Below are 60,948 nucleotides of genomic sequence, written 5' to 3' on the forward strand. Positions count from 1 at the left end.
CTTCATAATCATGAGATTTGAATCTATGGCAATGTGATATGGGGATTATATATTGCAACACAAGCGGAACAACATGTTTTCAATACTCTAAAGAATGCTACAAATTTTTCTTCCATGTGGGCATCCAGAGACCAAAAAAAAAAGATGATTTTGAAATGAAATTATGAGGTAGGACGTCAGGTTGAGTTATGTGATGTGGGAGAAAAGTAGAGTAAAGACAAAATATCACGCTGATCATCCTGGCTCAGAGGTGAAAGGTCATGTGTTAATGTTCCAGGATATCATCATAAATCTGTTTGGACAGAATGTCATAAGAATCATGTCATGAAGATGGAGAATTAGGTCTATTTATGCGATTCGTCTGTCGGAAATATGTAATAATGATGACCTAGACATTGAAAATATACCTCTCTTCTTTGTCCATACGGATCTGAGAATATGCTCCTCCAGTGTTTATAACTGTGTTTCTTTCACTGTTAAAAAATACTAATTTATTAATTTCTAACTAATTTCTTTTCTCAACCAATCCCCACCTCCTCCTCCTCCTCCTCCTCCTTCTCTCCCCTCCCTCAATCTCTCTCTCTCTCTCTCTCTCCCCCTCCCCCCCTCTCTCTCTCTCTCTCTCTATCTCTCATTTTCATACTCATACCCCCGATTTCCCTTTTTCATCTCCATACATTCTCTAAGCAAACCCAGCCCGATTCTTTTTTTATTTTTTATTTATTCCTAGTATTATATTGCTCCTCTCGATTCTGAACACCCGTCGAATTTCAAGAAGTAATCTGCTTCTTTGAGATACAGAAGTCTTTTGATATAACAAGATGTACACCTTTCATAAAAAACAAAATATTTATATTTAACAAACTCCTCCAGAGAAAAAAAAAAGAATTATATTTCTGCATCAAAAAGTGGCAGTATTGTGTTTCACGTGTGCTTCATCATAATAATTCACTTTCTCTCTCTCAGGTATTCCTTCATCTCGTTGAGTTTAATTTCCCGAGGGTAAGATGGAAATTACCTTTTTTCCTCTTTCTCTCTCTCTCTCTCTCAAAGAAAATGTGATTTCTTCTCGTCCTGTCGTCAAAATACTGAAAAAGTCATAACGTACAGGTTCATCCACAAAGAACAACCTTCAGGCCCGTGCCATGACCGTTACTGTTCCCATGGCGGATCCGGTACTATTGCCACATTAAAGCTGTCCGGCAGACAAGACTAGACTGCCATCCAAATTTATATTTGGATCCATGGCCTGCAAAATGCCCAACGACGTTGAAGTTAAAACAGAGTAACGTTTACTGTTAGGGTGGGGTTATGGTTTGGGCTAGGATTAGGGTTAGGGTTAAAATCGATTACTTATTTAGTATGGTAATCTACATTTGTTCCATATACAGTTCGTATTCGACCCAGTTTTATGGATTGGGCGACGGTTCGATAGGGGTTTAATCGTAAGTTGGACGAGAAGCGTCAGGTAGATGTTTGTGACGGTACCATGTTCGCCAAAGGAACCGTGTCTGCCTTGACACCGGCCGGCATCCACTTTCACAACGCTCATCATATATTTATTCCATTATCATCTGTTGACTCTGAGTCCAAACCTTACACACTGGCAACCAAAGTCAAGATAACAGGACGACCCCACCCCCTCCTTTTCAATCGGAAAGTAAATACATGATAGTGAAAAGTGTATGAAGGCTCAAGGCTCAGCAGTAGCAATTCAATTTGGGTGACCAAAAGATGATGATGGAATTATGGAACCGGAGAGGAACAGAGCTCCAAGGAATCTTGAGGATTTCCAAGATGTCCGGGAGCGAGTGGGCGGGATGGGGAGTGACTACATTTCAAGGAAAAATTAACAACAATCTGGAGAGGTGTCGAGAGAAACAGAGAAAGGGATAGAGAGAGAGAGAGAGAGAGAGAGAGAGAGAGAGAGAGAGAGAGGAAGAGAGAGAGAGAGAAAGAGAGAGAAAAAGAAGAGAGAGAGAGAGAGAGAGACCCTAATCAAGCAGATGACTTCGTCACAAGAACGTCAAGGACTCGAACTTGGACCTTTTTCCTTGACCAAACCGAACTCATGACACACTATTCTCGTTATGTTTCCTTCTACTTTTTAACAAAACAGAATTGATACAATTCCATCTTCAAACAAATATTGCTTTCGAAGTTTATCAAGCCTAAATATCAATCATTCGCTAACATAGTATGATCTTGAGATCCATTCTAACAAAATTTCACACTTTTTCTTAATTTGGGGGGGCATAGATTCATTATTTTACCGATTAGAGATTCGTTTCAAATATTAGAAAACCTATTCTATCCGAAATACACAGTTCAATCACCCCTATACGAAAGAGCTGGTCAACTATCATTGGCTAAACCTGATATTGCATTGTGGACCTCCATCATGTATATGTGAAGCATGGTAAAATAATAAAACCTCCTCAAAACCAAGGTTAGTAACTACATCAGCTAGCCAGGCAGCCGCGTCATCAGTCATAATAAAGTTATGCTAATTGGTGCACAATTTCTCCTTCAAATTAGCATTTTCGGTGAATTTTCTATTTTTGCCTAACCCTTCGAGGATTCCCCACGATTAAATATATTCGCCGCTTAACGAACAAAGACATGTTTCGCTTCCTTGCGTGTCACGGCTCCCAAAACGCCCTCCTCCAATTTCTTCAGATGATTTCCTCGCATCCTTGGGGTTAGAAGAATTGAAATAAATTCGAATGAATTTGGAATTTGTTCTATTTTCTTTCTCAGCCAGCTGTCATGGCCGTTGTGTTTTGGTCACCAAGGTTGTCCATATGCACGTCATTAGATCTACACTCCGGAGAGCGTTTAGAAAATGTATTGCTCGACGACCGCGTGATGATGGAAGGAGAGTGGCCGTGTGGTTTGGGCTTTTTTTTTCGTTTCTGTTTTCGGAGATGATTTTTAAAGGGAGAATTAACAATCTTTCCGAAGCTTTTGAGTGCATTTGATATTGCTTTGCACCATTCCCTTGCACAACTTGCTTTGCGTTTGCCAATGAACGATGCGCGTAGTAGCTAGCGCGCGTAACAGTTACGTATTCACGACACTGGTTGTTACGGATCAGGCTTGCGATCAGACAACGGCGTGTGACATGCATAGTATCGGCCTACCCTGTTACTCAAGACACTAAACACTGTATTACACTGACATACACTGTAGGAAACACAATAGTAGGCCTATATATTATTATATTAATTACAATTTCCGTAATACAATATTTCAGCTGTAGCTTTGCTAATTATATATCAAGTCCAACAATATCCTTAAAAAATCACTATAATAGGTTTTTTAATTTTTTTTTTATAATTTAGATCCAATAGCAATCCTTGACAATCGGACTCATCGTGGGGGAGGGTGGTTATCGGTCTGACACCTTTAATGAAATGAAACTAATCAAGGCCATCGATAAAGAGGATGGTACAGCAAGGGTCCTATCTTTTCTCATCCTTTTCACAATCTCCCTTTCCTTTTCTTTTTTTTCTCCGCTTTCTGATAGATTTCCAAGTTTCACAATTGGATTGGGGGCACGTGCCCCGCCCGTGCCTACCGCCCCTAGCTACGCCACTGATTAAAATGCACGCGCCAAAAGATGATTACGCCTAGTAATCGCGCGATGATTAATCTCGCAACATGATGACACTTCATAAAATAACACCAATCGTCATCAACTCATCATCACTGTCATTCTTCTCTGCCATTTCAATCCGATACCCGAGTCTGATACCCGAGTCACACCGGAAAGACCAACGCCAGATCGACAACAAACCGAGAAATATTACTGTGTTATCCCCGAATAGCAAAGCCTTTCGGTTTGAGGTCGGTTTCTTAGTCGGTTTGGTGGTGTGGCTGAGGTAATACAACAAAGGAAACGAAATTCAAGGAACGTTTCACCCAGTTCTTGTATTGTGGGAAGTCGAATCTTTAGGTAGAATCTAAAACACGAAGACCTACTTGTACTTCCTCTGTCATTAAATGCATCTTGACAAACCAGAATATCCTATAATATGTTCAATGGAGCAAAACCATAATAACGGCATGGTGTCGGGGTAAAACGGGAAGTTCGCACATTGGTCTGACAAAGAAACGTCATGGGAAACAAATCAAACAGTTAGATCTACAGCGGGGAAAAGGTGGAAATGTTTCGTTTTTAACAGGGGAAGGAGACAAAGAAACAGTGGGTTGCAGTAAATTTGGCAGGTAATTAGAAGGAAATTGGGCGCACACAGGACCATTGAGTGATGCCTCGTTAACGCAGTAGCAAGCGGACAGGGCTCACTAAATTACGACAAGGTATAATGCACTTCTACATCAAACGTGAGAACGAGTATATTTCATTTCATAATGGTTGTTAGTTTTTCATAAAGGCCTTACCTGTTTCCGTATGTACACGGGACCTAGAGTAATATATGAAAATAATAGCACCTATTTTATTTCAAATTGAAGGAAGATCTTCCTAGAAACTGTTTAAGTTACTAATAATACTCTTTCGGCAGTGCAGTGATGGTTGAATGTGTATAATTTATATCCATATTAATTTCCATGAACAGGTTTTTAATTTTCAAGTAACTTTAGTTTACTTGCATTAGAACTGAAATTCTTTGCAAATTTCATTTATGTTTTGAGCATGGTAATCAGTTAGTATGTATGTTTATATCAGTTTTATCAATTTTTCAATTGGTCATCAGTATCTTACATTCCTTGTTAATTTACAAACTGGTAAATCAAAATACAAATAGGTTTGAAAGGAGAACGCATTATTAAAGCGTACCTGTCGAATTTCCTTATAGCCTTTACGCTAATTCAATGACCAATTATTTTAACAACAATAAAGTTGAATACTTTTCCATCATACCCTATATGCTAGGTCCAATTGTATCGAATAAATAATGAATTTGAGTGACAATATTGAAGGCGCATACCATAAACTTGACGAACGCATACGAGTGCGGTTGGCGGACTTTCAGAAGAACTTCTAAAAACCAATAAATATTCCGAGGGTTGTCTTTGGTTGTATTAAATGTCGAAATTTATGCCCAAAGGTTAAACCACTTGAAAGACAGTTTCTATTTAGCATTGATGAATGTACTCAGGAATGTCAAGTCTGCTCGTTTGAAACAAAGTCTGTCATTAATTTTCCACTTCCCAAAAGAGATAAATCTGTTAACTTTTTTTAAATCCCATGATAAACGTCAAAAGAACCCTTACAGATCATGGACGGACAGTATTTCAATATATTTCGATCGTATACGTTGTATCTCCCATTGTCGAAAAGGAATTTGTATTGATACAGATGCAAGTAAAGAAAGATTCCAGGATTTTTCGTGTTGTGCTGGAGGGGGGGGGGCAGCAGGGTAACCGCTTTTCTGCATGAGCACAACATATTTTATTTCTTATTTATACCATAGTCATACTCTTCCCTTTGAACTATCAATATAGGATATTCTATATTACATTTCACATCTTGTACTCTTGTACGTCTTGGAGATGTTTAGCATTTTCGTGGGGCAACTGGAGGGAACAAGAATTTGAGGAACAAAAATGCCCCATTAGGTCACCGATCGATGGCTAAACCGTTGGAACAAGCTAGTGTTACTTTTCATCAAAAAATCACAGTTGGTTCCGATGTCCCAATGATTTTAATATACGACGAAGGACCATCCACCATAGTTCATATACTAATGTTTCAAAAAATATATTAAAAGGTTAAAAGTATTACAAAGTTTTGGTATGGGGTCATGAATTTGGTTCAAATTAACATATTGGAAGCATATGCGTTCCTACAATATACATTGATCGTTGTCGAGGTTGAAATCGAGTCTAAAGTTATGAAATTATAAATAATAAACTCTTTATGTTGTATAGCTCCCTCTCAAGGTCAAGATATTAATTTAGCTATGAAACAATGTTTCTTGACTGAAATCGACCGATTAGCTATTCCCGTTTGGAAATTATATATCCCAACTACATATTCTGAGATTTTCATGGTCGCAGCTACGATTGTACGGCTATAGGTGCTATTGAAATTTATCAAAATTTACCGGGAGCACCGGTAAATTGTTATATTCAATTTTTCTCGAAAACAGAAGTGTTTTAGGTGCTAATTTTTTTAGTGCTTATAATACATCCACAGGGGCATCCAAATATATCAAAATTGTAAAGATTCACTATCCACTCAATTTTCCCAAAACTTTGTATTACCTTTAATAAAGAATATAATATGAAAATCAATTTTATTCGGTAGAGACGAGGCAGCATACAGAATAATTTTCCAAAATGTCAGCCTTCAAGGAACAAATCAATCACGTCGCACTGATTTGCTAATTTCATGCAAATTATCGCTTTATGGCAATTTTAGGGCCCATAAATCACATTAACCTCCCCCTACCATAATACGAATCAATCTCTCTCTAGTTTCTTTCAATATTTTAGGCCAAGGGTAATTGGTTTCTTGTTTCTAGTCCGAAATTTTAGAAGATGAGAAGGAGGGGTTCCATAGTATATTTTGATATTTGATTATTCTTTCTGTACATGAAATGTTATTGGGTCAAAATCAAACACAGTTTCATTTGAGAATGTACTATTATAGAGGCCCAAGACAAGATGGATTATATTATTGGCTTTGTTATCTCATTATCTAGATGTTCTCATTTCAGAACAAGAATATTAACAACATCACCAACAATTCATTCTGAACAAAAATATCAATAAACAAAATATGTCAGTTAACAAAAATATAAGTGAACACAAATTTGAGACGGGCTCAAAAAAGGAAGTACCTGTAGTATAGGGAACGAGAAACTATGAATTAATTTAATTCGGCCTCCATTGTTGTTTCTCGACGAAAACTAATCATTTAAATTCAATATCGTCAAACCTATTCGGATCGTCTTTCTGGTCGTTTCAAAGTTTAATCGTTCAGAGTTTGTTTAATCACAAGAGTAAATGTAAGCCTGCATGTTTTATCTACACCTGTACATGTGTAATCTATCAGGTCTCTTTAATCCCGTCAGGTATGGTAACAATTACAACCGTTTGGGTAAGTCATCAACAATCAAACACAATCAAAGATATGCGAATGACGGAGGCGCTGCAAACTTACAGCTAGCAGATCCCAAACTAAATCATGGGTAATTATGTAATGACTACCCGTGTATGATTCCTTTGAATATCCATATGGGAGTTCATATTTTAAGTCACATTTTAGTTTTTTATTGATTATTATCAAGATGTTAAAAGATAGTTGAGACATCAAGGTATATACGACATTCTAAAATATACCCCGAATAGTAACTTGTAAGCAAGGAAATGCAACCTCGTTTTGGTTTACGATTTTTTTTTGTCGGTGTCAGCGTATATCTAACATTTAAAATGTAGGCCTATATAATTATGCGGTAGTGAGGCACAAACGATATGTTTTTGTTGGGTAATCATTTTGTAGAGATACGTGTTGTTACTTGGGCAAGACATGGTTGCTGACATCATCATTTGACCCCTAAGCACTAACACCTCCTCTCGGGTATACAGTCTTCTGGTGTCGGTGTTTCCATCTAATATTTAGTAATGAATCATCGTTGGTGTAGCAACAGTGCAGAAAGTATTGATGGAATCCCTTTTAAAAGCCTTATCATTTAGAAAAGGGGAATCGTTTTTACGGATTCCTCTAAACGGTTGATCGTTTCGGGCTTTACATTGTTGTAGTCTGAAATAAGTCTCTGTAAAGCAGGAAAATGAGCATTCCGCGGTACCTAAAACAACAATTTAAGCCCTTTTTTACTTTTCTCAAACCCCACACTAGTGCGTGGTTATCCGTATTAGCGTAATACGTTTACAATAGCCTAATAGGGATTTCAAGAATTGTTAGTGATTAACTGGGAGAATGGTTTTTCTTTGAGAATATCTTTTTCGAAAATGGAGGGGCGTGTGTTAAAAGAGTGAGGGTCATTCATTTCATTAATTCATTTAATTTGACAATGTTGACAGTGTGTTCGTAGAATTTACACCTAGTCATGAAATGCCACGACTTCCTAAAGAATAAAGGGAAAGGCAGTGTACTTTTTAATAAATTTTGACGCCCATGAAACGTCCCCTACACCTTTTGGGGGCTCTCAATTTGTATTTCGAACTCCATTATAATGGTGGCAGTGTGTGGTATTGTGGGTGTTCTTAAAGTTAAGACTCAAAGCAAATGTATATGCCATACTACTTTCTAAAGAAAGCTTTTTACAAAACAGGGTATTCCATGGCAGTAATTCCTTTTTTTGTCCACTAATAGTCTCACTCTTCTTTGGGGATTTGGAATTGTACTTTAAAGATACTATGTCCCTTTTGCAGCCAACATCAAATTTTGTAGAACTTTGCAGGAATTATGAATATGTCATGTATGTCCTATCTGTGAATTTTAAACGTTAACAGTGTCCTAATATTCAAATTATGGAAGGAAACTTGCACTCACTGCCAGACACTATTGACTGACTGACTGGCTTTTTTCTTCTTTGGTGATAACATACATAAAATGAGCTGTAAAGGGTACATGAGCATTTGTCTACATCAATAACCCACTTTTTGTAAAGGCCAAAATTAAACTGATTGAATCTTTGCGCAGCATGATATGTACGACCATTCGGTACAATGGTCTGAAAATGAAACTATGACTTACTGGCTCCATAGCTCTTAAGACGATTCGACAACTACTAGTCGGTATTTTTCCACTTAAAAACATTTTCAAGCCCCCCCCCCCCTTTTTTTTTTTTAGGGAAGTTCTAAATTAGTATTATCTTTCAAATGCCGTTTGAATTTGACCTTTTCATTTGTTTGGCCTGCAAATGGGACATAGTACCTTTAAACTTCGAGCTTTTTCTTTCAAAAATTATCACAGTTTCTCTAACAGTAAATTTGTTTGTTGCATCATCGGTTGTTTGACCACTGGGGTCAATACCCGCTACAACACAATGCATTACATATAGCGGGTTGGCAAGGGCCTTATGTTTAAATGACCTCCCCTCTCCTGCACACAGCCGCGCTATTGTCCAAAGCTTAATTTCAATTATTTATGATTACATAATATTCATCACGATAATTATTTAAATCTTTGCACATGCCCATTACAAGTATTCGTGAACGGGAGACTTCACTAAGCATCAGACATGAATAAAACTTAGCTAATTTGTGTATAGATTATTAATATTATCGCTCTTTAGTTTCCCAGTGTGTCAGGATGAGGTGAGAGCCTGATCCTTGAAATAATGTGGAATCTTCCCTTTATAATATGGTGGTTGTTATTTTACCTGACTGCTAAGAAATATAATATCAGATAAGCATTTATCTGCTGGCTTTAAAGTGTTACAATATAGGCCTATGCATCTTTGTAAGATATTGAAAGTTGATGATTTGCAGTTATCTACATTTTTAAATTTATGATGAGCTATTGAGTAATTTGCCATTTCCTCCCCATTCTTTCATACGATTTTCATATGCCCAAAGGAAGAAAAAAAGTCATAAACCAAACAGAGATTTTTTTACAAAAATGACTTTGTCTTCTTCTTCATATTGAGACTATCCCATCTGTTGTGTCTGTCCAAATAACCCAAATGCATAAAACTGGCAAAATGTCACTTTTAACCAACTGTCTTCAAGGTATTCTTGACAAACCACTATACAAGCTCAATATGCTTGTTTATACCTCGTATTAAATCCATCGAATTAACTCAATTACTCTTTTACGACCAGTTTGTTTTTCGTATTGCCTCTTCGAGGACTCGATTTGTATTCGACAACCTGAATTGCTTGGTATGGTATAAACGACCTTTCGTGTTTTAACTCGGCTCCTGCCACAACTATCATAATCACATTAAGTCGACGACAGATTATACGAAATGCTACTCGGTCGACGACAGTTTTATTTGAAATCTCGTGTAATACTCGATGCAACAACGTCAGGAAATTTAAAGGGACTGCAATACAGGGGCGGTTCGAGGATTTTGTAAAGGGGGTCGGCATCATCCCGGAAAAATATCCTCCAGAAAGAAACCTGGGCAAGTATGTTTATCAGGTATTGATTAGATTATTCTTCATACGTCAATTACGACCAATCGTACAGATGTGGTTTTCCAGTAATACATGATAATGTAATAATTGTTCACTATTCTATCAACAAAATGTGATCGCCAAGAATACACCTGAGTACATGCATGGCATTGAAACCAAAATAAATGTCATAACTGGGCCATTATATTATTCTTCACACTCTACAACTCGATAGTAAGCATACAGACGAGTATTTTCCGTAACCTTTGCTAGAAAGTTGGCCATTTCAATAAACCTGTTTTCTTGGTTTGGTGTTTGGACTTGAACGAGGATAATTCTCTATGCCGATATAGTGACCTCCATTTTTTTGTTTTATTGTTAGTCTACCTTCAAGGCTCTCAGAGCATTTTTCCGAGCAATCACGGTTAGACTCTATGTAGAAAAATGTTTGTCAGTCAAACCTAGTTTATGTGTAGAAACGTTATGATGTGTATTCTGGCTCAGTGGTCGAGCAGTAGTGCCGTAAAAGTGAGGTCCTCGGTTTGATGGACCAAGTAGATGTGCCATGCGCGAGTGCGGGGGTTAAGAAATCAGTCTTCTTTATATACTAAGCCCCTCGGATAGGACATCAAGCCGTAAGTCCGCCTGTTTGCTTTAATGCAAGCATAACCTCACTTTCTCAACAGTCACGTAACAAACAAAAATCAATCATCAATATACATCAGCAATATACCTTACATGACGTTTACAATGAGAACACACAAAATACCATCGCTAAGACTCTCGAAAAAACAAATCAAATGCAATTTCAATACCCTATTTCTATATCCTATAGAAATTATTTTCTAATTACACAATACGACATTAATAATCATTGTAATGTTCGATGATTTCAATGGTCGATGGACAAGGCCGTTGAATTTGTCTTTGGTTGATTTTTCGAAAGCCTTAGCGATCGTTATGAGCAGCTACTGTGCTGGATTTAGACTACACCAACGTGATCGTTTAAACATCTGAAAAACACCTCGGCAGGCGAACTGCTTTCACACTCGACCTCCAAATCATATTTTTATAGACGGAAAATTTGTTTACTCGTATCCTGCTCAGATACAAACCCTGGTCGGAAGATGAGACCCCAATTTGATCAAAGGAAAAAGATATCAGTAGATATTAATTTTGTCTTAGATAGGTATCCAGTAGAGTATTAAAAGCATTTACGCCGTATCCACTCTCTCGTGCAATGCTCGGGAGTCATGAGAGTGGAAATTCACTCTTTTAGGAGTCTCTTTTAGTGCAGAATAGCGGAAAAACATTTTTTTTTAAAGGAGTCATTGTAAGGATTCATTCGTTTTGGAGTTGAATCCACTTCTGAATCACATCACAGTGGAATTCACTCAAAAGTAGTGGTTTTAATTACTATTTTGTGAGCGTATTCACTATCGTGGCGTACATTTTCACACCGAAACGAGTATAACTCAGAAAAAACGGATTTTCGACCCTATAGACAAATTAGGGAGCCTACAGTGGTAAATTTCATTATCGAACCAAATGAGATTGATCATCACGTTGCTCGGTGTATATGGTGTTCATGAATATTCATATTTCTTCCCTGCGGTAGAGCGGTATACAGGGGCGATTGGTTTAACACAATGGCTCATAAATCAAATCGTAATATTATGGAATTAATCATAATCAAACGCGTCAACGCTTTTATAGTTCAGGCATAAGAGCTTTCCAATTTGCCTCTCGTATAGGAGAATTATCCTTCGTCAAACCTCTTATTATTTTCAAGGATTACCAGACCCTGATTGGAATTACAGAAACCTTCAGTATGTTAATTTCTTTCATTTTTATCAAAATTCATTTCATTTTCATATCTAGCTGTTACTATTGATACCGCATGACGCTTCATATACCACTACACTTTCTCTTTCACGTTTATCTAAAACCATATTTCGAAGACTTCTGAAGACCGACAGGCCATGAGGACGACAATGTCGAGCTAGTGAATCCTCGGAAGTTATCCGAAGGTCCATGAGACCAATATTTTTATATCGGTTTCGTGGGCCTTCGATCTCTCTCGTGAACACTCGGGAAACTGTTAAGAACCCCGCGAGACCTATCATGTCGGTCTTGTAAACTGACGGTCTCAGGGACTATGGCCTATTATTCTGGGCCCCGTCCTACACACACAAAAAAATAACTGTGAAATTGACCGCAATTCAACTCAAGTTGGATATCATCATCAACTTGGTGTCATTTGTTAGTTATCATCATGACTTTACAATTGACTGAAGAAATTGCCATGATTAACAGCAGTCATACGTCACTGGATATCAAGCCCCCAGACGGGTGTGCAACATCTCCACTCCCCGGGGAGTATTCCAATCATGATTTGCTCCGTCTCACAATAGTGCATGCTTTTTCTCCAAGGCCTATATGTTTCTGTTTTAACAATCACATCGACCTAATATTGTATGCGATAACAGACGCGTAAACAGACTGTAACATAATTGACATGGTTTTAAACGAAATCTTCTTCCGCCACTAAACTGTTCGTTGTCGCTAAACACGTCACGTGATCGTGTCTATGACATCACAGATCACGTCATAACATTGACCTTATGTTCCTTGATGATGACGAGATTAACTCTCATATCAGCACCTTCTAATAATGTATTTTCTCACCTGTCTTTTTTGACAACGAATTGAAGCTAACACATGGCGTGCATGTCCCACGCATTGAACAATATCTAACAATTTTGTATTGATTTCTAATAATTTCTAACAATAATTTTTCACAATAGTTTCTAGTAATATATAACTAACATTTCATATCCATACAAAGATGACGAGGATTCATTTAATTAAAATAGGGAATCTATTACTATTAGTGGGGAATAAGACCATGAACTGAAATATTTTATTTAAAGAATACTATGATTGTTAATAGAGTCTTTTTAAAGTGTGTCTAATATGTATATCGTCTTATAATGCTCTTCATCTACGTTTTATTATCCAATAAGAAAGTAATAATATTTTTGTCTTATTTATTCAGGGTACCCAACAATTGTGAGGTACCCATTAACACATGGGTGGATAGTTGCACATTTTGATTAATGTCTTGCGATAGGACGTATAGTGCCGGGCTGGGATTCGAACCCTCTACCCTTAGATTGAGAGTAAAGTTAAAGAACCAATAGGCCTACATCACGACTCATGCAACTGACATTAAAGAACTGCTATCCCGACTCATTTCTTTCCGCTTGAATTCAATGCTGTAGAATATCACAAGTATTTGTAAAAGTTACCAGCATAGAACGAACGAACCACTAGACGATCCTCAAAGGCTTTCACGGATGACTAATGTTAAAGGTATGCAATGCTTACATTAGTTTATGTCAATCAATAATGCCATTATTATAGGAAAAGAATCTTGAAAAACAAACAAATGGTTGAAAACACCTATTGCACAAACAGACAACTCTTCCGACTTTCAAAACGCCTCAGAAGGATATGACCTCACCTTTAAACTCGAGTTTGCCAGGAGATGAGAAGGGAATAAAAGATGAATATCTATAGTATCGCGGTCTTGAACTTCGCTAGTCATGCGCGATTCGCAATTGTGATATTATTGTGCGAACAGCGGGGATGCTAGCTGGCTTCACGCCGGGACTCTGGCGTACTTTGTTTGCACTGGTCCGATTGAATTAGGTGGTACATACACTTGAAGAAATATCGGGAAATCTGGGATTCATAAATATCCTTGTTGTTAGGGAAGAACTGAATCTGAAATTATTGTGCCCGTCTTATAGATATTTTTGTCTAAAAATAGTCAATATTATTGGAAAGATGTTACACCATTTGGTGGCCGGACAAAAGATGGTAACCTCATTCGAGGCTAGCCCCCCCCCCCCCCGACAAATAAACTTTGTGCAAAGGGTTTTCCGTTATTGGTTGAAAATGCTCAGATATATCATCATCTGTTAATTTCCTCTCTTTCCAGAAGCCGAATTCAACTTAAAGATAAACTTTAGTACTGGTAATGCGATTGCATTGTGAAAGAAAACGTGTGAAAGGATCAGAAACAGTTGATCATGTAGCATGTAAGTATTGGTGTGCACTGCAAGGTTCTGGAGTCATCAAAATCATAATAAATTTGACCGAGTCTTGGTTAAGTAACAAGCACTCACATAGAAAGCTATATATGGGACAACACACATGGTGTCGGGGCTAGTACTACCTTGATTTCCTTGTCTTTCTATGCTCATTACTCAGCCAGTATACATTTTCTTCCAAATTTGTTAGGCACATGTCATTTATTTGTAATCTTGAACATTCAGTGTAAGTTTCGTTTGATTCTGTGAGATTTTTTTTTTTTTTTTACCAGTACTGGAGTTTATCTTTAATGATGATTATCATCAAGATAACTAATGGAGTTTGTGGCACTGACATTGAATACGTTCTACATTCTCTAAGTGTAGCTACATTACATACTTTATATACATTACTTGATGGTTGTGGGATTTTCTGGCAAGAGCCTAGAGCCAAGAGGGTATCATAGCGCAAATTAAGTTTGCACTTATAATTAAGGGAAGGAAACATTGATAAGCTCCGTACACACGTCTGCATAACCTTATCAAGAGGGACTACAAGCAACCCGACAGAGATCATCGGAGCTGGGTTGCATTATGACCTAAATCTGTTTGCTAGATAGGGTAAGATCAGAATCACTCCGAGGGAGATAGATTTAAAGTTCAAGCAGAAATACATCCCTGGTTCAAGCATTGAATCGGCAGGTGGCAAGGTTTATACACTACCAAATAACAGACAACTCTTAATTTGGGAGAGAAGGAAAACGATACGGGATTTTGAACTTGTAGAAAAGGTGATATACCAGATTTACCAATTGAGAACGAAATCAATTGGCAGTTGGCAGTGCGGTGTACATGTAAATCTGACAACTATTCTGACAAAACTAACATTAAATCTTCGCAAAAGTACTAACTGTCAGACTGTTGAACAGAATCTCGAAAATAATCATTGAAAACCTCTACTTTTTTGTGTAAGGTCCTGTTTTCGTATTTGAGTTTGGCCATTTCCCGTTTACTAGGAAAAGGCGAATGTCATTCGTAATAAGTAATTGGATAAAAGATTCATTTACCATAATGCTCTCTCCTTTTAACATGTTTAATGAATACGACTGATTGTGACGTCAAAATGCATGCCGCTTTGCAATCATTAATTTGATTAGGGCTTTACCGTTATGTTGAATAATTATTATGCAGGAGGTCGAAACAATTACAAAACATTCATGTAATTCTCTCTAACTCTTGCGGCTCCCATATTATGACGTAGATGAGCGGCGACGATGATGATGATAACATTAATGGTCACGGAAATAATACGCGAGACAAAAGGGATGATGGTCAACATGATGACCAAACAAAAAAAGAAAGGTTTAGGCAGGTATTCATGCTGCTGCGGTCGTTGATATCATTGTAAAATAAGAGATTCATAAAATTAAAAAAAAATCACCTTTTCATTTAAAAACGGTAAATTAAATGTTATCTTAGGATGCATTCTATGAGCAAGTAAAACAGCATAAAATATAACAACCCCCCTAATAAAAAAAAACACCCATACACACGCACACACACACGCAAATACAAACACAATAAAACAAACATATTGGACTTACGTAAACTGCTCCGGGCATGGGACCGCTGTGAAAACCAAAGTGACGCAAAGACCACCAAAACATATTGGGCATAGCTCCGTAAATGTCCCATGATGTGTAATGAATACCGAGTTACCAATCCTTAGTCTTCAATAAAACATAAATCCACGTCAGACTTGCCAGGTATCCTAAATGATAAATGATATCCACTATTCAGCTGTTTGGTATCAAAATCAAAGTGCAGCTAGACGATATGATGGTCGTCTGGATCCTTGTGAATCGGGGAGGTTGGAGTGAATTTCACCACAATCCTGCACAGTACTGCTACGTTGAGGTGTCCAAAGACGTTTTTAGCAGACGATGCTTTAGGAGAGGGAAACCCTGGAACTTTTGAGAATCAGACGTCATCCGTCGACAGAGATCCTCGCATAAAAGGTTACTCGCTAGACAGTCGAATTGAAATCCCATTAGCAGATCGAGCTCACTTCAAAAAACCCAAAAGAAAGAGAGAAATAAAAGGCAAACTCCGAAGCTTAATTCCTCGATGTAACGTTACCTTCAAAGAATGGCTTAAGTTAAAACCACTTAGCAAGACGCCATTGAACAACAATCGTGTGCTAATCTCGTATTGTCTATGTGATTAAATGAAGAACATGGAGCATGTGTAGGAGACCAGACCGGCTTCTGGGATAATGTGTTGAGTCGAGCTCCAATGATTGCAGCGACCGGGTTGATTTTGGACTGATCTCTGCTTCCGCAGCACTTCCCCCAATTCGCCCAAGCATTGCACTCTCTGCCTCTGACTTTTTTTTCTTTTTCACAGACAGAACGCAGAGGGCCGCCTTTTAAAATAGTTTCAGAACTGCCTCAACGTCATTTTATCTTCAATATTTTTTTTTCTTTTGAACCTGGGCTTCTCTATATGTTGTTGCTTTGGCCTTTGGCTGAGAATTCTTGTAGATATTATCGTTGATTTTAATTTGGAAGTAAACGTTTAAAGCGAGCCCTTATTTTCCTTGAATCGGCTGACAAAATGAAACGAGACAAAAAAAACAAACAATGAGCCTGGTTGCACAGCAAACTTACAATCAGGGTATAATTGTTAATTGTGACACGTTGACAGATTGAGAGAAGACCCACTACCTGAAATAATGTAAAGCCTATAATAAAACGTTTGAATAAGTGTAAACGTCTGTGTTAGTAATAAAAACATATGTCGAAATGAAATACTTTTTGATGACTGTAAAATTCAGAACGATTTGGAAATATGCCATGTATTGCTACTAACTTTAAAGCATTATGTGTTTTATTTCTAACCTTAATCCGTAATTTACATGCTTTTGCTTTGGGGCTGGGACATTACAAATGGGTGCAAAGAGCATTGCCAACTGACATGGGAAGAGTACGATGAGAATGTGAGACAGAATGGAACGTGATGAGCCCCTACAGCTCTGGGGGTCGGTCGCCCCTTGGGTCACGTGCTGCACTCCTTACAGCAACTCTCCGGTGGGGGCGACCGCCAACTCAGGGCCGACGATGCACAAACCAGCTGTTCGAGATTTTCACGAACCTGGTGGACGAAATTCTAATGGACTTGCAGTCTGCTGGTGTTCTTTCAACTCCCGGCGAACAAAACGCGAATAATTGCGCTCTAATTCGTGCGACAAATGCCCGTTCGCTTTCAACACCCATTTGAAACCTCGGTGACGAGTTGCCGAGAGGTGTAAACAGCATGTACATCAAAATGTTTTCAAGTTGTAGTATTTTGTTTTCCTGGCCAAACCGACGCCCCCACCCACCCACCCACTGAAAATTACAACTAGTAAAGTCTTGATACAATTGGTGCAATTTAAAGTACATGTACACGAATAAAACACAATATGGCTTCAATATGGCTTTCACTAAGTGGGGTGGGGGGGGGGGCAGTAATCACATTCCCGAATATTATTGGCACAGTTTCTAAATTTAGCATGAGAATTAGGGAGCTAGGAGCTGCAGTTCCTATCCCATTCTCCCTCTCTATATCAAACAAAAAAAGAAAAAGAAAATTTCCGAAAGCCTACGAAGTACCCCATTTTTGAGGACAGAAGCGTTGTGACGTGGTGTCACATCCACCCCATGCTCACACCTTCCTCCTGTTAAACTTTAAGCGACACACCCTCTTCATTTTAAGACATTCCTGCCAATCGTATATGTTTAATACTCAAACCTCATTAATATCCATTCTCTTCTCAGTGTTCCACAAACATGACACACTAAAGACAACTCTCGGAAGGTGATAACGTTCAAAGTCACATACAGACAAGACCAATGCTCTGGATTAGTGGATACAGTTTAAAGATGAAGTTGAGTTCTGGTCATGTGATTGCATTGTGAAAGAAACGGTGTGGAACCGACCAGAAAAAGTTGATCATCTAGCATATAAGAATTTGTGTGTATTGCAAGGTTCTGGAATCATCAAAATGATAAGAAATTTGGCCAAGTCTTGGTAAAGTTACAAACACTTGCACAGAAAGATGTATATGGGACTACACGAACACGTGGCGTAAAAACCGGCCCCCGATTTTTACGATGTTACATACATATTTAGAATATGAAGGCATTTGAAGAGCCATGCTTTTCAGGGAACATGTCTTAACTGATGTTCTTCCACACTTGCATAATAAGAATGAGTAATGCTCACAAATTATTTTTCACCTCTTCCCAGAACTGAACCTTCTCTTTAAACAGATTTTGGAGCCGCTTTAGATAAGATAAAGAAAAGAAATACTAACAGTAATATAAATCACTTTATGGTGTCGGCTCTTCTGGGAAGGGTTTCGTAGAATCTTAAGATTTGGTGTTTAGGTGCTAATCGGTATGTCCTAGCTGTCTAGCCAGAGATTCGTAAAGATGTATCGAGTAACGGCTTTAACGAACAAAAAGGATATAACCATCATGAACATAAAATGTTAATCTTGAAGGACGCGGCCCAAAACGAGATTCTGACTATTTTCGAGAAGAGGGGGGGGGGGGGGGGGGGGGGGGCAGAGGAATCAACGTAAAGGTGGAAAGGAAATAATTGCTAGATTGTGATGAAGGCAGTGATTGTGTCAGCTGAGATGGTGATAAGGGGTACTAGGGAAATGACGAAATTGATACTGGCTGAGAATGATGGCGAAGAGTTGATAATTACGATAATGGGAATGAAGATGATGATAATGAAAATGATGACGATGACGACAACGCTAGCGACTTTTTTGTTGATATTGATAATGAAGATAATATAAGTGGTGCTTTGGGTTGTGATTATGGTTGTGGTGTTGGGGTGGTGGTGAGGAGAAGGAGGAGGAGGAGGAGGAGGAGGAGGAGGAGTAGGAGGAGGGGAGGAGGAGGAGGTGGAGAAAATGATGGTGATAGTGATAATGATAGTGATGATGACAATGATGGTGAAGATAAAGTTGAATGGAAAAGGAAGTACTAAGATTTGAAAGGAATATCCTAGGATAAAATCTATTACACGTCAATGATAATCATGACAAGACTAATAAAGAAGAGTTGGAACATGGGTGGGTAAATGAAAGAGAGACCAAGCTATTCTGCTCTCGTAATATGTTTTATTTTTATTTTGTATCGCTTTATTATCAATCTTCAGTAAAGGCACATAGTATAAACATAAAGGAATTACACAGTCACAGACATAATTATAATAAGAGTAGTCCAGGTCATGGCTCATAATTGCCAATGCATGGCATACAATACTCAGAATGTACAAATCGTCGGTGGCGGGTCTGGGGGGGGGGGGGGCACAGGTGATAGACGCCCCTATGGCTTCTCTGCATATTTTGGGCTGTACCAGCCCCCATCCGGTCAAGGGAATTTTAATACTATGATTTAGATTCTGTATGTATAAACATAAAGGAATTACACAGTCACAGACATAGTTATAATAAGAGTAGTCCAGGTCATGGCTCATAACTGCCAGGGCATACAATACAAAACATATGAGACATAAAGATGTTATAAAACATGATTGCCGAGATCGTTAACAGTAGTTGTATTCATGCCAAATAGTTTCGTTTCAGATTAAGAAAAATACACAATTTATAATTCACTTTGCTCAATTAATGTATACAAATGTTTAATCATTTTGGAGGAATAGAGGGCTCACGTGCTGCAACAAAAAATGTATAGTTCATTTTAATTCATGCCATCCACATGGCAATCCTTATTTACTCACTTCCTTCATAATACCTTTAAAACGTTTAGAGAGGGTAAGTTTCCGATCCTGGCACCAGGACTGATTGCCCGGAATGCGGACATCACTGGACCCTGCGCCTAGCTACCTCGCCTTCTGGGATGCGTGAAGCATGGTAGATACGATGACGACGAGATGAGACGAGGAGGAGATCGATGATGAGTGATTGATGGCTGATAGGGGTATTACTAACGGGGTGTATCCATGGTTGTCCGAAAAAAAGGGGGGGGGGGGCAAAATTTTGTCTGACAGCAACATTTCTAAAGGAACAGTGCGCTTGCGTTGGCTTGGCGTTGGGGAATGGGGTGTGACTAGATCCAGAATCCCCCCCCCCCCCTCGTGAACTAGATTCCACCGGCCTTTTGCGGGGGCGCCAGTTTCGCCACACCCCTTTTCCAACCCTTCCCCCTCCTCCCCCCGCATGGATCACCCTGTCGCTTTAGCTTCTTCATCTTTTCGTCACCTCCATCACTCAAAATTTCCTAGGAGATCGTTGTTGGTTCTGCCACAGGTCACTGGTAATGGCCTACCACTTTAGCCTCTCCTGAATGCCGTCCCCCTGACCCTCTTTTCTCTAATGGTTCATTATTGTATAGCTTTATTGTCGTATCTGTACTTGTTTTAATCTGCATTGCCAATAGGTTATAAAAACATAGGTAGCATAATATGAGTAACACCTTCTCTTGGCGTTCTGTGTTATTTTGCGTTTCCTTTTTTCTCATGATCGCATGTCTGAATGTATCCCCTCTATCTATCTACACCTGGTTCATGTATCCCTCCCCTCTAACCCCCTCCCTCTCGCTCTCTCTCTCTCTCTCTCTCTCTCTCTCCCATCCTTCCTTTCTTTCTCCCCTCCCTTTTCTCTCTCCCTCATCACAAATCTCTTCTCTATCCGCATCATAATGTACTACGGTTATAAGGCCTATCATTCATTTTTCCAATCTACCTTCTCTTAAATATCCGTGATTTTTTACCAACCGTTACTCTTTTCGTTGGAGTAAATGTTAAGCTAGATTAGAATTATACTGTTGAATTTCTCCTGATCGTTATCACATCACATTCAAAGGTACATGATACAATGACTTCCGTTTCATTATAAAATTGGATTAATCTGAATAGTAGTCCAGTTTTTCAATTACAATGAATGACACAATCTTTAACATATTTGATGACAAAAATAGAATTAAGATTTTAATGTTTCTCGAGTAACTCTTTTCTTCTTTGTGTCCATGAGTGCCTTTTAATCACAGTACCATACATCGGTTCGTTAATGCCATGTCAGAGAAGCCTCGGGCAAGGTGAAATAAGAATGAGTACTTTTTTTTATATATATATATATATATTTCATTATTCACAAATAAGTATTAATATAATTCAAATATACGCTGCTAAAATCACCTAACGTGTCAAACATTTTCTTACTAAAATATTTAAATAGAGGGCGCCAGTCCACACAAGTGTTTGTTACGGATAAAGTGTGATCTTCAGAGATTAAATAAGGCACAAATCAGTAAACCGCTAGCTTTGACTACCTCCGCGCCCTCTATGCTAACCGGGCTAAAAGGGACTTGGTAACATTGTTCAGATGAGAGAAAATTATGCTTAGGTAGTGACTTCAATGCTAAATGCACAATTAAAGATAATCTCAAAGTTTGAGTGAAAACGGACAAATTCCATTACTAAATAAATAAATTAATAACATTAAGAAATATGAACTAAATTTCGAAAAATTACGTCAATCACTTTGTGAAATACTGAAGGAGAAAATAAAATCATACAAAATTGACAATTGTATCGAGTATAAGGTAAAGGATATTTCCAAACTAAGTTTAACAAAATGTTTAATGCACATGGAAGACATCAAATAAATCTCTTTTATAAAGATTTCTCTATATATATTATTTCCTTTTATGCTACCCCTTTCCTTTTTAATCTTTTAATACTCCCTATCTATATTTCTTTCTACTATTTATCTATCAATCTCTCTATCTCCCTGTCTATCAATTTAGTTTTCATAACATACATAACATACATGTAGCAGGCCAGCTGACATATTTAATGAAATCATGGATGATGAAATAATATAACACATTTATGCGAATTATTGCAGAAAGTACAATGGTAAAAAATAGTATAAGGCCACCGATGTGTTAGGATCGCAAGAGCTTTCGAAGATTATCATGTAGAAATCCCCTGGAAGACTGCACATTGTTATTTCGATTTCATATTTGGTAATATAATGAGGTTGTTGCTGGATCCGCGGCAAGTTCGGATTCGAAGGAAGCTTTTTTCTGCAAAGGACTGTACTCCTGCCTGCGACAATTGCTCCGCGATTATTTCCTACATTACCTGAATTTTGAACTTCATGCTTGGACCCCAAAATTGTAACTAACCCTAACCCTTAACCTAACATAAAACACAATTGTAACCCTAACCATAACCATAATACCTTTGACAAAGTTGTCGCAGGAGCAAGTGTCGGGTTGCCTTCTTGAAGTTCATGCAACATTGTCTTGCAACCGTCGGGTTACATCGCGGATACATGAAGATGTTCTCTGCGTTGCCTTGTCCCGTGTCGGCGATTAATGACACAGCAGAGAGGAGTTTGGTCGTCACATCCCTGTCATGCCTTGATGTTCACTCTCATTCTAACGGAGCATTGAGACCAATGAAGTCGCCATCAACTGCAGTCGCAAGAAACTGGAAGACCGCATCGTCAACGGTACGCTTCAACTTGGGAAAATGCGATCGTCATACTCAGAGGTGTAGCGTGAGTTCATCCGTTGAGGGGGCGCTAGAACGATGGTGGGTGTGTGGGGGGGGGGGGGCGGTCTTTATCAGGGGCGTAGACAACGGGGGGGATGAGGGGGATGCATCCCCCCACCTCACAAGGTGGGGGGGATGGCATGTACAATCATCCCCCCCCCCCCAGGTTTTGGGGAATGATATTTGCTTACTTAATAAGTCATAATGATGATAATAATAGTAATAATAATAATGATAACAATTATAATATTAATAATAATAATAATTATGATGATGATAATAATATTCCTATTCATTATTGAAATTGAGTTTATTGTTATTAGCCGCATTCACACGGTGAAAGCCAATTCAGACGGTAAAAAAAAGAAAATCTTACAAGTATTTTGTGGTTATCTTGTTGTTTGGAAACCACAAGATAACCACAAGATTAAACAGGCGCGGATCTACGGGGGGGGGGGGGTTTAGGGGGTTTAAACCCCCTTGGGCGGCCCAAAAAACAAACCAAAAAAAAAGGGGAAAAAAAGGGGGAAAAAAGAAAAAAAGAAAGAAAAAAGAACGCACGCTGGAGAGAAACCCTTTCAAGTGCAAATATTGTGAGAAGATATTCAACTCATCTGGTAACTTAACCAAACACATGATAATTCTGGATATAACTGTGTATTTAACTGTTACTTGATTTAAAAAGACGTTATCATGCACTGCTTTTTATGGTCTCCATTGTGTTAATAGATGCCAGGAAAACATCACTTACGGGGTTCAAATAAACACCCCCCAAAAAATCGGCTCGCCGCTTCGCGGCTCGTGGACGATGCTCCGCATCGTCATTATTGGTCAACCCCCCCCCCTTAGCAAAAAGCTAGATCCGCCCCTGAGTCATCCCCCCAGGTGTACGAACCTGTCTACGCCACTGGTCTTTATTGAAAATGAAATGCGAATGAATGGCGAACCGACGTCATATTCACTTTCACAGACCAACGCCAATTGAACAAGAAGTACCCGACAATTGCTCCAATCTCTAATGCCCAGCTCTAATGACTTTTACAAAGTTAATGTTAAGTAAGAATATTTCTTGATAAAATGAAGCGATTTCTCAACCATGCACATAGTCATCATCTGTTAACTGTCGTCACATTTACTTTCACCGAGCATCGCCACGCGAACATGAAGTAACCTATACTTGATCCGATCACTATCGCTATCAGGAGATATGCGTTGAGTGTCATTGCTATCAGCATGAGAAGATAAAAGATGAGTGTCTGGAGGCCGTAGAGGGCGGTCAGAATGAGGTGGCTCCAGGAAAATAAAGGTATCCTATTGGGGAAAGAAAACAGAAAAATAAAATGAATGATAATCATAAGTTTTATTTAGCTTTTTCTATATGTAACTGAAAAGGTTAGTTTCCCCTACCCCACTGCCTAAAATATAACAATGTCTCACACACTTTGATACATCAGATAGAGTAATTTAATCATTTCGAATGTGTTGATGATGTAAACACGTCCACACTGTGGTTCAACGTGTGGCAAAGTGTGGCACACTGTGACCACAGTAGGAATCAGAAAGTATGAACACAGCAATATGGACATAACATGGATACGGTAAATTTTGATCAATATGCACCATTCACATAATTTTCTCATTATGTGAAACACTGTGGCCACATTCACAAACACTTACCACAGTTTGACCACATAGTACTTTGAAAACACTTGTACAATGTTTATCTATGGTAATTGTGTTACTATCTTCATGTGTATACTTAGACGATCATAATGTCTATGCAACGCGACGTGTCCACACGAAGTGGATTAAGAACTCTTTAATAATGTTTAAAACGTAAAAGTACTGTTCACACTATTTATATACAACGTGACACAACATGATAAACTGTGGAGTAAATGAGGATCACAGAATGTTAGGCCCACTGTGTGATTTTACTGCGGATTTATAAAGATTATTTACACTGTATTGGCTAGAAGAAAATGGTTGTCAAACCATTTTTATAGGGGCCTACTGTGCCATATTTTGTGAAACACTGTGGTCACATATGATATCACAGTGTGCACGTACCACAGTGTTTCAATTTTTGTTTTATTTGAAACATTTAAACAGTGATTAATCATTGAGAATGATATATCATTGGTTCTACTGTGTGATTGTTGGAGACTGGCACAGTATTCAATATGATTTATAAAAAAAAAAATATTCACATAGCTTAATACCATAAGACAAAGTGTAGGACATTTTTGCTGCAGCTAGCATTAAAATAGAATTTATTTGTAGCAATATCATATGGATTAGATCTTAATCATGTAAAAAATAAAACATATTTATCAAAGACCTATGCAAACATGTGTACCCGAGTAATATATGCTCAGCTGTCGTATCATAGTTAGTACCATGGCAACACTTTGTACCCCGCACGTTCCATCATGTAATCGAATATGCTTTGAATATGTAAATGATCGAGAATATTACTGGTTGACTAAACACAGATGTTTTTTATTTTAATTCTTGTGAAATACATAATTGGAATCGACAACCGCTAAACGAATATTGATAAACCCGCAACCCAAACAAAGCATATTACTTTTTGCTACTCAGAATGTACAACTCGTCGGTGGCGGGTCTGGGGGGGGGGCACAGGTGATAGACGCCCCTATGGCTTGTCTGCATATTTTAGGCTGTACCAGCCCCCATCCGGTCAATGAAATTGTAATACGCCCTAGGAAAGATTTTGTTCATTAGGGGTGTTCATAATACTATGATTTAGATTCGGTAATGTTTCTCATCGAGGAAATATCTAATTCGTGAGATATTAAAAGGAAACAAACTTTAAAGCCCCTCTGTACTAGTTTGGCCAGGAGGGATTAGACCTCCTTGCATGGTCACCGACAGGTGGTTGTCTCATCAAATCAGCTCTCACTTAACATAAGAAAAAGGGGATCATGGGGGACCGATGGTCACCGATTGGCATTGTTTGCTATATAGAGGGCGCAAGTAGCTATAAATAGTGCAGTGGGGCTTTAAATCTCACGAATGCTAGTAATTTTCCTTACTGTCCTTCGGCTTGTTCTTCTACCAATCTCGTTGATTCGCTTGCCTCCGTTTCTATCATACGATGACGGACATCGGTGGCGTACTTCTTCGACAGGTGCTTCCGGAAGACGACCAGGCCTTCGACCAGGATGGCGAGGAGTACGACCACCAGGCATGATCCGAGAAGACCTGAGAGAGAGAGAGAGAGAGAGAGAGAGAGAGAGAGAGAGAGAGAGAGAGAGAGAGAGAGTATGTAAGTAAGAGGGAAGCGGGAGGGAAGGAGACTCGGAAATTAATGGTACAGTATATATATATATTTCAAACCGAACATCAAACAGATGTAAGTAATATTTGCCTTTTCATTTTGAAAAAAAAAGAAGAAAATGTAGCCTATAAAGTAATTTCTTTTTTTGTAAAGGTATTTGGTACTCTTCTGATTTTTATCAAACTGGCAAAAAAACTATTACGAAATACTGAATATGTATACAATATTTACAAAAAGAGTTTATGGAGGTTTTTAAAATCATAGCAACATTATTTAATATTTCTTACTGAATATACCCTGCTCGAAGATACGGGACTACACTTTAAGTGACCAAGCTAGCCGTATGGGTTTTCTTTTTGGTATACCAAAATGAGATACCTCGCGAAATATATGTAAACTTATATTTCAAAAGGCCAGGAAAGCTCTTTTATGTGTATATGAGAAAGACAGTACTAGAATGAGACGCAAATGATTACTTGAAGAAAAAAATTGAAGTGATTGCAAATATATCTTATATCCAAAATATCATGTCATTCTCGTAGAAATGGGTCTAGAATATCATACCTCCGGCATTCGAAACCGTCCATTTCTTGAAAAGAATCGTTTCCGTGGTTCCAAAGTGCAGGTACCCAGCGCAAGGGCACTGTCAACAAAAATATAAGAACACTTCAACAAGATATATTATATACACGTTCATTTGAGAAGGGAAGGGGAGCACAGCACTGCATATAGACATATCCTCTTGTAAATCCATGTACGTCTGTCTATGTTAGTAGTTAGTACTATTGTTTATTTGATTCTATTCACAACGAGGATTGCTTAAGCTAGTATTTGAACGCATGATTGTTGGTACAAATGCACATTTATTTGCTATGTTACTCAGAACTTTTTGAGACCGTGATGAACATGAAAACTGAAACAGCAAGTCATCTCACAGTCTTTAAAGATGGGAGGCGGAAAGAGTGAAAAAATCAAAATAATCTTTATTTTTTTCAGTTGTATTTGAGAAAAGAGTTTTTGTACTTTTTTATTGAGAAAGTAAGGGAAGGGCTATGAAAAGTGGAAAAGCAGAATTGTTATGGACACAAGGAAAAATAGGAATTGTTGAAACCTTTCAGCTCGAGGAGGGGGGGGGGGATTTTTTGAGCGGGATTCAAGTTTTAAGCCTCATTTATAAAGAATGCCCCTCCCTCCTTGACGATGCTTGTTGGCTGAATCTTAATGGATAATACAAAGAGGTCACAGAAAATGAGAGAAGGGGGGAGGGGGGGGGGGATGATAGACCGAGAAATCATCTTCACGTGCCAAAGGAATCAGAAACTCTAAAGACAAACTGAAATAATTTAATTGAAGTTATTTTTATGTATTTGATCATCGCTATTCAATAATAATAATTGATTTCCTATTTATTACAAAACCACCTTTCTTAAACTGACCTCCACCGTTGGAGCGACCGTGACATTGCTCATGTCAATGAGAATATGAAGTTAAAACATGTGACGACCGTCTGTCGTGATCGTTTCCCTCGTCGGCGTCCTCGTCGTCGTCGTCTTGGAAACCGTTATCGTGTCTTGTCATTGAGGTGTCGAATAATTTCGTCCCAAAGCATGCATGCCAGGGCGAACTGAAAGAAAAACAATACGATTATTATTTCAAGTTCCAAGTTGATTTGTTTTCCACTTTATCGAAAATAACATAATTGAACACAATATACATGGTAATAATTATAACTAAACATGATGCATGAAGGAACATAATGTACATAGTAATAGTTTTGACAAAAGATACAATCATAAGTATGAGAAATACACTGACAAAGCTACATAAAGTGGGGGATCTACTGAAAAGGAAAGCTTGTATTATATAGGTCCCAATTAATGGATGTGTATATAAAATTAGGATATCTGAATAAAGTGAGTACGAACTGCATCCGTGGGGGGGGGGGGCCTAGGGTTATGCACTCCTCCTCTTAATTTTATTAAACTACCGATACTATTCCTTCTAGTATGTTACATTATGACGGCGAAGATACGTTACCAGAAGTTGCAAAATATATATATACACAATGCAAGAAAAATGAATGAAAAAAAGTCATATTAGTAAGAGCTGTGTCCTATATCTGTATCTCCATTGGTTCTCTGTAATATCTACATCTTATGGTATAACAACGAAGATCTAGGTATATACATTAGCAGACGACTACACATACATACACAATGCACTAAAAAATATATATATGAAATAGGCCTAATGTGCCGTCAAAATGTAGGAACAGGGAAGATGACATTCGGGCAAGAGCCCTTTCGCTAAATTGTTTACTTATGGTCAGCATATACATCTATTTCTTTGAGATAATACTATAGCAAAGTGGAGGTTCAAAGTCGAAGCCAAAAAAAGTATTTAAATCGAAGTGCCATTTCATCTTGGCAAACAGCAAATGAAAATAATACCATCAAATTTTGTGCTGTGAGCACGTACTCACATTTTTGTATTTACAATGGTTTGCGGATATAGCATTATTTCGATGGGAGAAGAGAGGGGGGGGGGGAGGGGAGCAGAAGTACGAGCCGAAAATATATATGACACTTCTATTCCAAAATCATAAAGGGTTAGTGACAACCTCTACCCCAACCATCCCTTTATATCTGCCCCTGACAATACATTGCAGCCCGAACTTAATATGTTAAAGATATTATCTTTTTCCACATTGAACCTTTTCTTTACGACGATGGCAAATTATGCTTCAATAAATTTTGGATGAAATTATTATCATGACGGATAAAGAAACAAAATTCCTCCATATCATTTAAGGCCTTTGGTTGTATTATTGATTATTCTGCTGCTACAGATGAACATACAACACAAAGTATTCTTTTGGCGATGTTTACTTTATGTTTGTTAGCTTGTTTGTTTGTCTATTTATTCATTACATTTTGTTTCATTCATTTTTATTTTACATTCCCATAATGTTCACTGACTGACGTCGTTCTTTGATCTGTCACTTTTTGGTTGGCTAGCTACTTTCATGGTGTGAAGATAGCAAAGAAAATATGAAGAGATTGTTTTCGACGGTTTTGCCAGTTTGTATGTATGTGCCCCCCCCCCCCATGACTGACTAGAGTACACTATTTTCATATCACTACATACATTAGGACAACCTGAGAAAAACTACAAGCCTATGCACAGCAAGCCCTATGGACATAGCTAATTTTGGCTCGTTCAACCATACGGTAACAATTTTGAAGTTGTTTGGTTTGGGTGTTTTATTCTAAAAGAAGTCGGTACGGTTAAAAAGCTGCGAATAATAGATCGTCAGAAATAAGTCAAATCCGGATAGAATCGCGTGGTGAAACTGAATAGATTTGAATCTCTTTTGTATGAACCAGTGCCTAAATTGTCCAAACTTGACTCGCGAACCGTTAATAGTTCAAAAGACTTCAGCCGTGATTTACAACTATCCTTGCTGACAGAATATGCAATAAACTGTATAATGGGCAATTCCCAGGTATTTTGTCCAAACATCAAAGATTTTAGAACGGCCTATAAATAAGTAGAAAGCCGACATCCAGAGAAGAAGAATAAGAAGAAGGAGGAGAAGAAGAAGAAGAAGAAGAAGAATGAGAAGAAGAAGAAGAAGAAGAAGAAGAAGAAGAAGAAGAAGAGGAAGAAGAAGAAGAAAAAAAGAAAGAAAGAAGGAGATAGCTTTACTATAGCTGAGATCAGACAGATGGCTACGAAAATTAGTCTTTCAATGTACATTATATTCTTACTTGCATATTAATATTAAAAACGGATGGGACACAAAACAGACCTATTATTGGACTTGCCAATAATACAAGTTTAAATGTATATCTGATTTAATGGTCTTCAAAGATAAACAGAATTGGCCCATTTTAGTTTATATGATATCTATATATACTTTTCTGTAGAATAGTTTCATTTACCCGATCTACAAAAGATATAGGGAATCGAGTCATTACAAATGTACATGACTTGTACTAAAATTATGAATAATACTTAATACTTACTAAGATATGAAAGCTGCGTCACAAGATGTTCCAAAATGAATCAATTATTGTTGTAGACATTGTGTATATCCGGAAAACACTTGTTGAAGTGTATTGCGAAGCTCTTCCTTGGTAGAGACATACGAAGCCTGAATACTGAGTTATGAGATTGTCTGGCGATAATGTTGTCCTTTATCGCGTGAGATTAAAACACCTGTAAAGACGCAACACGATAGCCAATATATTCAAGATATCGCAGTTGAGCCTTGAGTCGCCTGCTTGCAGAACGTGCAGGTATGAAGAATATATGCCGTATGGAGCTCTGGTATTAGATTCAGAGCAATTGAAGCTCTGTGGCCTTGGTATGGTAATAGTATGCTTTTGAAAAATAAAATATAAGTTGGTATTATTCCACGACACAGCAGCACAGCTGACTGGTTAAGCGAAGCAAATTAAATCAAAGTATGTATAGTACACAATCGTGACAATAGAAGCAGAGGTTTATAGCTCATTCGACATTTTACTATAAACATTGTAGCCTCAATGCATGAGAGCATTATAAAGGACATAAGAAGATCAAGTTCAGTTGGTCCTTGTCAACTTTACCAACCAGAAAACTTGAGGAACGACTGCAGTATTATGAAGTTTCTTTTAAGTAGATTAAAAATTGTCCTTAATAAATATATCCCAGTTTGCTCCAATGTGCAAACGATGATACTAGATCCAATGTTTCTTAAAATCCATATTTTTAAATTTTAAATCCATTATTATTGGTTGGTTTGTTTAATTCGAAGACATCGTTGACAAGATTATTAATCTGTATCTATAACCAACACATCTGACATGAAGGTCTCAAATAAAATTTTGTTAATAAAAAAGCAGCTTGGTTGTCATTGGTAATGATTGTAGGATATAACAAATTCTGCTTCATCAATCAGGATAGATGTTGTAACAATATGACGTGCATACCATACGTTAACGATACCAGTTTTACAATTGACCAAGCCGTTGAGTTTTAATGTACGATGGCGTAGCCCAGTTGGGGGGGGGGGCATTGGGGCGTAGTGCCCCCTCATCTTTCCCTGAATATCACCAATAGGATATTTCAGTATTGGAAATGCCCTTGAGTTGAATTCTCGAAAGTCTTTGCGATCGTGTAAGTTTATATCAAAGCAAATCGAATCAAACTGAAGTGCATCCGTTAAAGATCAATGTTGCTCCTTCTTTTTTATATATAAATAAGGGGACCATTTTACCATGCAATTCACTTAGGCCTACTATTAAATCTACTATTTCATTGCCTTGAAAATATTATTGAATTGATACTGTGCAGTGAAATAGTAAAATCCATTATATAAAACACGAATCTTGCAGAATGACGCATTCTTATCGATGGTAAAACAGAAACCTTTGTCTTTGTCCATAATCAACTGTTGAACTGAAAAAAATAAAAAATATCAAAGGAACAAAGAAGATGTTGAAATCAATTACATGAATGGTAATATATCATTTACATACATTTTGAAATGTCTCCTTACGATATGGTAATGCCGTGATCATCAGTTTAAGAAAAATGTATCCCTGACAAAAAAATAAAATATTACAGGATCATTATATGTATACAGCTACCCCCTCCCCTCAGGTTTTATGTCAGTTATGTATGCCCCAAGCAAAACCATACGGCATTTTACTAAATAAGATGTATATTCCAGGGATCATGTTACTTTTTCTTCCTTCTCAGATTCAAAAAGGAAATTGTCTACCAGCAATTTTGCTTTTTTGGTAAAGACATGAAGGCAATGTAAGCCGTTTGTTTCAGCGCTTCGCTTGTTGACAAGCCGATTGTACAACATACCGATATTCAGTATTCTATACGAACGAAAGCTATTATTTCCGAATTATATCAATACATGTACATTGTACCATGACTTCTTGAGATTCTTGATATAATGTAATTTCTTTTTTAGTATAACAATCGAACATAATGATCCATTCATGTGATAATAAAACACCGACAGGAGCTGGAGGGGGGGGGGGGGTGACAAAACGATGGGGGCAAAGTTTAAAATTAACCATGCCTGAATAAAAAAAAACCTCGAAAAGAAACTTCTAAAGCTTTTTTTGTTTTTTCTGTTTTAAAGAAATTGAACATTTCTTATGCATCCCAGAAATTATGTAATCCTGAAGCCTCGTTCGTACATATTTGACCCTGTTACTACAGTGTTGCTATTTATCGTACTTTTATAATTATTGACAACTTTATATTGTAATTTATTCCGTAATACTTTGTCCTCTAGTTTTAAATCTTCCTTCAACATTATTTTTTTTTCCTTCTTCTAATGGGTGTTTTCCTATTAGCTTACTGTAACGTCATTATACTGTTTCCCCTCGCTCTTTTGTCATGCCAACAGTGTCTCAATGTATGTTCAAGTCTATTCTGTGTTCGTGTTGTATGTTTCCCTTCCTACCTACTGCAAGTGGCGGTTTTTCATTGTCCTTTCTTTCGATCATATTTTGATTTCGCTTATTTATCATGGCTAATTTAGATCACAACTTACCTTTTGAGTCTGTGAGCGACGATGACCTTTTTGATTTATTGAGACCCAATCAAGCTAATAATCAACCCTTTGTTAATCTTCCAGGAACTTTCGATGAAATTGTTGTTGAAAATTTAAATTCATCATCCCAGGAGTTGAATTTGAATTTTGATCTCGATGATCCAGCACACCATTCTTTTTCAAAGTATATAACAAATGCACAATTTTATGATTCTCTTTATTGCATTTCAATATACGAAGTTTAAATAAACATTTTGATGAGTTGCAATCATTCTTAGATAACCCTTCCAATATACAGCTTTCTTTAATTGGACTGACAGAGACCTGGTTATCCCATGATTCTAATTTACCCTTTTTAATCGATAATTACGATTTTGTCTTTAAAAACAGGCAAGGTAGAGTCGGCGGTGGTGTTGCATTATATATGCTTAAAAATTGTAATTATGTTGTGCATGACAATATTTCAATAATTAATGATGTCTTTGAAACTCTTTTTATTGAAATTTTAAATCATAGAGGTAAAAATATAATGGTTGGAGTAATTTATCGACCCCCTAATTCAAACCCAAGAGAATTTTTGATGCAGTTATCTGACTGCCAGTAGTCCAGTGTTTGTTTATAAAGATTGTTTGTTAATGGGGGACTTTCATATAAATTTATTAAATCATGAACATAATAATGGGATCCCGGCCATTTAGGGTACGCATATGCTTGTTCCCTCTTTTTGAAAGCACCCCCTATCTGAGGACTGCCAACATTTCCGAACCCCCCTTTCGCGGGCTTTTCCTGCCTTGGAGACCCCCTAAATCATGAAAAATGCTCAATGTACCCCCCTAAATTCGGAATAATTTCTCAGGAGTCCAAAGAGATGAGAGAAAAAAACAACAAAAACACCCCCTTTTTAAAGAAATTCTACTATTCCAAACGGTGTGTTTATTGTAGCTTGTTTTATATGCTAAGGAGTATAATCAATCTATCGGAGTGAAAACATGATTGGAATTAGTACATACAATCCATGATTGTGCAAATTGATATCTGGGGCAGGCAACGTTCGGTCAGATTTTAGCTTTATATTCAAACAACGTTTTGCGTAACTTTTTAAAGTTTTGTTTACAAAAAAAAAAACCTATAAACCCCCTGTATATATTTGAAATGTTGGTTTATTTTGCTGAGAGAATTAAACAAATTTTTGCCGAGACATGTTGAAGAAAAATGATAATAGGGGAAGTCCTCCCTGATATTAAGATAGCTTCATTAGAAGCAGAACAATAATTTGGGTTTTCTGTTGTACGCAGAAAAATCTAAATTTTGTATTCTTTCATCAATATTCGACTTTTAAACGCATTTGTCTAAAATTAGATCCTCTTTCACATTATGATACAATTTGAGTCAAATTTTACCATCAAAATTTTGGGGCTCCCAACGCTTAAAAGGCTCTACACCAGGCGCGGATCCAGGATTTCTTAGGGGGGCTCAAATTTGAAATTATGCGAGCCAAATATCGGTACGTAATGGTGACCTGCATTGACGTAGTGGGGGGGGGGGGGGGGGGAGGTGCAGGGAGGGGCGATTTCCCCCTCCCTCCTCCGCAAAGCGCCGAAGCTTTGACGTTTCATTAAATTATTAGACAGAGGAGACGATTCGTTGTACCGTTCTCGAAAATAATCCTCGTTTGAATTCAGTTTCCCCTTCCGCGCAGAGCGCGGAAGCTTTTACGTTTCATTAAATCATTAGAGAAAGAAGACGATTCGTATTACCATTCTCGACTCTTAATTCTTGTCTGAATTCGGTCCCCCCCCCCTCCTGCGCGAAGCGCGAAAGCTTTTACGCTTCATTAAATCATTAGAGAAAGAAGACGATTCATATTACCATATTCGACTCTTAATTCTTGTATGAATTCAGTCCCACTCCCCCTACTGCGTGAAGCGCGGAAGCTTTGACGTTTTATAAAATTATTAAAGAAAAAAAAAACGATTCGCTGTACCGTTCTCGACTCTTAATCCTTGTCTGAATTTCAAAAATGTTTTTTGTCTGCTCCTTTTTCTTCCTACGTCCTCTTTTTTTTCTCTCCTCTCTTTTTTTTGGCCGGTGTTTTTTTTTTTTTTTTTTTTTTTTTTTGGGGGGGGGGGCGCCCATGGCTACGCGTCTGCGGTCATATGAACATATTTTGATACCTTGTCCGCTCCCGGAAACTCAGGGGATTAAGGCAATAAATTACGATCAGACAAGCATTCAGGGGCTCGCCTTAGCTTAGGGGCCCTGGTGAGGTCCTGCGGGCGGAGCCCCCAGAAGCTCAGGGGTTTTAGGCATTAAATTACCGTCATATTAGAATTGAATATACTTTGTCAAAAAAGTGTGGGGGGGGGGGGGGGAGGGAGCTGGAAGCTCCCGATCTCCGCAGTTCCGCGGGCACTGACATGTAGGCACCTCAAGAAGCATATTTCTTGCCTGGCTGTAAATTTAGGAATTTGTCATTTTACAACAAACGCATAAAAAATGAATAATTTACTAAAAAATGAGGACAAATCTCGGAAAAATATGTCATTTCAGCATTACGTAAAACCACCGTAACGGTTATGGAATCAGAAACGAACCCCCTCCCCGATCAAGACGCCAGTGCCCCGCCCCCGATGATGCTGATCTACACTTTGTTGGCGGAAAATCGAAACTTCCCCTACCTTTCTTCTTTCTCTCTTTTTTTTCTCTTTCCCTTTCTCTCCACTTTTTCTTTTGTTGCCCCGGAAATTGGATAAATTACGTCGTCAGATATTTCGTTCAGCGGCTTGGGGGGAAGGAATTTTTTTTTTTTAACAACAAAAAATCTTTCCCCTTTTTTTCGTTCCCCAGGGGAGGGAGGGGGGGGGGGGGGACGGGCCCTTCTCCTGGTCCGCCACTGTGCAGCTCATCATGTTGTATTATTTTCTGTACCCCCCGATCTCTCACTTCTTTTTTTGTCATTGTCTACTCTCTATATTATGACCGTGTTCTTCTATCTTTGTCGTGTAAAGCATTGTCTTGTCCCTTTCTCGTCTCTGTTGGCATCCCCCTGTTTCTTTCCCCCATTTTGTAGTTCCTTTTTTAGTTACGGATTAGTTAATTTAATTCCTCATTATTCCGAAGTATCATTTGAGGTGTTCACACTTGTACAAGCATTGCTTTTTAGTGGACCCCTCTGTTTCCAACATGTATTTCTTACATTTGTTTTAAATGCTTATCATTGATTTGTAATGTTTTGTTGGAAACATGAATAAATTTAAAATTGAAATTGAAATTTAAGGGCGGCCATATTTTCACATCTATACAAGATTGCAGTGTCAGAAATTTTGCTAAGCTGTTCCCCAAAACGCATATACGCCCCTCCTCCATACCCCCGCCCCTGCCTCCCCCTCTCCCTCCCAACCCTAATTGACAGACGACGACTAATCAAAATGAAACACAAGGTTGCTAAGGTTGTAATTTATTGTATAATTTTCTACCAGGACAAAGAAGAGCAAAAAGAATAATTATAATTTTACAAATATAACATTTTCCACCAATTGTGATAAAAATATTCTGTGTACCATTATATCTCATATCATGATCTAGTAATAATAATATTTAATATAATACATTGGACGCTGAACACGATCACAACTAATTTCGAGAAATCAACTCAAGGGCACTTTCAATAGTATATTAATGTCCCATAGAAATCATATCCAGATTAGTAATGTTTGCACATTTCAAACGGTGAGGGACAAGGCTACTATTGAAGACAAAAATGCATTAAGTTGATTTTTCAGAAGACTTGGCAATCGTGTTGCTGATATACCTCTGATTTAAAGGCAAGTAAATTGGAGTGCATAGATTTTCCTTCAAACAACACATTAATCTGGTAATGTAAATCCTATACCGTACTAATCTTAAATGCTCCTAAGGGACCATGCCGAAATTTAAAGCATAGATATACTTGCTACCCTTACATGCCAATTTCATTTTTTTAAAATACATATTAAACGTGACTGTTTGCCTTATCACTAATGCACTGCTACATTATACAATCTGTTTTATCTGCCGGCATAAAAGCATACTTAATTGGTATTTAAATTACAAGTACTGATGGGTCAAAAACTAAAACTGAATTAAAAATAATCAAATTTTTTGCTTCCCTTGCCTTGGTGTGTTTCTCCATCTACTTAAGAAATTGTAATTATTACATCATTGCATGCATTTATTTCATTGCTAGTTTTCTTATTTCATATACAAGTAAATGTATAGTGATACATATCCATTTTTTTCTTGAGGATATTATAATGTACATAGTACATTATGTTCCAATCGTGCGACTCTACATCGCATGCCTGTGTAAGGGATCGGTCAGGGTCAAACAGACAAAAATTATAACAAATTTATGGTGTAACAAACATTCTTGGAAACAGACTTTTAGCCATTACAGTGCCATGGAGTTTTAAAACATGTTTTAAGGCTCGTCCAAATGTGACACAGCAAAACAGCAGTGTTTTCCTTTCTTTTTTTGCCGCAAAGTGTAATATACTTCACATTTATGTATCTTATAAAACAGAGCTCAGTGATTATGCACAAGTCCTTCATTTTATACATAAAAAAGCTGTGGCAGCTTTTCTATGGCGGTTTATTCATTCAACCTTCATGTATAAATTCTATCCTTTTGAACAGGATTTGACATCTCCATATCATTGTAAAGGGTTGTGGGAAAATTTGGAGTGCTTATCAGATAAGAAAAAAAAGAGGATCAACTTTCTTATGGATTTTTTAAGAAATAATCTTTCTTGAAGCATCAAAACAATTGTTGAGTTCTTGCAACAAATTGTGAGACCATATCATGCGTCAGGAGCCAGAAGGGCATTCACAGTGTTAAATGACATACAATGGAATATAACGCCCCTATGGCTCCAAACAGATGATATTAACTCTGTTGATTTCTATCTTCCTCTGTAAAGCATCATTAGATTGAAAAGTCTATTTTTTGTAAAGTCTATCATACTCATGTACAGGATAAAAGTAGATAAGAATCAATTCAATCAATTTAATTAGGCTTCTGTTCATTTATTCTCACCTCCAATAGGCAGATTTGAGTACTTCTGAACAAATGAAATATATATATATATATATAATGTTGCATTCTGATCATAAAAATGGTATATGCTCAGGCCATGTATACAACTCTATTGTACATTGTAGATATACATTGAACAATATACGTCTGACATAATCTTATTATCTATTTGAAGAGAAGAATTACTGTCTGTAATCAAAAATACTAAATTTCTGGTTATGTGCATCATAAAACATTGTACACCTTAACCACATTTATTATCAACCAACTAGCTTCAAGTAACTTTTATTATTGCCCTCACAAGGAAGCTCTATACTCTTCGAAAATACATCTGGCTTGCCATGAGTATTTACAAGCAAGTTACAAAAGTGCATTTATGAGAAAAATATAAAAGATACAGGGTTGATTGTATACAGCATGAATCGGAATGTTAAAACTACCAAAGTGATAACATTTGTATATTATCATTGAAGCCTGGCTAAGATAACTTATTGTAAAACAGCTGGATCTGTTAAAGGCAGAGATTACCATAGGCTTTAATTGCAAATGAACGACATGGCTGCAAAACGCTTTTATTTTTGTAGAAAGTCTATTTTTAATCGACAAGGAAAGATGGGATGTTGAGATGGGCATCAAGACAGGGTGCATAAAATAAGAGCAAATGTGAGTTGGGAAATTCCAATCAAATCTGTTTTCGCTAACATTATTAAATGATCATATCAATATATATTTTTTATTTACAGATGAAATAAATGCATAAAACAAAGTATATCAAGCCATGTGTTGTGCAGAATATTTTCTAAGGAATTGCCAAGTTGTGTTTTTCAGTGAATGTTATTTTCAGGAAGTTTTGATAGTTTGATTTGTATTGTGTTGGTCCACTAGACCCATTGACATTCACAGAACATTAACAGAACTCAAGACAAATGTTGAGATCTTGATTGGTCAATGATTTTTTTTCTAAAGCTTGCATACATTATGAATTACAACACAATTAGATTCAATGCTCATAAAACTGGGTAATCATATCGTAAATTAAATAAAAGCTGAAATCATCATAGCATGTATCTTTTTTGCTTTAAAAAATGACAGTACAATATTTAAAATAAAAATTACATCACTTACTTAAATCATATAAACATAACTAATACAAAATAGTACAATGTATAACAAAATTTGTCTAACAAGCTAACAATTTCTTGACAGATCATGATGTTCAAAATCCATCAAATGATTTATGAAATAATATGTCTTATTTGATTTAAGGACGAATGTACATATTTGAAATTCCACTATATTTTCTCATCAAATAAATTATAAAATCAGCACATATCTTCAAAGATCTTCTCTAAGACAAGAGGGTGGGATTAAAAATCTGATATATGAGGATCAGAGCCTATAATCTTTGGGAAACTTTTAATCGCTTACTTAACACTAAAATACGCTGCAAGTACGCGAGAGAGCAGTGAAGGCTCTGAGAGAAATCATAAAAGAAAGGTTCCCTATACAGCTGTAGTACTACAAAACCTTTAATAAAAAACAACATCCAGGAGAGCTGCATTTTGAAGCTAAAATTTCAGTGCAAAAACATTTAGAAACTCATTGCAAAAATTAATTAGTTGAATAATCAAAGGCATGGACAAAGGATGAAATAAAACAGACAGCATTGTGGAACAGACTAGCAAACTAAATGGATAACAGAGGCAATATAATCTTATGTAAATACAATTTGCCTGATCATACAAATTATTTCCTTTTTTTGTAGCAGCATTGATAAGCATGGTGTTTAAGATCACTGAGAAATGGAACTCGTGTTTCCAAGGATATCCCTCTATTCTCACAGAAAATCAATGCTGCTATAAAACAGAAATAATATATTCCTTCTGGAACCAGTGTTTTTTTTCTCCTAAATATTAATGCATTCTAAAGTCACGAGAGCACAAAAGGACATAGCGCATTTTAACAATAAAAATCAAGTTAATATAGATTCTCAAGATTTCTCATTTCAAATGGCAGGCACCAGTTTGTCTGTCTCCCCGATCGATGACCACGGCAGGCAGCAATCAGTGGCAGTGCTCGTTGATGTCGACGACGATGGCTTTTTTCCAACCGAAGATAAAGTAACCGGTGCCAGCGCCCATGACCACAGCGATGCAGAGATAGCCGTTGTAGGTCATGAAGATGAGCATAAGGAAATAGCTAAGGGTCACCTGGACGACATGCAGGAGTGTTTGGATGACGTGTCCCCAACTCAGTAACTGCGCTCTGGATAGAAAAGTCACAAGAAGGATAGATTTAAAGGATTAATATTAAATACAGCAGAAGTGTCGTGGTCAAGTGGTTTATTAAGGACTTGACTTGGAAATCAAAGGTTGTGGTTCGATCCCGACATGGCACTAATGTCCTTTGGCAAGGCATTATTCTTCATTTGCCGCACTTGACCCAGTTGAGGTAAATGGATACCTGGCAGGAATTAATCCCTTGAAATGCTGGAGCGCTGTAATGGCAGCTAGGCTAAAGCGGGGGTAATAATTAATGCGCCTCGGAATAGAATTTCTAGATACCGGTAGATGGCGCTATAGAAATACCTATTATTATTATTATTATTATTATTAATAAGAACTAATCATTTTTTATATAAACCTTTTCCAAACTCCATGGTCAAATTGCTTTAAAGGTAATACAAAGTTATGGTATGGGGTCATGAATTTGGTTCAAATTAACATATTGGAAGCATATGCGATCCTACAATATTCAGTGATCTTTGTCGTGATTGAAACCGAGTCTAAAGTGATGAAAATTTAAATAATAAGCTCTTTATGTTGTATAGCTCCCTCTCAAGGTCAAGATATTGATATAGCTATAAAACAATGTTTCTTGACTAAAATCGACCGATTTGCTATTCCCGTTTGGAAATTATATATCACAACTGCATATTCTGAGATTTTCATGGTCGCAGCTATCATTTTATGGCCGTAGGCGCTATTTGAAATTTATAAAAATTTACTAGGAGCACCGGTAAATTTTGATATTCATTATATCTCGAAAGCAGAAGTGTTTTACGGGCTAATTTGTTTAGTGCTTATAATACATCCTCAGGGGCATCCAAATATATCACAATTGTAAGAAATCACTATCTAGCCAATTTTCAAAATTTGCCAAAACTTTGTATTACCTTTAACGTGTATTATTATTATTCAAGGTATCCATAAGGCATACCTGCCAACATTTGAAAATAAGAATTAGGAATTTCTAGCAGGAATCGCACGGCCTTACCATGGCCATGTATGCAGTGGCAGTGTAACTGGCACTGTATACGTGGTAAATCTGTACAAAAAAGCGAATAACAAATTTGGATCTTGATCGTGCAGCCATTCAATACACACAATACGCAAACTTTCAAATCACGGTCCTAAAAATCCGGAAAATCAGAATATTTTGGATAATTTGTAAGGGTTGGCAGGTATGCATAAGGTATGGGACACATTGTTTCATAGGGAAAATAGATTCTTTATGATCATTATTATCATTATGAGGCATTATAAATCATCTAATAAGCTGACATTGCAAGACTGGCTTTGTCAGTCTTGTGGTCTGTGGCCATCAAAAACTTAGTTCAGTTCAGATCAATTTATTAATTCTTCTCAAGCATAAAAACAATATTATAATATATACAAAAATGGCAAATATACATAGTAAGAGAAAAAACAGAAACTACAATCTTACTCTCCTGCATTGTGGGTTTCCGTCAAGAACGTCTCACTGCCCTTTGAGATTTGTTGCGAGTGGTAGCGGACATTGACCACGGATCGACGAAGGAGCAGCTCACGGCCGACCTTTAACCCCTCGTAGAACATGGCCAAGACGAACACAGCAATGCAGGACCCGATTAGACCTGCACATACAGATAGAGGAATAGGTTTTATAGAGGAATTAAAGTCGGTGACAAATTGCTGAATGTTGTTAATTAATCCCACCAACAGTTTTGCAAGTCTGATTTTGGATCATCATTTTTAATGGTGATGATTGTTAAAAACGTAAAATAATACATGCATATTAGAGATCAGTCTTTTCAGCGAGAATTTAATTACTCCACTTTAAGTGAAATATGGTCTTACAGCACCCCAAAATCTAATCAGTTAATTAGCTCTGCAAGATACATAAATGACCCAAGTCTGGTGGGAATCCATCAATCGGTTCTTGAGATAACGAGAACGGGACATACAGACAGATGGACCTACGGACGGACAACCAGACAAAATAATGCCTCCGACTACTCGGAGTAGCGGAGGCATAATTACATCACTTCAAATGGCCAAGAATCAGTCGGAATGGAGTCGGTTTGGAGTCAGTCTGGCAGTGTCATTGAGGTATATAACAAAGACAATCACGAAAGAGGCTAATCCTTCATTTTTTTCTCGAAATTTTCACATTTTGATGTCAGGTAACTAACAGATTTGGGAAATACCTCAAACATCAGAGCAGTGCCAGGGAAAAAAATATTAAAAAAATTACGTGGTCTACTTTTCAAGCTTGCTTGAATGAAAATAACATTCTTTAATTTGTATTGCTTTTAACTCTATGCAAATTATTTTTTTTGCTCTTGAATGACTTTCAGGGGCTTTTTCTGGCATTCAAGGGGCTCAATCGCCCCAAGCCCTCATGTATTTTGTCCCTGCAGAGCACTTTACATAAACAACTCTCTTACCTCCTACACTGTTCACAGCCCATTGCTCAAAGAGGATAGTAACTTTCGTTGAAAGATAGAAAGTCATCTGCATCATCTGTGTAAAAAAACAAAAAAAGGGCAATATTATAAAACTGTTCGCTATTAAAACAACTATTACCCTCCCCTTTTAAACTGCGCTCTACGGGGCTTCTAAGATTCCATCTTATAAGGAAAGATACTTAACAGATAGATTATGTCCACTTTGTGATTGTTTGGAGGACATGCAATGTAATTTGGACCACCACAACTCTTTAGTAGACAGAGCACTGAAGTGCTTCCAATTTGACAGGCCTAAAACTTTTAACTGCACCCAAACCTTGAAAAACTTCTGAAGAACCCTAATGCCTAGGTCACATTTACTCTACGTCTTGGCCGTACGCACCCGAAATCGAGAGATACTTGCGGCGGCCTCAGGGTCACCCTTGGGAGTATCCCTATCTTTACAGGCCCTACGGGTCGCCGTGGGATTACAATGCAGGGTTATAACTGTTTTCATTTCCAGTTTTGCCAAGGTGCGATTTTATTTTTGAATTTCAACTGTTGTAATGCAGGATAAATGGAGGGTACACTTTAAATGATATTTAACATATCCATCAGCTGTGGTGCTTTATGTCATCAAAGGTATAGGATTAGGGTTAGGATTGGGTTAAAGGTAAAGACAAGTATTGGAAATGCCCCAATTTCAAAAAATGAAATGGAAGCTCTCATTACCAATCATGTGAAAGAATATGATTTGACTAATACATGATGATAACAAATTTGCCGGGAAACCACCTACTAATTCATATATTTGGTAAATTTGTTTCTCTCATGGTCTGTGAGAGATATAGGGTAGTCTCATATACATCTTTTTGTGTATAGTGCTTGTAACTTTACGAAGAATGGGCCAAATTTCTTATCATTTTGATGATTCCAGAACCTTGCAGATGCTAGATGCTAGATGATCAACCTTTTCGGATCGATTCCACAACGTTTCTTTCACAATGCAATCGCATGACCATAACTGGTCTTTACCTTTAAGGATTGGGTTAGGGTAAGCAAAGCGTTTGGTCCAGGGCTTAAGTTGGGAATTTGATTAGTGTAGAAAATTGCCCAGGAGCACCTGTCACAGGAGCATGTGATGTGTCTTACGACCGTTACGCGTATGGTTTGTTATAATCTCTACAAAATTCCTAAAACCCCTGAGCTTCTGGAGGCTCCGCCCCCTGGACCCCATGCCAATAAGTTACCTGCCAGTGTCACAAATAAGGTATAATTACATGTATGCATATCTGCGGATAATTTGATGTATAAACCCCTGAGCTTCTGAAGGAAAAATGTGTAAAAACACATTAATTTTACCTTTTTTTGGAGATAGCCCCCCCCCCCCCCCTGGGGCTCAAGGGAGGGGGGGGGGGGGGGTTGTGATTTTTCAAATTTTCGAGGGCCAAAAAAAAAAAAAATTAGTGCTTACTAACCCCCCCCCCCCCCCCCCCAACTGAGCGAAATATGGGCTGGCACGATTTTCAAATTTCAGCACACTAAATTTCAAATTGATTTCAAATTTGGGCCCCCACCCCGAAGAAATCCTGGATCCGCGCCTGGAGGGAGGGGGGGGGGGGGGGGTGTTGCATTATGCTGGTCATGCCAGTTAGGGTTAGGGTTGGGGTTAGGGTTAGGGTTGGGTTATGGTTTGAGCAAATGTTGCAGAGTAAAAGTTGGATCACTGTCATACCATATCCATGTCGTGGTCTGTATGTGTACCGTTGCTCGGGTGGATATGTTCGGTCATTCCGGTCATCCCGGATGGCATCGTGTGATGACCGTGCCCATTGGTCATCCCGGCTGGCATTGTGTGATGACCGTGCCCACCGGTCATCATTTCGTCAGTTGTCTGGATAAAGACAAAAGAAACTTGCTGTCAAGATGAATATCGATACAAAATCAGTTGAAAATAAATGATTCTGTGAAAAGTCTGAAACTTTGGATCCTCAGCCATTGTACTTCATCAGGAATACATATAGCACCGCAACGTGGCAGTGAGCCAAGCATGACGTACTAAGAATACTAGTGTAACAAGGAAAAAGTTAGTAATTAAGGAGAGTTATAGTAAAGAGAGAAGAAAGAAGGGAAGAAGGGGAAAAGAGAGATATGAAGGGGGGGGGGTAGGGGAAAACAGAAAACAGAAAACAAGAGAAGAGGGAGAAAGTGAAAGCAATAAAAGAAGAACAGGAGAGAAAGATAAACTAAGATCAAAAGAAGCTAATGAAAAGGTAAAAAGAGAGAGGGGAGGGGAAGAGAAAGAAAGAGGGAAAGAGAAAATGAACACGAGAGAAGAGAGACACAAAAGAAGAAAAAAAAGAAGTAAAGAAAGAAAGAGGACAGAGAAATATTGACATAGAGTGTACATGTACCGTACATTGAATAGTGACATATTACATATACATGAATGTATGCATAGTATATATACTTTTTTTTAGGCTAAGAGTGTACTTCATATAATTGTGGACCCAAATGGAATACCCCGTATTACAACTCATAGGTGTGCTGTATTTTTTCAATACTTAAACTGGTTTCATGTTAAGCCTAATCTACATGTTAATGTAAAGTGGAGTTTAACAAAGGATGCTAAACAAAAAAAGCTTTTAATCTACAATGTACTAGTAGTTCAAAACATATACCATGATGAAATGTATTGACCATGTCTGTTTCTAAAAGTTAGCTCCGACCTTGTCTGTTATAAATTTAGTAGCTCTATTATGATGACCTCCCCTACAGCCGCAAAAAGCCATTATGAAGGTGTCATCGTATTGTCATTGTATCCGTTTTACGGAGTCTCTTCCTCTTGTTTTGTTTTATCTAGTCTTTCTGTTTCCTCCTTTGGGTAAAACACCCCAAACTTTACTTCACTATGCACAGAGTACATGCACAACTACATAGTTTGTCTATGTTATTGCGTATTAGTTGACTGAAAGGAAAGCGAGTGAGTACAATGAACGAGGAAGAAGTGCGTTCGTTCATTCCCTACCTGTTAAAATACTTTCTCTTAAGGGTACAAATCAACAAGTTCATTCCCAGCTGTATACCAGACATGCATTTGGCACAAGAGATATGTAGTATTGGCATCAAATATATGTGCAGTATACTGTATAGTATTGGTATGTGTACTATATCTGCCAACTTTCCAAGAAAGAATGTACATGTTGTACCCGTAGATGTATATGGAATATGCAGAGCTGAACTCACGACTTGAACAAATTTGATTGCGTACGTGACTTGCAGGGGAAGTTGGAAGGGTTCCATACGTTCAATGAAGCCAGGCACTGGTCATGTTTGTGAAAATATCACAATATCATATTAGTCAGATCTTCTCTCTAAAAATGCCTTTAAGGTAAAGACCAGTATTGGAAACGCCCCAATTTCAAAAAATGAAATGGAAGCTCTCATTACCAATCATGTGAAAGAATATGTTTTGACTAATACATGATGATAAAAAATTTGCCAGGAAACCACCTACTAATTCATATATTTGGTAAATTTGTTTCTCTCATGGTCTGTGAGAGATATAGGGTAGTCCCATATACATCTTTCTGTGTATAGTGCTTGTAACTTTACGAAGAATGGGCCAAATTTCTTATCATTTTGATGATTCCAGAACCTTGCAGATGCTAGATGCTAGATGATCAACCTTTTCTGATCGATTCCACAACGTTTCTTTCACAATGCAATCGCATGACCATAACTGGTCTTTATCTTTAAGGTACATGTAATTATTTCTATCCCATGACAAAGCTTTGGACTTGTCTTTGTATCATCCTAATGGATACCAGAAGAATTTGTTTTCTTTCTGAAATACAGCCTTTGAAACTTGGAGGGGGAGGGGTTCTTTAAGACTGATGTTTAAAGCATAGAAAATGGAACACAAATACCCCATCCTCTTGCTTGTACTGCATGAGAGCAAGCTATTGTGATGAAAGGGAAACCTGTTCTTCTCCCCTCCCCCCCCCCCCTTCCCTCCCTCCAGCCATATCTCTATTCACACAAACACAGGCCTATGCTATTGAACTCAAATTCAGCACAAATAAATAATCTTTAGCATATTCTACCATTTATGCTTAAAAAAAGTACACATGCATGAAAAGGACCCCTTTAAATATTCGCTTGAAAGAAAAGGTTACAAAAGTGCAAGGAGTTTTGATGAGAAGAACAGATAATTTGGGTCCTGTTTATGTGAGCCTTTAACAGGGCTCCACACTAACTTAGGGAAGGAAGGAGGTTTGGATTTAGATTTTTAAGTCTGTAATAGAACAAGCCCAATGTCAACAACAAAATGTTGTAATTTTTGGGGTCCGGACCAAAATGTTGGGCCCAAATGTGTCCCGGGCCGGGCGCCTGTTATTGTTGAGCCCAGCCTAAATGTACGCTACACATGTTGCCTGCATGCCTGTATACTCTATGAAAGTAAAGCCTGTACTACCGGTATATGAAAGATTAATCAAAACTTGCGGTTCAAAGTTAGACATCACAGTACCTTTTCAATATAGAATTACATAAAGCTTGTTTCCATTTGTACCTTATTTCCATTCAATTCCAATTCCAATTGTATTCTCAAATGGAACTTCACTTTGCCAACATTACACATATGACTCATCACTGCTTTAAATACCGTATTTGCCGGCGTAAAGGCCGCACCGCCGTATAGGCCGCACCCCCGATTTTGGCATTTAAAAAAAAAAAAAAAAAAAAAAAAAAAAAAAAAATCTTTTTTTTTTTTTTTTTTTGGTTGTTGTTGTTGTTTTGTTGCCGAAAACCCACGCGGGGAAGGACCTTCATTTAACATCGAGGTGCAGTTAAAGGCGCTGATTTGTGCTTGTAAACTTGTCACAAAATAATAGTAACAATGTCGTTTTTAGAAGAATGTGTAAGATCATTAATGTGAATTAAAAACAAAAGAGTACTAGGTCCTAGGACAGTACCTTGTGGTACACCATTTGTTATATAAAAAAAATTGAGGAATTATTATTATAAACTACATATTGAGATCTATTAGAAAGATTACTTTCAAACCAAGATGACAGACAAATTTTAGTGTTGTTGTAGTTTCCGAGTGGTGAGTCAACAATGATTACTGAGCTGGGAGACATTGCCAGGCATAGCGCCATAAATCAAAACTAAAAAAAAATAAATAAAAAAAAAAAAAAAAAAAAAAAAAAAAAAAAAAAAAAAAAATCTTTTTTTTTACTCTTTCGCCGCATAGGCCGCACCCCGACTTTTTGATATTTTTTCTTCCAAAAATACTGCGGCCTATACGCCGGCAAATATGGTAGATATACAGTAATAGAACATAAACATTGTTAAATTTTACATGGCTTTTTAGTTGGCTTGAATAATCAATTTGTTAGAAAAAAAAAAAGAAAAAAAAATTAAATGGATAAACAAACAAGCATCAAAAACAAATAATTCAATGACATTTCTGAATTTCCTTGGAGTTCCTTCTCGTACATGTACATGTACATGTACAGTGTACCTGTACATTGTACATTAGGTCTGAAATATGATTGCATGAATGAAGGTCATGATTTTCAGAAGTTGGAGGTGAATATGCCTAACACAATATTTTTTATAGCAATTATTATAATAACAGTGAAAATTACATGTACATGTATACACGTATCCAGGCAGATGTTTATAAGGCCCGCTCACACGAATAAAATTACATTAGCATATAATGCAGTAACAAAATTTATTGTATCTGTAATATATTCACAGAGGCCTTTTCTGCAGCAACTACATTTTGTCACTTCTACATGTACATGCCCTTCACTTTAATACATGTAGCATGTTCAGACTTGAGAAGATGATACTAAACTAATATTGAATAAAGATTGTGCTTGTATTGTGAAAGGGTGTGTACATGTACACCTGGGCCCTGTCTTATAATGAGTTGCAAACTTGCAATCGATCCAAATCAATTGCAAGTTTGCTATCTCTTTATATGTACATACATGAAGGTGCGATTGATATCTATCAAAACTTATTTGCTTTAATATTCTATAAGATGGGGCCAAAATGTACATGTACATGTACACACCGGTCAACAAGGTTATACCGGTATACAGCAACGGCACCCTGATTGAGTTTTTGATTGAGATGATGCTTGAATATTTTGCTGTACGCCTTTCAGACTAGAATTTAATCCTAGTTATCATAAAAAATATTTTTGTTTGTCTGAAGAGGGATTGAAGGCTTTGAAGCCTACATTTAAGATGGTTTTATTTTGGCTCGGTGGTTGTTCGAGGGGGTTTTCCGCACCATGTGTGAAGGGGTCTAATGAAGCTATGCTGCTGGTATGTAGGTGTACAATTTGTATCCTTCAGTGGAATGAAAGAGAAACATCCGGTCGAACAGATGCCAACTTACTTTTTGACTCATCAGGTCTCATGGATGTAATCAGAAATACTGTGCAGCGCCAGAACAGAAAAGATTCTTCATCATTTAGCATTATAACAGTTTCTACAGGTCTAGAGATAGATGTCACTCCCAATTCGTTTTTGTTTTTAACTGAAAAGTTCTTAAAATTAGTATATATCCTCTTTCTTTCTTTGCCAACTGCCTATCCCATAACTTTCTCTTTCTCAGTAAGTTTAGTGTTAATCCTTGTTATACAAGAGACATACCCAAGTATTTTCACTGGAAGGAAGGAGGGAGGGGGGGGGGGGGGGCTTAATTTAAATGCTTTAGACATATGGACAATATGCCCAGGTACATGTATATCAGAATCACAAAGAAAAATTTGAATAATGAAGGGGGAGGGGTAGGTATGGAAACTTTAGGGTCTGTCTGTATGGACCCCTCAAAATATCTTAAAATTTAGCGGCCAAGTGCACCAAACCCGTTTTAGTGTTAATTGGGACTGTAGTAGAGTCTGAGTAATCGAGACTACAAGTGCATGTACATCCACATTTTCAAATTACATCACACAAGGCCCGTCTTCACTATCTCGAGATTGCCAAATATCCAGCTATTTGAACTATCCCGATCGCAAACTATCCAGCTATTTGCGTCTTCATTAGAACGAAGTAGCAAATTAGCTGGATAGTTGGTCGGGATAATATCCCAAGATATCTCGGTCTAGTTTGCAAAATATCCCACTATTTCCGAACCAGCGGGATAGTTTGCGACCGTCTTCATTAGACCGAAGTCCGGAGTCAAATATCCCGATCCCATCATGCACAATGATTTCCGGTTCGCACATGCGATCTATACCGCTCAGCGCGCTAGTACAACCACTGACCTCGAGTAAGCACGGAAAACCGCAAACTAGACTGAGATATCTTGGGATATTATCCCGACCAACTATCCAGCTAATTTGCTACTTCGTTCTAATGAAGACGCAAATTAGCTGGATAGTTTGCGATCGGGATAGTTCAAATAGCTGGATATTTGGCAATCTCGAGATAGTGCAGACACGCCTACAGAAGCCATGTGATGAACCAAGCATTTCTGCAATATTTACATACTGGATTAGCCAATCCTCACATGGAAGCTCAAGCTTCTTTTTTTTTAGCTGGACTTTTTTCTTTCATTTTATATGGATTCCTTCCAATATTAAAAGCATAATATTTGTCTCAACCCGGGAACTGTACTTGTACTTTGTACAATTCATTTTCTCAACATAGACAAATAGAGTATAGACTTTGAAGATGTAATTCAAAGCAAACATTCTAAAATCAGGTCATTCAACTGTTACATGTCAAATTCACTTCATCAATCAATGTCATCTTTGTATTGACATTCATATAAAAATTGATTGCCTAACTAAATAAAAAAATGTTTCATAACTTGAGCTACATGTTCACACGGGACCATCATAACTTTGGACTTTAAAGTATTTAACAATCACCAAAAACATAATCTGTTCTGTACGTATTTTCATAGTTCCATGTCGTAATACTAAATGATGTACATGTATATATATACAAAGTACACCTGTATGAGCTCCTTGCAGATTTTGCAAGTTTAAACACACTCATCATTACCATAAAAGCAACTTATGAGTAGATTACTTGACTCTGCCGTACTCTCCCTTGCAAGGAACTCAACACCAACTTGGGTTCTGTGTAAGCAGTTTTATGTCATTATTTCTTCAGACTCCTTATCTGTAAGCCCATAGAAAGAGGGTTTCAGTTTTTGAAGTTGACTTTACACATTCTAGCTGTTACCAATTTATTTTTTTAGGCGATTGGTACATCTAAGTTAGTGAAACTTTCATGTTATAAACATTATCCACTAACAATGATGAGGATTCAAACAGGAAAGAAACGATTAGTGTCCAAAGTTTTAAACTACAAGCCCTGCGAGCAGTCATTTTCAACTACAGGCTGCCATAACCTGAAAGTTCTCAGAGTCCCTAACAACAAGATAACTTGAGGTTTGAAACCAGAACCCAAACTTAAAATGTGAAATGTTATGTAAATCTCACTTTATTTTTTGGTCCTAAATATGTGACATAAGTCTATTTGTTTTATTATCTCTCCCTACATGTCTGTCAATCAAATATGATGACTTAATTAAATGAATACATGTACATGTGTAGTGTGTACATTGTACACAGGTCATCATGTCTTTCATAAATGAAAGATAAAGAAATTATTTCTCTTTCAAGACCTCTGTAACTCAAATACGTTTATCAGCAATTATCATCAATGATAATGTTTTTAAATGGGTGGATATTGCCACCATTAAACTTTAAACTGGACTTCAATATTTCTTTCTTGTAACAATACTAGTCTAAACAATACCATCAAGTATATGTTTCCTTGCATGTGTACCAGGAAGTAGTCCAACTGTAATCTCTGCAATCAATTTCTAAAATAATGATTCCAGACTCTGTTCTTTGCACATTTTTAAAATTGATTTTTTTTCCCCCCATTCAAATTTCATATGGTATCTCCAAAGACAGTGAAAAGAAATTCACACTTCGATAAGTAATTTGAAATCAATGTACCATGGCATGATATGCTCTGCATATTTGTTTTACATTATTACATTCTGTTGGGAGAGAACATTACATTCTCTCAAGAACATCTCCGCACCCATCTCCATTATTGACAGAAATATGTGTACAATGGAAATCAAATATCATGTCCCTCATCTAGGCACTTACAATGTACAGGTACGTGTTCAAATGTTCATCTTTTAGGTGGACCTTGGAAAACACTATGAATATGACAGACAATGAAAGCGGACAAAATATACAGTTCCTCAGGTAAACAAAGGGACATCCCTTCACTGCTATTATGTAAAAATGTGTAGAACAAGTGTCACATGCATATTCACCTGTTCTACACATTTTTACATAATAGCAGTGGAGGGATGTCCCTTTGTCTACCTGAGGAACTGTATATTTTGTCCGCTTTCATTGTCTGTCATGTTCATAGTGGAAGCAATCATGATTTTAAACAATACCACTGCATAGAATGTAGCCTAACAATGGTACATGTACATGTACATGCAGGTAATTCATCAGATACCATACAAGAACACATACAGGTGTAGCTACTTAAAAATTGTTTGAGATGGTAAAACTTAGAAACCATCATATAAGTCATTTCTTGTAACAATACTATCAAGTATGTTTCCTTGCATGTGTACCAGGAGGTAGTACACCTGTAATCCCTGCAATCAATATCCATAAAATCAAGGTATCTCCAAAGACATTGAAAAGAAATTCACACTTCAATAAGTAATTTGAAATCAATGTACCATGGCATGATTCGCTCTGTATATTTTTTTACATTATTGCATTATGTTGGATAAGAACAATACATTTTGTCCAGAACATCTCCGCACCCATCTCCATTATTGACAAAAAAATACATAAAACTGTACATTGGAAATCAAATATCTGTGTCCCTCATCAAGGCACTTACAATGTTTGGTACGTTTTCAAATGTTCATTTATTAGGCAGACCTTGGAAAAGCAATCATGATTTTTTAAACAATACCACCACATAAAATGTAGCCTTTCTTGGTAAACAATGGTAGGTAATTCATCACATACCATACAAGTACACACTGTACTGTAGCTACTTAAAATGTTTGAGATGGTAACTTAGAAACTATCATACACATGTACATGTAAGTCTATCAATTAAAAAAGCATTTGCTGTTATGAGCAAAAGAATATGTATTTGTTTATCAAAGTATGTGAAATGCTTTGGTAAGCCATCCCCTCCCCCTCTAAACAAAAAATGAAGAAAAAATAGAGAAATATATATAACGAATAGGCCTTAAATAGAAAATTATAAATAAAGAGAATTTTCTTTTGCTTTCTGTACGAAATACAAATTACATGTTGTAGATACATGTACATGTATGAACAATTCTAAGCTTGTTTTTACCAACTTTTGTAGTAATTTTTAGTTTAAGTGAAATATTGAATATCGAAATTGGAGCTGGAAAAAAGCTGTAATTTGGACTAGGATTCATGTGAGAATTCTAATATGTACCCAAATCAGGAGACAACAGTGTGTGTGCTAACTTTGAGGTTGCAAGGCTTAGAAATTAGTGAAGCCATCATGTCTTCGAGCTTCTTTCGATTGTTTACACATTAATTCATTTAAAAAATAAGGAGGGACATAATAATAATAGATTAAATTTCTATAGCACTTAATACAACTTGTTTCTATTAAAGCACTTACAGTTTACACGGTAATTTGTTTAATAAATATAAAAGTGAAAAGTGCTATAGTGACAAATAACAAGTATTGACTGGAAGATATCAAATTGACACATTTACATTCTTTAACTAAGATTACAAGCATCTAGTCCAATACAAACTACCCCGCGAAGTGTAGCAAAAATGAAGCATACAAATTGACAAGAAACAATTCTATTACATTCAAAAGATATATACCGTAGTGAAAAAGCACCAAAGTAATTGCAAAAACACACATTCTTAAAGCAGTCAGGACAAAACATTATGAAGCATACACAGTTAACAAGAAACAATTACGTTAAAAAAGTTTATCACATTGTTCAGTTACAGTTAATATCGATTCAAAATTTATATAAGACACGGGCAGTCTTTAAAACTGATAACAAAAATGCTGTTCCAAACATACAAACAATGGTATTTGCTTAACGAGTTCAAAAGGTCTTGATTTTTTCAATGCAAACAAAAAGTCAATAGCACCTATCATAATTGAAACTTGAATAACAGATAATAATTTGCGCAGTAGCAAAGTCACAACGAAGGGGTACAGCAGGGACTTGGGATACAAGTCCCTGGGTACAGCTTGGTACCACAAGATATGTCGCCTTTTGATTGACATAAAGGCTCGAGATTAGTTGGAGCCTCGGAGGGGAGGGTTAATCATATGATTTCATGGAATGCGGAAGTTTTACATACATGTACATGTAAATCAGTTCAGTTGGTACCAGACACGGGCAGTCTTTAAAAACTTAATCAAAATTGATGTTCCTGACAAACAAACAATGAGATTAGCTTAATGAGTTCAAAAGGTCTCAAATCTTATAAAGTCAACGCAAAGACGATAGCACCCATTATTGGTCACACTTAAATAATAAACAGAAACAGATAATCATAGTCACAATAACGATAACGCATAGTCAAAATAAAGAGGTACAGGATGGTACCACAAGATCATCTTTTACATAAAGGCATTTAGTTGGAGGGTTATTAAATTATGGAATATGGAAGTTGTATAATATGCAATGCACTTTGTAACTTGGGCTAAATTATATAGAAACTTGTTGAAGCAATAAATTGAATGGTCAAAAGAACATAAAAATGAAATTGGGAACAATGTACCAGTGAAAAGTAAATCCACCTTTTTGTATTTACTTTACATGATGAGCAAGAAGTTCATGTGTACACAAAGAAGCAAAAAAACACAATAGCTTTGTGAGCTGTAACCATGCAAAAAAAACTGCAGTACTGAACCCAAATAAAACTGGTTTCCATATTGTTTGTACAAACGAGAAAAATAGTACAGAAAAAGGGCCTTTTCATTAGCCCAAACAAGGTTGAGCTACAGTATTACATCGTAGACCCAAAAGTCCTTCTTATGCTACGGTCACAAAGGTTCGTATGAACGAAAATTTCATACGAATCTCCTTTTTTCCACTGTCTGAAAATCGTTTGTACGGTGTTCGTAACCGTTCGTAATGGCATTTGTGACCGAGGCTTTAACGACTTAAGATAAAAAAGCCTGATTTTGAAGTCCTCTATTTCTTTTAGTCCCAGTAAAGCAATGCCTCACTTGATCAAGGAATTAGCTTGAGTTTCATTATCAGCATGGGCTCAGTGTGTCTTCAGCAGGTCTATACCAGTGAATAAACCCTCATACATATGTACATGTACATGTACATTGTGTAATTTGTAAAAGAACAGACCATTTCATGAACAAGTACTAGTTCATTTCAGTACACTGTACAGTATGTACTGTACATGTAGCTCCAGCTAAAATCCGGACAGTAAAAGTGTGAAATAGATCATCACTGCAACTGAGCTTGAGCTACACATCGTAATAAACACTGAATACAAAAATAACAGACTAATGAAAACAGGGCCTATTGAGAGAGAGAGAGAGAGAGAGAGAGAGAGAGAGAGAGAGAGATCACAAGACAGTTGGAAGCACTTTGGATTCATAGCTATCCTTCCTTCCTGTCTACTGACTTTCAATGTCAAAAGAAACATGGCCATTCTCTAAATTTAGTTTTGTTTCAAAGCATACATGTATTACATCTACATGTAGCCTATATTTTCATTCCCATACAAATACAAAGTACAATTTTAGGTTTTTAGCCTCATTGCTTGCACTGATCTACTGTACCTTTTTGAGCTACAAAAATGTTTTTCGACTTTCATTTGCATATTTGGTACTGAATAGGACTTTAGAAAGTTGTCTTATTTCAAGCTCTTTTTTTTTCTTCTTTGGTCTAAATTCACGGTAAAGTGTGAAGCCTGGAGGATACATGTAAATGCCGGTATTTATAATAAAACATGAAATTACCAGCATCACAGATTACTCACATCTACATGTACATGTAGTTCAATTTAATAATAGTGAGGGTAAAAAAGAGGAAAACAAAATACCAGTGAGTAGCCACAATAAATCACGGCCCCAACACCCCCACTCACTCAGAAAAGGTTGCCATTGTACTTAAAGAAATCTTAATGATATTATTGAAATATGATACTTGTGTGAAATCATTTTACCTATAAACAACATGATTAACCACAATCAACCAAAGTGTTAGGAATTCATGGAAACATGAAATCTATTTGGTTTCCACATTTGAGACAACCATTGTTTCTCAATCCAAATATTATTTACATACAAAGTCATGTATTTCAATAGTCTTTGTCTTGTTAAATAACACTTCACTGTTCTGTGCCTGCTGGTAAGTCTATTGTTGTCAGTTTCTTAGCATTTCAAAGCCACAAACTACCCCCTACATTTAGAGTTTTATGGTTCAATCTGACTTTACCACCTTACAGATCACCGAGAGTTTTCGCCATATTCAGTTTTGACCTCTGACCTCTGCAGTGCATCTGCCCCATAGCCTCTAAATCAGAACTGCAGCGAAAGTCACCAGATGACCCCAAATTTCCCAGTAATTCATTTACAAGAGTATCTGGTGCTTGTACAATGCATTGTACAATGTACATGCCAGAGAACTTATATTATTGGATGCTTTTGGGCAAATGTATATGAACTGTATGTACAGAATACAGACCTATTTTCAAGTGGTTTTCCATTCCTTGTAAAAATGTTATGTTTAGCTCATGCATACATGTACATGTAATGGACTATTAGTTTCATGAGAACATTTTATACCGGTACTTGTAGGAGGGTAATAAAGTAGCATTTATAAGATGGAAATGTAGTGGAACGAAAAGACAAATATTGGCAAACTATTCATGGGATATGTACTGTACATGTACATAAACTTACGTGAAACTTACGTAAAACTTAATAGTTCTTCCTCTTCCTAAAATGTAACATTAATTAATTTCATGTCATCTCTATTCTCTAGTGAAAATTTAAACAGAATCATGTATGTATCCAACACCAATGTAATACCAGTATCTAAAAAAAATGTAAATATTATTTACTTGGCATTTGTCTATATAATCATTTCTAGTATCTGATTATAACTTGAAAGTTTGAAACTGGATTTCAAAAGAAGATTTGACTTACCGGTAGTTGATTTTAAAATAAACTTTTGCAATTTTGCGTAACACTTACATGTAACTCTGATCTTTTTATTCAGGGATACTATCCCTGAACTTACAGCAAGCATACAGTACATTGTACCACCTGTATTATTATTAAGACAATTAGTTTATATCTACATTATTTCACCACAGCCAGGCATCAATTAAAATCATAGTTCAAGGCAAGGGAAACACAAATCACAGTCTATAGACAGGTGGTTGCTAAAGCAGTTTTAAAAAGTAATAGTACATGAGATTTGTAAGGCACTAAATCCACTTGAAAGCTATAATTGCTCAAGACACACAGGTGAAAAAAAAAACGAAAAAGAAATGAAACAAAGGAAGTTTAATTGTATTCTTTTGAGGTATGGTAATGAAATCATTTACATGTATATTGGCACATTTCACCCATTTATAATATTGATACAAATATCACCAAACAAAACATACATGTATTTACATTGTAGTTGGGCAGGGGGTTGCTATAGCAGGTTTTGTTGTATTATATTTATTTTATGGCGCATGTTATGGACATTTGCATTAATTGCATTGGCACCCATACCTACATGTATATATTCAAAACCCCTGAAACAATACACCGCTTGCCAACCGTCTAGGTAAATATTAATCTATCACAAACATTACTAAAAAGAACATGGCCCATTAGCTCATAGGGAAACACATACAACTGTACAGTCTACATGTAGTCTACATCAGGGACTCTCAAACTTTTTCCTTGACGTCCAGATGTGATTTCCATAAAAGCTTAAGAGGTCCAAAACAATGGGCAAATTTAGTTTACTTAATCACTTTTTTCTATTAACAATGTACATATAAGTTTGTGATATTACACATACATGTACGTGTCTTTACAAGTACCGGTATCCAAATTTCAAGAGTTTTAAAGACAGTCAAAAGTTTTTGTATGCATATGTAGGAATCTCAGTGGGAAAAGTAGCATTGTTTCCCAGCAATAAGCTGCTTAAACCAGTTAACATTGTCACAAATGGAGTGATTGGAAAACTAAATATTTTCTCAGGAAATAAAAAAGTGCTCATTATCCCCCTCGACCTCAAAGTTGGCAACCCTGAGACCCCCCCCCCTTAAAAAAAGCGTACAGGCTTGATTTGACTTATACATGTACAGTATGTGACTTGATGCCAATATAAATACATGTAATAAAGTACAGTGTAGTCAGTATTGATAACATGGAAAAACAAATTACATGTAAATACCAGGGCAAGACTTTATAGATGCCAAGTATTGTCGCTCTTAATGATCATAACACAAAATCAAAACAATAAATAGTGGTTTATAGTACTTTAGAGAGTCAAACTGGATGCACTTTCAACGAAGATGGCAATGCTCATTTACACCTCAAACATGTTTATTGTTCATGAGTGAAATAGTTAAATTATCTCATGAGGTGTAATATGCAGGGCATCATTCTATTATTGAAAAAAAGCAATTTAAAGCGTATGTCTTTCAAATAATTTAATTACTAAATGAAAAACACTGGATATCTGTTTAACCAAACAAATATCAGTATCACTATAGCAGTAGAAAGACTGCATTTAATCATTTTATTATGATTTGAGGTGAAATCTTATGGGGCTAGTGGCTCAATCAAAAGTGCATCTAATTTTAATAAATTTCAAATAGCGTCTACGGTTGTACAATGCTAGCTGCAACCATGAAAATCTCATAATATGTAATTGTGATTAATTTTCAAACGGGAATAGCTACCATAAATCTCTGTGTATAAGACGCACCTTTGGAAAAAACGCGGGAAGGACTTTCATTTAACATCGAGGTGCAGTTGAAGGCGACGATTTGTGCTTGTGAACTTGTCACAAATAAGAGTAACAATGTCGTTTTTAGAAGAACGTGTAAGATCATTAAAGGTAATACAAAGTTTTTGGAAGTTTTGAAAATTGGGTGGATAGTGATTCTTTACAACTTTGATATTTGGATGCCCCTGTGGATGTATTATAAGCACTGGAAAAAAATTTAAAAAATAAGCCCCTAAAACACTTCTGTTTTCGAGAAAAATTGAATATAACAATTTACCGGTGCTCCCGGTAAATTTTGATAGGTGTCAAATAGCGCCTACGGCCGTACAATGGTAGCTGCGACCATGAAATTCTCAGAATATGTACAGTAGTTTATATATAATTTCCAAAAAGGAATAGCTAATTGGTCGATTTTAGTCAAGCAAAATTGTTTTATAGCTTAATTAATATCATGACCTTGAGAGGGAGCTACCGTTATTCAATTTATTATACAGCTATAGTTTATTTTACAATTTCATAACTTTAGACTCGATTTAAAGCGCGACAACGATCACTGAATATTGTAGGATCGCATATGCTTCCAATATGTTCATTTGAACCAATTTCATGACCCCATACCAATACCTTGTACTACCTTTAATGTACATTAAAAACAGTAGAGTACCTAGGATAGAACCGTGTGGTACGCCATGTGTAATAGAAGAAAAATTTGAGGAATTATTATTACAAACTACATATTGAGATCTATTTAAATAGAAAGATTACTTTCAAACCAAGATGACAGACAAATTTGAGTGTTGTTGTACAACAAGTGGTGAGTCAACACACCTATTACTGAGCTGGGAGACATTGCCAGGCATAGCGCCAGGTGGAGGGGCATTTATAAAAACTTAATTTTTTTTTTTTTTGTACCTGTGTATAAGACGCACCCCCGACTTTCAATATTTTTTCGGCGGCGAAAAATTTTGTCTCATGATACACAGAGATTTACGGTAATCGGTCGATTTTAGTAAAGAAACATTGTTTTATAGCTTAATTAATATATTAACCTTGAGAGGGAGCTATACAACATAAAGAGTTTATTATTTACAATTTCATCACTTTAGACTCGATTTCAACCGCGAAAACGATCACTGAATATTGTAGGATCGCATATACTTCCAATATGTTCATTTGAACCAAATTCATGACCCCATACCAAAACTTTGTATTACCTTTAAAATATTTACTGTACAGATGGAAAGAGGAATATAAAATCAGCTAATGACAGTATTTTCTTTGGAATTTGAATTGGGAGCAAAATTATAAAATAAAAATATTGACAAAAGAATGGCAAATTGTACAGTCTTTTGCATCCATGCCAAAAAGAAAAAATAGGACATGTCGACAAGTGTCTGAAAATGTTTGAGAAAAGATGTCATCAAATTTGTAAGTAAAAAATTATACCAACGCATATTTTGCCTGCAATTTATGTCTTTTCTTACTTCTGATGGATCGCTTTTCAGGGGGGGGGGGGCAAATCCCAAATAAACTCTTGCACAAGAAGGTTAATTTTTTTTATGACTGCTTCTACACTCTTACCACATTTGATCCGACATCAAATATTTATTTAGATATCGCCAGAATTCTTCTGTCAATTCATTTTCTGGTCGCACCTTTTATTCTCACACTTTTGCCGTCCATATATTGGTACTTGGTAGTATCTGTGATTTTTTTCTACATAAATTCATGTGGAATATGAGATTTAGAATCATTGGTCGACTATCACACTCCTAAATTTTTGTGAAAATGCATATACATGTATGCATGAGCTTTTATTTGGACACCCCATCCGGCATCCCCATCAATCCGTCATCAATTTTAAAATTAATTCTTTAACTGATCGACCGATAGTAAACTAGGGGTCTATAATTATTGCTTCTGATTTTAGTGAATGAAACACACATTAACCATGTTAACAGTTCAACGCCCAATACCGAGTGTCAAATCACAAAGTCTGAGACTAAATTGAGTCGAAAGAAAGTCGAGAGAATAGACACAGAAAACACGCACGCAAATATAAACACCTGGGACCACAAACAAAATTACAAAACGAACATTGCAATAACAAATGTAACAGCATATGGGCATTGCAAATCAAAATAGTGTATTATGATATCTCATTATCTTACCATATTCATGGGATCCATAATGTGCTGTATTGTTGATAAAAGCGATCCGTCCGCTGCTCTGCACGAAACCCTGGAAAGAGAATGATTGATGTGCACGGTCACCGGTCCTGTGAAAGAAATAATAGGATGTGCAGCTAGCTCATCAGACACCTCCGATGACGTCACAATGTACTTTACATAAATTATTGTAGTCTTGAATGCAGAACGTTTCGGACCATGTAGGTCTACTATTGAGGACAATAAATACTTGTCTTTATTCAGTCTTTGTTTCTGTTTTACAATCCTTTAACTATAGCTTTAAGGAGGTTTACACCACACAGAAACACTATCCGTATGATATTGAGGA

General features: G+C 36.9%; 2 protein-coding genes across 2 annotated transcripts; both read right to left on the reverse strand.

The window, feature by feature from the left end:
- Positions 1–23,675: 23,675 nt before the first annotated feature.
- On the reverse strand, positions 23,676–30,583 carry LOC100888175 (high affinity copper uptake protein 1). The gene is made up of 5 exons (XM_003727544.3): positions 30,072–30,583; positions 27,480–27,667; positions 26,608–26,686; positions 25,799–25,967; positions 23,676–24,050 (listed from the first exon to the last, which is right to left on the reverse strand). The coding sequence occupies exons 2-5, from the start codon at positions 27,510–27,512 to the stop codon at positions 23,849–23,851; spliced, it is 483 nt and encodes a 160-aa protein (XP_003727592.2). The 5' UTR covers positions 27,513–27,667; positions 30,072–30,583; the 3' UTR covers positions 23,676–23,848.
- Positions 30,584–36,049: 5,466 nt separating this feature from the next.
- LOC580143 (high affinity copper uptake protein 1) lies at positions 36,050–60,736 on the reverse strand. Its single transcript, XM_780215.5, has 5 exons — positions 60,603–60,736; positions 44,126–44,284; positions 42,391–42,466; positions 41,409–41,577; positions 36,050–39,947 (listed from the first exon to the last, which is right to left on the reverse strand). Exons 1-5 carry the CDS (start codon positions 60,618–60,620, stop codon positions 39,746–39,748), a joined length of 624 nt encoding a protein of 207 aa, XP_785308.1. The 5' UTR covers positions 60,621–60,736; the 3' UTR covers positions 36,050–39,745.
- Between the last annotated feature and the right edge of the window lie 212 nt (positions 60,737–60,948).

Source organism: Strongylocentrotus purpuratus, unplaced genomic scaffold, assembly GCF_000002235.5.
Source record: "Strongylocentrotus purpuratus isolate Spur 01 unplaced genomic scaffold, Spur_5.0 spur5_scaffold_4, whole genome shotgun sequence".
Lineage (NCBI taxonomy): Eukaryota > Metazoa > Echinodermata > Echinoidea > Camarodonta > Strongylocentrotidae > Strongylocentrotus > Strongylocentrotus purpuratus.

Excerpts from the sequence above, each read along its gene's own strand:
- LOC100888175 (XM_003727544.3), bottom strand. The coding sequence starts at position 27,512 with ATGAGCAATGTCACGGTCGCTCCAACGGTGGAG. Across the intron at positions 26,687-27,479 it reads CGGTCGCTCCAACGGTGGAG|TGCCCTTGCGCTGGGTACCT; the intron begins GTCAGTTTAAGA and ends TTTTGTTGACAG. Across the intron at positions 24,051-25,798 it reads GAAGAACAAGCCGAAGGACA|GATACCTTTATTTTCCTGGA; the intron begins GTAAGGAAAATT and ends TTTCCCCAATAG.
- LOC580143 (XM_780215.5), bottom strand. Across the intron at positions 42,467-44,125 it reads CAGACCACGACATGGATATG|ATGATGCAGATGACTTTCTA; the intron begins GTATGACAGTGA and ends TTTTTTACACAG. Across the intron at positions 39,948-41,408 it reads GAAACCCACAATGCAGGAGA|AGCGCAGTTACTGAGTTGGG; the intron begins GTAAGATTGTAG and ends TTTTCTATCCAG.